The sequence below is a fragment of the Corvus hawaiiensis genome, chromosome 31 (assembly GCF_020740725.1).
Source record: "Corvus hawaiiensis isolate bCorHaw1 chromosome 31, bCorHaw1.pri.cur, whole genome shotgun sequence".
NCBI classification, from domain to species: Eukaryota; Metazoa; Chordata; class Aves; order Passeriformes; family Corvidae; genus Corvus; species Corvus hawaiiensis.
The window spans coordinates 2,583,399-2,653,432 of NC_063243.1; the positions used below are offsets into that span (position 1 = coordinate 2,583,399).

The 70,034-nt window shown below is 53.9% G+C and overlaps 1 protein-coding gene and 2 long non-coding RNA genes across 3 annotated transcripts in view; 2 read left to right on the top strand and 1 right to left on the bottom strand.

Moving 5' to 3' along the window:
• LOC125318831 overlaps nt 1-3,947 on the top strand; it is a 7,577-nt gene extending 3,630 nt beyond the window's left edge. The window contains exon 2 of the long non-coding RNA XR_007200501.1: nt 1,951-3,947. This is a non-coding gene — a long non-coding RNA (uncharacterized LOC125318831). The remainder of the gene's footprint in view (nt 1-1,950) is intronic.
• Nucleotides 3,948-5,746: 1,799 nt separating this feature from the next.
• On the bottom strand, nt 5,747-11,203 carry LOC125318745 (zinc finger protein 271-like). Its single transcript, XM_048289676.1, has 4 exons — nt 11,195-11,203; nt 10,117-10,599; nt 8,947-9,044; nt 5,747-6,014 (listed from the first exon to the last, which is right to left on the bottom strand). The coding sequence occupies exons 1-4, from the start codon at nt 11,201-11,203 to the stop codon at nt 5,747-5,749; spliced, it is 858 nt and encodes a 285-aa protein (XP_048145633.1).
• Nucleotides 11,204-25,558: 14,355 nt separating this feature from the next.
• Nucleotides 25,559-28,222, top strand: LOC125318830. The gene is made up of 3 exons (XR_007200500.1): nt 25,559-25,645; nt 27,047-27,884; nt 28,182-28,222. It is a non-coding gene; the product is annotated as an uncharacterized LOC125318830 (long non-coding RNA).
• The last annotated feature ends 41,812 nt before the right edge of the window (nt 28,223-70,034 follow it).

Below are 70,034 nucleotides of genomic sequence, written 5' to 3' on the forward strand. Positions count from 1 at the left end.
CTCTGTACGCCCTCAAAAAGTGACTCTTGCCAGTGATGTCACCAGCCTACACAATGCTCAGACTTTAATTGGTGACTTACAATGGGTCCGCAACATAACAGGGCTCCGGAATGATGAAATAGCTCCACTAATGCCCCTATTACGCGGTACCTCTCCTCAATGCCCTGTCCAGCTTAGCGACGACCAGCGCCGCTGTTTGCAGCATCTTGGGAACAAGATTACAGGTGCCTTTGCTGATCGCTGCTTTCCAGACGAACCCATAGGGGTGCTTGTATTTAACCAAGAGGCTTCCCCTTTTGCAATGCTCTGTCAATGGCCAGCCTGGCAAGAAGAAAAGGGGGCAAACGACCGTGTTGATAACACAATCTGTAGTGGCAGGCTGCAACGACAACAACAACAAACACAAGCACCCGACAAAGCGACAACAAAGCAACCGAAAACTCCAGATGACAAATTTGCTCTATTGGAATGGGTGTTTATGTTGCACACGCCTCCAATGAGCATTTGGGCCAGAACAGTGGCAATTGCCCACTTGATTCGCAAAGCCAGGACTAGGACTCTTGAAATTGGTGCTATGGAACCTGCATTCATAGCTTTACCTCTGAAAGCAGAGTTGAAAGAATGGATGTTACAACACTCTGAATGGATGTTACAACACTCTGAACCGCTACAAGTGGCGTTACTGGCCTACCCCGGAGATGTTATTGATCGGTACCCAAAGGATGCACGACTCCAAATGTTAGGAAAACAACTGTGGCTTGAGACTGCAAAGGTGTCCAAGTGTCCTGTAGAGGGACATACGGTATTTACTGATGCAGGCAAAGTAGAAAAGCTGCCTGCACGTGGCTAGAGGGGACCCCATGGAAACATCACCCGCTGTATGGAACTGATCAGGACTCGTTACAGACACTTGAATTAGCTGCAGTAGCATGGGCACTAATACAGTGGAGAACAGAACCATTGACTGTAGTATCTGATTCACTATACGTGGTGGGTGTAGTGATGAGAATTGAGGACGCTTTGATTAAGCCACCCATCAACCCACGACTCAGTTGTTCTTTAAAGTGCGGCAAGCGATCCATGATCGGACTGAGCCATGCAGCATACTGCACATCAGAAGTCACCTCTCTGACTGAGGATTAGGTGAAGGCAATACCTGAGCCGATGCCTTGGTTAGCCCGCTATTGAAGGCACCTCAGGACTCTTTTGCAGCAGCCCATAACAGTCATGCTATGTTCCACCAATCCGCAAAGGCCTTGCAAAGACAGTTCCGCATTACCAACACTGATGTATACGGGATTGTGAGGGCCTGCCCACAGTGCAGCCAGCACGGCTCAAGTTTAGGCTTTGGAGTAAACCCAAGAGGGCTGCAGGCATGTGAACTGTGGCAAATGGATGTCACACATGTACCTGAATTTGGGCGTTTAAAATACATGCATGTCACTGTAGATACCTTTTCTAAAATGATATGGGCTACTGCACAGGCAGGAGAGAAGGCAATCCATGTGATTTGCCACCTAACTGCATGTTTTACCATCATGGGTGTAGCAGACTCCTTAAAAACTGATCATGGGCCTGCTTACGTGGGGGGTCGAGTGCAGAAGTTTTTACAGCTATGGGGTGTTAAGCATAGTACCGGCATTCCTCATGTGTCTACAGGACAGGCTATTGTAGAACGGGCCCATCGGACAATCAAGGAGTATTTAGCTAAACAGAAGGGTACTGAGCAAACAGATCCTGTAATTAGGCTGCAACAGGTACTGTTCACTCTAAATTTTTTTAGTTTGGCAGGAGATGCCGAACAGCTCCCCGTAGTCACACATAACAGCCATATTATGTTACAAGCCACCCCAGGGGTACAAATTTGTTATAAAGACCCACGGACGGGACAATGGGGGGGGGCAGCTCCATTGTTATTTAACGGTCGAGGTTATAGCTGTGTTTCTACAGATAACCAGACCAATATGGGTTCCTAGCAGATGGACCAAGCCTGCTCCCAGTCCCGCTGTCGACAAAAGTGGCTTCAGCGAGTGTGTGACCAACTGAGCCAGGACGTACAGCAGATGTTCCCAACCTTTGGGAAGTGAACCCTTGCTTGGTGGCCAACGACCTCACATTTGGACGACCACTCGGAGTCTGGGAACAGTCACCGAGTGTGCATGCTAATCGCCACAGAAATTGTTTATGCTGGTATAATAGCTTGTGCTTGCGCTTGTGCTGTAGGGGCTGTGGGGAAGAGCTTACTAGGGGAATTTGGAATGTAGACGAGCGAGGTAGTTTATGCCGAGAATGTTATCAAGTGCCTGAGACAAGACGTTTTAGGCAGTGTGCGTCTATCGTGCTCAGAATTCCACCACAACAGATAAGAGTTAGCTCATTCAGGGATCCACATGAGTTTTTACTAAGCTTGGAAGTGTGGGCAGGGAAGGAAGCCATCAGACGTCTGCAAGTGAGTAGAAAGACCACTGTAACCCAGGCATGGTGCCCTACATGTGGCTCCTCCTCTCAAGTACTTTCACCCTGAGTAAAGCTGTGATAACTTCAGTGTCAGAAAGAGAAAATGTGTGGGTAACATGGGCTCACCAGGCGAACCAGACAGACTTCTGTCTGGCCATGGGGTCGGCAGCAGATCCATTTCGCACATGTCTAATTGGCGTGCCATGGATCTCACTCGAGGACACGTTTCAAAAATGGGTGACAGATATAGGGAAAATCAATGAGGAAGTGGAGCAACAAATGCAAAACAAACTGGGGCGAGTGCTTAGGTTGTTGGTCTAGTTATCGGCACTCCTTGCAGCAAACCCGTATTATTGCCAATTTAACAAAAAATGCAACCTTGCCTCTTCAAGAGCTACAGCTTTATGGGTCCCTCTTTCCCAGTATGCTTGTTAATGTAACACCATGGACCAACTGTTCCAATGTGGTGCCTCCAATGCAATATGCCAACAGGTCTGGGGTTTTCTTCTTTGGAGATCCTTGGAAGGACTATCAGGCATGACAGGGCATGGCCTCCTTTCCATGGAAACAGAACGTATCAGGACACTCCATCGGAGGCTGGAACATGCCGGCCACGTTGGGAGGAGCTGAGTCTATTGACACAATGGGAGGAAAGGTTTTACCTCCTGGAATGTTTTTGATATGCGGAGATAGAGCATGGAATGGGATTCCGCATAGTCCAATTGGGGGTCCTTGCTACCTGGGAAAGCTAACTATGTTTGCCCCTTCTATACGAGCATGGAAGAACATTACGGCATCAGAAAGTTGGAAAAATAGGATGTGAAATAGATACCAGCGTAGTGTTTCCACGTTTGATAAAGATTGTAATGATAAGGTAAACATTATGAGTTTGAGTGCATTTATACCATTGGCTATTTTTAACCCAGGGGGTGCTGCAGCTCATGGCTATAGCAGTCTGAAAAAGTTGGCCTGTTGGTCAGAAAAGGAATTTAATAGGACTTCCCATATATTAAATGAGCTTTTAACTGATGTAGATAGCATTAGGCATGCTGTACTACAAAATCGAGCTGTGATTGATTTTTTATTGCTAGCTCATGGCCATGGTTGCAAAGAGTTTGAAGGTATGTGTTGTATGAACCTGTCAGACCATTCCCAGAATATCCATCAACAGCTCTCAGAACTGCAAGATGCTTTTCAAAAGATACAGATCCATACAGACAGCTTCTCTTGAGTGGCTGTCCTTGCTTGGTCTGACAGGGTGGTTAGGAAACCTGGTTCAAGAAGGTTTACGTCTGCTAGCTACACTATTAATTGTGGCAATAATAATTTGTTGTTGTTTGGGGTGCATACGGAAAGCTTTAGAGAAAGTTGTTAATTGGGCTTGGCTTGTGCAAGAAGAAAAAGGGGAAATTGTAGAGAAATGGCTGAGTGAACAGGGACATGTATACGTGCACAATCCAAGCTATGTTAGTGAACTGTCCTTGACTAGGGAAAAAAGAGAAGAGCAATGCTGATGTGGCAAGCCAACAGGATGTTGGGGAGGGGGATGCTGACCATTGAAAGACTTATGTTAGTTAGTCACGTGCATATTAATCTGTAACCAATCGCTTGCTATTAAAGGCCACGTGAACAGTAGCTGTAATCCAATAGTATGGAGCTTGCTTACGCGTGCTTGAGGAATTGGAGTATAACTGTGGGTCTGCCAATAGAATAAACGGAGTTCCATCATATCTCTGTGAGAAGCGTGGTTCATTCTGGCAGATCTCTGGCTATTGACACTTTCCTCCAGAGGGGATGTCGCGCAAACGGGGGACCCCCACAAGCCCCTCGCAACCCCCAGGGCTGGGCTGGCCCTGCCTGGATGCCCAGAGCCACCAAAACCGCTCTGTCCCTACCCTCTGCTACTGCACAAGGAGAGGAAATACAAGAAAAGGCCCAGGAGTTGAGAGAAAGATTGGGAGAGATCCCGCCCCGAGCACCGGCACGGGCACAACAGACCCAGCCTGGGCACAGGGAGGGAATTTATTACCAAGCAAATCCCAGCAGCACAAGGAGAAGGCAAAGAAATCTCTCCAACCCAGCGGGGATCACCCGGAACGGGGGTCACCAGGGCTCTGCCCAACGGGGGTCACTGGGGATTATCCAAAGGGGATATCTTGGTTTGAAAGATGGGTGTCTATCAAGGAAGGCAGGAACCTCCCTCAAAATGGAAAATGCAGCCCCCTTCCCTCCGAGTTATTATAATTTTGAAATCAAGGGGCTTTTAGGCAAAGATGAGGAAAATAGGAATAACAGTTCTTTACTATTATATATCGGTATGTGTATAGCCAGTCAAACAAACAGCAATAACTCTGGCAGTAACAGCAAACAATCACAAACCCAGTGCCAGCCTTCTCGGCTGTCAGGCCCTTTCCCCTCGGGTGCAGTTCCGCTCGCAGCCGGCAGGGGCGCTGGCGGCTCCCGGTGAGCAGGGCAGGTGCGATGGTTCCCCCGCGGCTGCAGGGGGCGCTCCGGAGCGAGCTCGGGGAGCACGCGGCACTGGCGGCCTGGGATCCCGGGAAGGGATGGAACAAAGGCTTCACAAACCCCTGGGCAGCCGATCCCAGTGTCTGGCCAGACCCTTGGAGAACAGCAGGCTGGAGCGGCAGGGATGAGCAGAAATCCTGGGTGGCAGACGCGATGTATCGAATTCCCGAGCTGCGGTGGGAACCCCCCGGAGGTCTCCGTAGGCAGGGCGTGCGGGGCCTACAGAGTAGCGAAGGCTCAAAGGAACGGTGGGGGCAGGGCGGCCGCAGCCCGGCTCCCAGCAGGGCAGGGAAAGGTGGGCTTGGGAATCTGGGGTTTTCCCTGAGGCACCCGAGCAGATGGTGAAAAGGTCCCTTTTTTAGTGAGGTGGGGTATTAGGGTCCCAGTGCAACAGCTGCTCCAGTGAGCAAGCTCCACTCACGGTAGAAGGAAGGCAGCCGAAAGCAGAAACTTGCAGCGGCAACAAACTCTCCATGACGACAACAGCCCTCCTCTCCCTCCCAACGCTGGGAGAACACGAGAGCTATGGGCTTTACCCAACCTCTTTTTCCCAGTTCAAATCTCGTGGCGTCCCCCACCCTACATGAGAAAACTCCAGGTGAAAGAGAGAAGCCAGCTGGACCCCTCCTCCTGTGGCCAGGTTTTTGGTCTCCCTTAAGTACTTAGTAATTTGCCCCCCTGGCAACACGTATGGGGAAAATTATTTCAGAGAAAAAGAAAACAGAAAGAGAACTCCTAAAACCCCAACGGGGGTCACTGGGGATCATCCAACGTTGATCCTCCCATGGGGGATGGAGCTGGAGCAGCGCACGAAGCTCTTCCCACACTGGCGACACTCGCAGGGCCTCTCTCCAGTGCGGATGTACTGGCAGGTGACGAGCTGGGAGCTCTGGCTGAAGCTCTTCCCACATTCCAAGCACTCGAAGGGCCATTCTCCAGTGCGGATCTTGTGGTCCTTGAGGAGGTGGGAGTTCTTGCTGAAGCTCTGCCCACATTCCAAGAACTTGTAGTGCTGTTCCCCGGCGTCGATCCTGCGATGGGTGACCAGGTCAGACTTCCACAGGAAGCTCTTCCCACATTCCAAGCATTAGGAGGGATGTTCCTTAGTTTGGATCTCCTGCTGCTGGATCAGGTGGCAGCTCTGCCTGAAGCTCATTCCACGTTCCAAGCACTTGTAGGGTGTCTCCGTTTGAGAGACGATTTAAAAGAGGACACTCTGGAGTGAGTGTCGCCTCCTCTACAGGGTTCCAATAATCCCTTTCCACCAATAGGAAATGGGTATTAATAGATGAAAGCGAAGAAAACTCCAGCGATTTGTTAACAAACAGAATGCCCTCAAGGCAAGAAAAACCAGTAAATAACTGCTAGATATTAAATTGTCAGCCCTTACCCCCACACACCCCCTGGGACAAAAGACCCAAAACGCCGGAGAAATCCCCGCTCTCCACACGCGGTACAGGACGGCGCCGGCTTCTCCCTCGGGGGAAAAACCAGCCCGGGGCTGTCCCGAAGGCGGTGAAAGCCCGGGGCTCGGCCGGCGCTGAGCTCCTGCCCAGGGCGGCTCCGCGGGCACGGGCCCGGCAGGCGAAGCAGCGGCGCTGAAGCCCCGGGCTGTTTTCTCTCCCGGCTCGGCCCGGCTCGCTGGGGCTTTGGGCTGCAGCGGCGCCGCTCCGCTCCCGCCGGCGCGGAGCCCCCGGGCTCCGACAGAGCAGCTGCTCAGCTCCCTGCGGGCACCCCGAGGCTCGCCGCTGCAGCGTCTCCGAACCGCGGCAAGGAAAAAAATCCTCTCTGTGCCTGGGCCAAAAAAGCTTTTCAGCCAAGCAAAAAGCCTCGGTGGACAGAGAGCGCCGGAAATCCTGCGCAGCGAGGCTTCAAAACGCCCGCGCAGTGAACGAGGAGCCTCTCCCCGCCCCGGCCCCACACACGGCCCGTCCCGGGCTCCCGGCGCTCAAAGACACAATAACCATGCTCTGGGCACAGAGCAGAGGATCACGGAAAGTACCATCACAGGAACTCACTCCAAGGCAATTGTGTATGCAATAATCACATATATATATATATATATATATATATATATATATATATATATCCATAAAAGCATGTACTGAACTCTGGACACAGCAACGTGCATGTCGGACAGGAGTGGAGAGGCTGAACGAGCACCAGGGGAGATGTGGAGTGTATGGACAGAGCAAACCCTCCAAATGCTTTCACCTGATTCCCAGCTTTTCTGTGTTTCAAGGGCTCTGACTGCTGGATTTGAAGGAACTGAGATCTCATGGTGAAAAGCAGAGCAGTCTGGAACCAGACACTGCTCTAGGAGTCAAAGTCTGGAGTTGGCACATCTCACTTTTGAAAATATATTGAATAAAACCCTCATTGCCCACAATATTTCCCTCCCTGACCTTCCTGACACGTAACAAAAAGTGATTGATTTCTTTTTAAAGGGTGGAAAAAATGGAAAAAACCACTGAAAATGTTCCCTCGTAAAAAGTCACGTTGAGAAAATACAGAATAATGGAGAGTGTCTAGGAAAACCTGCTGTAACTTCTCAGGTTTTTGGCTTGGGGTGTCAGCTCAGAGCCCGGCTCTGTCTCCCAGGTGCCCAAGTCCCCGGGCCAGCTCCGAGCAGCCTCTCCCGGCTTTCCAGCCCGGCTTTCCCGGCTCTGTCCCGGGCAGGCACTCGGTGTTTCCGTGCTGCCCCCGCCCTGCTCAGCTCCCCGTGCCCTGCAAAGGCGCCGAAGCTGCGCTCGGTGCCCCCGGGTGCCACTGACCGAGGCAGTGACGAGCCCCGGTGCCCCGGCAGAGCCCTGAGGGACACCCTCGGCCCCGGCCTCCCGCAGGACATGGAGCCACTGCCCACAGGGCCCTGGCACGTCCGTGCGGCCAATTCCTCCTGCCCCGAGCAGCCCGGGCTGCAGCCCCAGCGCTCCGCAGGGCCGGGCTGCGGCTGTCGGGTGCGAGCGTGGCCGAAGCCTCCCAGGGCTCGGGGCACGGCAGGGGCTACAAGGCCACAAGTCCGGGGCTGCTCCGTGCCGGTTCCAGTCTGTCCCTCTGTGGCTGGGGTGCCGGCTGTGGCCCTTTGTGACACGGGCGCGGGTCAGGGCCCTCGGTGAGGGCGGGACACTGTGGTGCTGTCACGAATGAGAGTGTTTGAGATCGCTTAAAAAACCAGTGGCAAGGGTATGAGCAAAAGTCAGATTTAACATTAAGCAACAAGGCACAAGAAGTTTGTTGGCAAGATTCACTCTACTACCTACAGGACAGCTAGGGCACAACAAGGGAGAACAAACCAACAACAAAACCAAACAAAATCCAGGCAATCAAAACAGAAATGAGCTGAGAACTCTCTAGGGGGGTGTGGGAATGTGGGGGTGGGTGTTCAGGTGCATGGGACAAAAGACAGTGCGGGCAAGGATAAAAAGGAACACGGCCTAAAACCTTAGCAACACTCAGCAGTACTTTAACTTCTACCTGAATTTACACTTTAACCTTAACAATTCAACAGAGGAATAACACTTAACAGCATTTAACCTTACTTACAGCTGTAACTTTCAAGTTATGCTTAGCAGCTTAACAGAAAAACACCACTTAAAAACACCGGACTTAGTTTATAACTTATGTTAAAGAACCTCGCAAAAGAACAACACTTAGCAGCATTTAAGTGAGTTTATAACGATAACTGAAACTTACCTACAGGCCTAACTTAGGTATCCAAGGTACTTAAACACCTAAGAAAGCAGTATTTCTCCCAGATTTGCTATAGCATATGCGCAGGGGCACGCACACAGACAGAAACAGTCAGAGCAAGCAAGGTTCCTGTGAAAAATTCCCCTCAGAGGTCAGTGAAATCCTCACTTTGGAACCTTTTTCCTCTCCTGCTGGGCACAGGATCAGGCCTCGAGGAGTGAGGGTATCGGCCCAGGACACGTCGTGGTTCGGCGAGCTCCAGGCATAGCAAACCTGAGCGTTTGCTGGCTCTGAGAGGCCCCCTCAGAGGGAGATTGCTGGTCACAGCCCACGGTGGCCCAGGAGAGCTCAAAGGGTCTCCTTTTGGGCTGCTGTTGAGAGGGTCACAAGAGAGTGGGCTTCAGCCATAACGATGTTTCATCCTGGCCACAGTTTGGGCCAGCACTTTCTCTGAAAGTGGGAGAACAGGAATGCTATGCCATTCAGGCAAGAGGAACCTTTTCCAGGGCTGGTCATAAGGAAAGCAGGAGCTCCTCAGCAATTCCTGGGAGCAGACAGTATTTCTGACAAGCTCGGAAAGAGCTGAGCCCAGGTGCTGTTTTCAAGGCCAAGGCCTAACAAGCGTTTCTCAGATCACAGTGCAGCCTGGAAAGGAGGAGGGGGGAATGCACCAGCACACTGGGATCCCAGGGATGCCTATGGCCTGGGGTGATGCTGGAGCAATGCCAGGCACCCACCAAAGCCACTCTGTCCCTGCCTCCTGCAGCCGCACAGGGGAGAGAAAATTTAACCAAGGGTTCCTGGGATGGGATAAGACTGGGAGAGATCCCTCAGCAAACACCGGCACGGGCACAACAGAGCCAGGCTGGGCACAGGGAGGGTGTTTATTACCAACCAAATCCCAGCAGCACAAGGAGAAGGGAAAGAAATCTCTCTAACACCTTCCCCCCACGCAACAGGGATCACCCAGTATGGATATGAATATGCTGCTAGGAAGAATTTTTCTTGCTTCTTTCCAGTCTTGTGAGATATTTTTCTCTCTCATGGAAGATAGTAGCAGAATTCTATAAACTATGAACACCTGTGACCTTGCAAAACCTTTGTTTATAGTACAGTAGAAAAATATTTGGAGAATGGGTATTTTAGGATTTTAGCCAATCACCCCAGGGGCTGCTGATCCTTTGACCAATTAGACTATGAAGAAAAAAGTCTATAAAAAAGTTGTAAAATAATTAAATAAAGGAATCAGGAATCTTGCTGCACAATTCCTGTCTGTTGGATCTTTCTTTTCCTCCCTACCACTGCGGGACACCGTGATAACGCAGAACAGGGTTCACCAGGGCTCTGCCCAATGGGGGTCACTGGGGATCATCCAACGTCGATCCTCCCACGGGGGATGGAGCTGGAGCAGTGCACGAAGCTCTTCCCGCACTCGGGGCACTCGTAGGGCCTCTCCCCGGTGTGGATGTGCCGGTGCAGGACAAAGGTGGAGTTTTGCTTGAAGCCCTTCCCACAGTCAGGGCAGCGGAAAAGCCTCTCCTCTGTGTGAATCCACTGATGCAGGAAGAGATGGGAGCTGCTCCGAAACCTCTTCCCACACTTGGAGCACTTGTAGGGCCTTTCCCTGGCATGGATGCACTGGTATTCCCTCAGGCTGGAGCTCCACCTGAAGCTCTTCCCACTTTCCCAACAGGTGTAGGGCCGTTCCCCAGTGTGGATCTTGCAGTGGTTGATGAGGGTGGACCTCCAACCAAAGATCTTCCCACATTCCATGCAGATGTAGGGCTGTTCCCCTGTGTGGATAACCTGGAGGCAGATCAGGTGGGAGCTCTGGCTGAAGCTCTTCTCACACTCCCCACACTTGTAGGGCTTCTCCCCAGTGTGGATCCTCTGGTGCTGGATCAGGTCGGAGCTATAGCTGAAGCCCTTCCCACATTCAAAGCACTTGTGTGTCGCGGTATCCCGCAGTGGTAGAGAGGAGAAGAGAGATCTAACTGGCAGGAATTGTGCAGCAAGATTGATTTATTTAATTATTTTACAAACTCTTTTATAGACTTTTTTTTCATAGTCTAATTGGTCAAAGGATCAGTCACTCCTTGGGGTGATTGGATAAAATCCTAAGACATCCATTGTCAAAGTATTTTTCTACTGTATCATAAACAAAGGTTTTGCAAGGTCACAGGTGTTCATAGTTTATAGAACTCTGCTACTATCTTCCATGAGAGAGAAAAATATCTCACGGGACTAGAAAGAAGCAAGAAAAATTCTTCCTATCAGCATATTTGTATCCACAATTCCCCCTTTTTGTTTGGTAAGATAACAATTCTACTAGGTATTAATCCTAAATAGAAATTTACATCAGTTATTAATTCTAAATATGTCCTTAAGGCTTTAACTATCTGACTCCATAACAAGAAATTTAAAGTTCAGTCTCTGCTTGTGGAAGGACCATCTGCCTGATGGTTGACATCCTGGCCATCATCAGAAGAGTCATTAGGCTGATGATCTACATTCTGGTTGCCATTTGCATGGTTGGCGTTCTGGTCATCATTTGGAGGTTGCCTGTTCTGCCTCTGGTGCCGTAGGTCAGGGTGGACACATTTTTCAGGTAGCCACCATATCCCAGTATCTGTAGAAATGCAAGCATACCCATGACCCCAAACGATAAGCTCATGTGGGCCTTCCCACTGGTTAGTGAGTAAATTCCATGCCCAGACTTTTGCCCGGGGCAGGTGTGTCTCGCCTGAAGACTGCAATGAAAGAAAATGATTCAGAATAACAGGATTCTTTGAATTTTGTGGTACTGTAAGGTGTCAGGGTCCCTCCCCCCTGCCATGTAGCCCTGGGAGAGGGGCCCTGGGCGGGAGGCACGGGGTTTCCCTGCCCCTGTTCAGCCTCGTTCCCCATTGGTTGTTTTGTGTTCCCCTGCGCGGGGAAGGACCCTCGGGTCCCGTGACTGTAGCAGTTCCTCCGCAACCTCCGGCCATGCGGCTGGAGAAATAAAGATCTCTGAAACATCTATCAAGAATCTGTCCATATGTATTTCTTTTCCACGGGACTCCTTGTTTGATACATCGTGTTACAGAATCCCCACTGTAATAGTAAGGTGATTTAATTGTATACAAAGCTTTTGCTAGTCAGCTCTGTGGGGTTTCTCCATGCACTCCCCTTTTCTGTTTGTCCAAAACACGCTTCAGGGTACCACGAACGCGTTCGACAATGGCTTGGCCAGTAGGAGAATGTGGGATACCAAAGGTATGGTGTACACCCCATAGGTGTAAGAACTGCCGCATCTTCTCCGAGGCGTAGGCAGGACCATTATCGGCTTTCACAGAAGCTGGCATGCCCAGGACTGAGAAAGCCAATTTCCAATGGGCAATGACATCACGGCCCTTCTCTCCAGTGTGAGCAGTAGCCCACATAGCTGAGGAGAAAGTGTCAATAGACACGTGCACATATTTAAACCGGCCGAATTCGGGGATGTGCGTTACATCCGTGTAGGAACCCAGAGTGCCAAGAATATTTCTCTGCCTGTTTTTAAGGGTTCTTACCCCCCTGAACAACACTGTTTTAGCTTCAAACCTTGGAAAAAATTACCAGCAGTCAGACAAGAACTAGAAAATACAGTGGTGTGAATTAGGTGATAGACTACTATGTAAGATTGTCACAGGGTGAAAAATTTAGAGGTTTTGGGCTTCTCTTTGTAGTAAATAGGTAAGAGTAAAAAATATCAAAATGGAGGATTGTTGTTCTCTAAACCTTCTTCTCCTTCTTCTACTACTCCATATTCTGCAGTAAAAGTAGTTTAGAATGACTGGATAGAGAATTCCGCAGTTCCTGCCCGTGTTACTGAATAATAGGTAGGAAAGTGAAAATAATGTACATTTTTAGTAACTATTGGTTAAAATATCTTTAAAAGATTGTTTAAATCTTGATAATAGAGCTCACTCCTGCTTTTCTGTCTTCTATGCTGTACCTGGGTCACGCTAGTGGCTCTGTTCCTCTGGTAAGACTTAATAACTATCTGGAAGCATTGAAACTCAAGGAAAAGTCTCGGTTTATCTTTGAAACTCCTTGCAAGGACTTTCAGCAAATTCTCTCCCATCAGAAGGGACTTGATTTACGGCACGGTTCAGTGTCACATCTGTTTGCCAAATCTGCAAGGCTTTTAGCCCCCTGGGGTTTACCCCCGCTGGCAAAGGCGCAGCAAGTCCGTGACAGTCAGCACAAGCACTGACAATGTTGCACGCTTCGGTTGGCGTTAAATGAAACTGCTTCTGCAGGGTATGTGCACTTTGATGGAAGAAACCGTGCGATGCCTTGGCTTGTGCAATTCTGTCAGGCTGAGGCCCTACCCACGCAAGGTTGGCCAGCATGTCAGCCCTGGCATTGCCTTCTCTTAGAAAACCTGGTAAATTGGTGTGGCTTCGAATGTGCAGAATGTAATACGGATGCACTCGAGCCTGAATTGCAGACCACAAGGTTTGCAACAGTGAAAACAGAGCCGCATTGTTCACCTCCTTCAGAAGTGAACAATCTAAGCGTTGGGTGATATATGCTACATAAGCAGAGTCAGTAACCAAATTCAAAGGTTCCTGTGAGAATCGCTGAAAAGCCATGGTAACAGCCCTTAATTCAACTAACTGAGCAGAGCCTGACTCGTGTTCCTTCAGCACCTGCCATTCCGATCCCTCCTTCCAGGTAACAATGGCTTTCCCAGTTTTCCCAGAACCATCCGTAAAGACGCTATTTCTCGCCCACAAGGAAAGTATGGTCTATTTTGCCAACTGCAGTAATTTATGGCTGGGCAGATGGTAAATGATCTGCCCTGAAAAGTTTTGCAGCGTGCTTTGCAAAGGAGCACTATGGATAAGGCTCCACTCAAAGTATTCCTTTGAGATCGGAATGACAATTACAGCAGGATCTGCAGCCATCAGTTGCAAACACTGTTGATGGCATTTGATTATCAGAGAAGCGACCAATTCAAACACTGTGGTCACAGTCCTTTTTGGCTGATGAGGCAAAAAGACCCATTCTAGGATATGCAAAGGATCAGGCCATTGTGCATTCCACTGGCCAATGATACTTGTAGGATGGAGGTCTGGAATAGTAATGAAAACAGTGATAGCAATGGAGGGATCCACTCGATAAACCTGACGATCGGAAACAGCCCGTTGGACCTCCTGCAGCACTTGTTGCGCTTCCAGAGTCAACTCCCGAGGTGAATTCAGATCGGGATCCCCTTTTAATGTGTTAAAAAGTGGGGAAAGTTGCTCTGCAGTTAGACCTAAATAAGGTCGTAACCAGTTGATGACACCCAACAGCTTCTGAGCATCATTCAAGGTTTTAATCAAATCCGGGAATTGCACCTCTTAGCGTTGGATAGTTTGGTCCAAAACTTTTACTCCTAAATATTTTCAAGGAGGATGCTGTTGAACTTTCTCGGGAGCTACCTCTAATCCGTAGGCATGCAGAGCAGCGAGCAGCTGAGGCTGTATTCTCAGCAGCTCGTCCCGTGTGGACGCTGCCACCAGGATATCATCCATGTAGTGGTAGCAGCGTGCATCAGGAAACTGCTTGCGAACTCCAGATAAAGCTTGAGCGATATACCACTGACAGATAATTGGGCTGTTCCTCATCCCTTGAGGGAGGACCTTCCATTGGTATCTCTTAGCAGGTTCAGCATTGTTAATGGCAGGCACAGTAAAGGCAAATTTTGGTTTGTCATCAGGATGCAAAGGAATTGTGAAAAAGCAATCCTTCAAATCAATGATCAGGATGTCCCACCCCATAGGAATCATGGTAGGAGAGGGCATGCCAGGCTGCAATGCCCCCATACCTTCCATTACTGCATTAACTTTCCGGAGGTCCTGCAATAATCTCCATTTCCCTGATTTCTTCTTAATCACGAAAACAGGAGTGTTCCAGGGGCTAGTAGATTCAAGGTGCCCCTGTTGTAACTGTTCCTGAACCAGCTGATGAAGGGCATCTAACTTCTCTTTTGGTAGGGGCCACTGCGGCTCAAAGATTGGTGTGTCGGTCAGCCACTGCAAAGGCAGAGTAGGATACTGTGTGCCTTTACACACAGTGACCCCTGCTAAAAATTTGTCCCAATCCATACCCCCCAAGCTGCCAACACGTCCCGCCCCCAAAGGTTAAGGGAAGTGGTAGCAACATAAGGCCGAATTGTAGCTGTGTGCCCCTCTGAGTCCTTCACCACCACAGGCTGTTCGCTTAGATAGCTCTGTGTGGTTCCTCCTAATCCTGCGATGGCCGATCCCACCGGGGGTAAAGGCCATGAGGGAGGCCACGCAGAGAAGGAGATGACAGTTACATCAGCACCCGTATCAATCAAACCTCGAAGCTGAGTCCGGGGAGGACGGGCATTCGGCAGGATCAGGGTACATGTCATCTGTGGCCTTTGGTCAGAGATGTCTGCAGTCCAGAAGGCCTGCGGAAGTCCCATAGATCCACTGCCATTATCTTTGTGAGTTTGTTGTTATATCCTGAGGACACAAGACTTAAAAGGCACCAATTTAGCAAGGCAGGTCTTTTCAGGAATAGTGACAGGGGGTTTTTGCGTGGAGACCATAGCGCAAATCTGACCTTTAAAGTCAGCATCAATAACTCCTGAGTGCACTAAGATTCCTTGATGGGCAACGTCAGGTTTTCCCACCAGCATCGCACTGGATCCCTGGGCTAAGGGTCTATATGCGTCCAAGGGAACCTTATAAATACCGCTAGAGTCTAAGACGACTGTGGCTGAGGTATGGACATCAAACCCGTCTGATCCGTGGGTGCTATCTGATCCCTGGGTGCCGTCTCTAGGGTGGCTGGGTAGGCCTGTGCCTGTACCTGTGCCACTCTCTGGGGGAGAGACTGCATCGGAGAGCAATTCCCCCTCCTTGCACCCCGGCGGAAGTTTCCTGACAAAGGCTGACCATCGGCATGAGTCTGGGACCTACAATAGTCCGAGCAGTGCCCTGGTCTGCCACACCTCTTGCACTGGGGGATCGGTGTGTTCTCTTTTTGGTTTGGCTTAGGCCGCTTCTGGTTTTTTGTGTGTTTGGGTTGCTTTGGTTCACAATCAGAAGATGCGTGAACAGGCTGCAGGAACACAGCCAAAGCAGACCTTTTCTGGCTTCCATATCCCACCTTAGAGCAGGCTTCGACCACGTCTGTTACCTCAGGATCCCCTGGTAAGGCATCTATGATTTTTCTGCACTCCTCGTTTGCGTTATCTCTCACTAACTGCCTTAACAACATCTGCCTTAACCCATTATCATCAGCAGCGACTTTCTCTACAAAAGAGAGGAATGACTCTGATTTCCCTTGAACTATTTCAGTATATTGATTTCTAGGAGCAGCCATCTCCATGGTTTTCGACAGGGCCGTCATGCCGACGTGTTGAGCTTGCTGTAGGACGCTAGAGGGAAAAGGTACCCTGGAGATTGGGATCAGAGAAGGGACCAGCCCCCATAAGACCATCCGTCCCCACTGCACGTCTGGGGTCCTCAGCTGGGAGCTGCATATTCCCTAATGCAGTCCTGTCGGCCAGCTTTCTCCAGGTAGTCTCAAAAACTGCACATTGTACAGGTTGAAATAGGATTTGACCTAAGTGCCTGATATCAAATGGAGCAAGCAAATCTGTATTTATCACCCTTATTATCTGCATAACCTCAGCAGAACCAAGCCCATGTTGTGCAACCTTGGATTGCAGATCCTGTTCAACCTTCCAAGCAATTATCTCGTGCTTGTCATGCTCCCCGAACTTGGGAGAGCCTTATACACTGGGAAAGCTTGGATCTCCCCTTTTGGGGAGTCACTACCATCCTGAACTACTGGCACAGCCTCAGGATGCAGTGTAACAGCTTCCCGATTACTCTCAGGATCCTCAAATCTGTTTGGCATTCCCAGTGTTTCCAATAAATTCCAATCGCCCTCCTCCAGAGCCTGCATCTTAAGTGACTCCCAGAAACGATTGTAGTGGGTCGGACGCACTGTCACAGTGCAGTCTGGGAAGGTCCAGGGGCAAGATTGGAGCAGCCTTTTCCTTCGCTGCTCGGCTACAGCGGCTTTACGCCCCAGGGCCGGAACCTCCTCTGCCTCACTGCCTGACGATGAATCGTCGGGTATGAGCAGCTTTGAGGTGCCGTGAACGAACAGAGGTGGGTGGGGGGAAATCGCCTGACCAGAAGAGGAACCGACAGCAGAGGCTGGAGTCAGCTGTGCAGAGGGCTCCACCACAGCTGCTTTCGGGGATGCAATCTCGGGCGGTTTCGACCGATCCGGCGCTGGGGCTGCTGCGGCCATCTCCTGTGCTGCGATCACGCCCGGAGCCACTGCTGGCTGGGGCATGGCCTCCGCGACCACCGCTTCTTTCACTGGTCTCGGCTCCACTGGCAGCTCGGGCGCTGGCACAGTGCCGGTCGCTGACACCACGACCGCCACTGCCGCCGCTGTTCCGGGTTCGGATCTTCTGCAGTAGTCACTTCCGGCACTGCTGCTTCCAAGTTCTCTGCATCTCTCACGGGTGGCGCGGGCCCAGTGAGCCCCGTGTGGTGGGGCATCTCCAGCAGCTGCAACAGCTGCTTTTGCAAGCTGAGCAGCTCCGCCAGCTGCCATGATACATTTGGCAGCTCTGTCAACAAAGGCAGATGCCATATTAAAAGGTCGACTGCTTGGTTCTGAGCTTGCGCAGAGCAGTCCGTCGCTACAGAGGGCAGTGGGCCGCATCCGGCATTCTCGGTGTAGCAGGCGCATGCGCAGCGCTGTCTGGCGCTACGCCAGCCAAAGGTGTCCATCCAGGCATTCTCAGCATAGCAGACGCCTGCACAGACAGGCTAGGAGCCGCCATGGGGGTCCAGGATGCAAGCCCACTGAAACGTGGCACTGAAAAAGCAGCGACCGCCACTGAGCTGAAAGGTGGGGCAGGCTGTACACCATCTCACTGCCCACACACCCCCACCAGTTGCTCTGCCAGTGTGGGGTCCTCGGGGGGCATGGGGTCCTGCAGCAGCACATGACGACCCGGTGCAGGCTCTGGGGCATTTGCCGCCCATGGAGCCAGGAGGGATTTTTCGGACTGGCCACCACACACACCTAGAGCCAGGTCAGTGGGGTCTCCTTCGGATATCTCTGTCACTCGCCAACGAAAAGGGTGAGCCAGCTCTGCTGCCACATTTGAACTCTTATCAGCAGATTAAACAAACCCCACCACGTGCGTAGTAATTCTAGCACCAGCGGGTCCCCAGATGGGAACTCGTGCCAGAGTGCAGAGCCGAGTTCCTGCCACAGCCCGAAATCCAGGGCAGTGTCTCTGTTCGGGGAGATGCCATGTAGGGCAGCTTAGTCTAATAATTCAGAGAGTGAGGTCTCAGAAATGGAGGTGTTCATTAAACCGAAAACACCTCTCCAGACTGATAACACAGCATCGGTTTTTAAGCTGCTGTTCACCATTCTCTCAGTCCCATCGGACATCCTGGTCTGGGGGCATGGGGGGAACAGCGTACCTCTAGAGAAATGCAGCTTGGCTCAAAGTGTGCAGGACACGTTGGGGTTCACCAAATGTTGCGGTATCCCGCAGTGGTAGGGAAGAAAAGAGAGATCCAACAGGCAGGAATTGTGCAGCAAGATTGATTGATTTATTATTTTACAAACTCTTTTATAGACTTTTTTCTTCATAGTCTAATTGGTCAAAGGATCAGCCACTCCCTGGGGTGATTGGCTAGAATCCTAAAACATCCATTGTCAAAATATTTTTCTACTGTACCATAAACAAAGCTTTGCAAGGTCACAGGTGTTCATAGCTTATAGAACTCTATGAATATCTTCCATGAGAGAGAAAAAGAAGCAAGAAAAATTCTTGCTAGCAGCATATTTGTATCCACACTTGTGGGGTTTCTCCCTGGCCTGAGCCTTCTCCACCATCTCCAAGCTCCGGCCAGATCTTCTGCCGCCTTCCCGGAACAGGGTGGATCTTTCCTCCTTGCAGATCCCTGGGCTGGGTTTGCAGCTCCTCCTCATGCAGGATCGCCGGGGCTTTTCCTCCCAGTTGGATTCCTGTGCTGTGGAGCTGCTCAAAACGGCCTCTTCTGTGAGGTTCTGCTGAGGGGATTTGTCCTCCCTGGTCTCCATCTGCAGCTCAGTGCCTGGGGGAGGAAGGACAAGGAGAGGATGGGATTTGCCTCCGTGCCACAGGGAATGGGAAGGAGATCCCCCCAGTCCATCCCCAGCAGGACGGCGTCGGCAGCGGGGTTGTCCTGCAGCCGGGGGTGATGCTGGGTTGGGAGATGGAGCAGAAGAGAAGGGGAAAGGGGCAGTGACTTCCTCCTCACCTGCCTGGGTGTCCTGGGACATCTTCCTCTTCTTCACAGACTCTTCCTCCATCTGGCCAAGGCTTGGGAATGATAAATCCTGGTTTCAGGGGAAAAACAATTGGTTAGTGCCTTGGGTTGGGGGTTCCTCCTGCCCAAGTCCATCTCTAGAAGTCATCAGGCATTTTGGATTCATTAAAACCTCCAAGATATTAAGATCCAGACCCAAAAAACTCAAACACAAAGACACAGCCCCAAAACTCCCAAAACCTCAATATTCAGGAAAAACTCCTATGAAGTAGGAAAATTCTGCCCCCCAAAAACCAAACCACCAACATTTAGACAAATAAACTTCAGAAACACCAAGATTTTCTCCCTCACCCCAGAAAATTAGAAAATATCAAGATTCAGCCCAAAAGATCCAGATTCAAATAGAAAACTCCACAATTCCACAAAAAAACCCTCCCGGGAGTTCCCTCTGTCTGGGCTTCTGGGGGTCCCGCATGTTTTTGGGGCTTTCCCTATCCAGGGTTCCTGCATCTCTGGATTACCGAGGGTCCCATGAATCACAGGGGTCTCCCCTTTCCGGGCTCCCCACTTCAGTGTCCAGGGGGTTCCCCTGCTCTCCAGCCTCCCCCTCCCTTCAGGCTGCCGGGGGTGCCCCAGCTCTGGGATTGCCCCTCTCTGCTCTTCCCACTCCGTGGGTCTTGGGCTTCCCCCAAACCTGGCTCTCCCAGGGGGTCCCCAAAACCGGTGTCCCCCTCACACCGTGCCACCACCAGGAGATCGTCACGTGGTACCAGAGCCTGACCCAGGGAGACCAACCCACACGTGGGGGGAGACCCTGCATCCCCCCACCCACGGCCGGGGCTCTGCCGTGAGCCGCCAGCGGGAACCCCCCAAAAAACCCTCCCAGGGACTGCCCAAGGTATTTGGGGCAAGCTTCCCCTCCCCAGTCCCCTGCGGAATGCAGGGGGGGGCGATGCTCCCAGGGTGGGAGGGCTGCAGATACGGGGAGCGCTGGACGCACGTGCTGCCTCCTCTTCCTCCTGTTCCTGCTCCCACTCCTCCTCTATCCCTCCTCTTCCTCCCGCTCCTCCTGCACTTCCTCCTTCTCCTCCTTCCATCCCTTCTCCCCCTCCTCCTTCATCCCTGCTCCTCCACCCCTGCTCCTCCTCCCCCCAGGCCCAGCGCCCACCCTTGGCCCCCTCCCCCCAAACCCATCGCATCCCGTGGGAGGAGCAGGGATGGAGCTGGGGCCGGTCGGGCTGGGGCAGCGCTGGGCTCTTGGCTGCTCCCAGCTGCTGTGGGGGAAGCCAGGAAGGGGAAAAGAGGGAAGATTGTTGTGTGGAGAAAAAAGTTTCAGGTTTGTGGCCCCTCTCAGTGGGGACTTGGACCCCTTTGATCTCACCTCAGAAACCTGGAGATTCTGGAGGGGGAATGCAAAGATGGGTGGGAGATCCCAAGGCATTTTGGGGATAGGGTGAGGGGTTGTGGGAGCCACTTCCTGGGGGAGGAGTCAGGCTGGAGACCCCTGGGCTGGACTCCTGGTCTGGGCATTCCAGCTCCCATTTTCTGTTCTCTTCCTCCCTTTTTCCCACCTCTCTCAGTATTTTCCCGTTGTCCCCATCACACCCCTGAGACACTCATGTTCACCTGAGTCCCGCTGGCCCCCAGACACGGGAGCTCCCAGCACCACCAGTACCACCAGTACGGCCCAGCTGCCAGCACACGCCCCATGGCCAGTGCCGGGCAAGTGCCGCCAGCCCCAAAGCAGCTGCGCTGTGCCGTGGAGGGGTCCCCATGGCCCTGCCCCATGCGGCACTGGGAGCACCAGTCCGGACCAGTGCAGAGCACGGGTGGGCAGCATCAGAACCCACGAAAGTGGTTCCACCACAAGCCATTTAGACCCCCCCCAACTGCTGGAAAGCATCAGGATCCTCCCATAAAAGGGGTCACATCCGCCTCCTAAAATGACCAGGAAATCTCCCAAAGGCGTTTATAACCCCCCAAAACGGGTGGAAAGCAGCAGGATCTACCCCAAAATGGGTTCCCCATGTCCTTCCCTGTGGAGCCGCACTCCAAGTGCAAGAGCCAGGTGTGTCCCCCCTCCCAGTAACACATCCCTCAGGACTGGAGGGTGCCCCAAAACCTCCTCAGGAACCGGATCCCCCAAACCTCTTCATCCCAACATGTGTCTGTGTCATTCCAGACCCCATCCCAGCCATCCTCCCTCTCCCAAATACAGCCTCGTTCTTAGGGGGGCAGAGCTGCTTCTGGGGGCATCAGTGAGTGCAGGGGATCCTTTATCCCCCTCGTGCCGCTCCAAGCTCCCGAGGGCAAAGCCCTGGTTTCTAGGGCTGTCCCCCTCCCCAAATTTGTAGGGTGTAATACCCAAGTGCGGCAACCCCGTGCCGTGTGGCAGCAGCCGTTGTCAGGACACGGCCCCGGGAGCTGCGTTAATGCCCGGCCGTGCCCGGGAGCGACTGAGGGGAGGGGAGTTCATAAGGACCCCCCCGCGCCTCTCGCTGCGCATAAAAAGGTTTTTAATGTATGGGAGCGATTTTCCACGGTTTCTGGGCTCCATGGGGCCGAGGCGGCGGCAGCGGGACCCGCGGGGCCCGGCCCGTGGGGGCGGCCGGGGGTGAAAAGTGCGCGGCGACCCCAGCGCGGTGCCCGAGGGCTGAGCGGAGCTGGTCGGGAACAACCCCCGGAACCCCCCGGTGCCCGAGGGCTGAGCGGAGCTGCTCGGGAACACCCCGCTCGTCTCCGCCGCTCCAAGCCGCTTTCCCGGCTCCGGCTGCCGCCGCCGCCCGGCCCCGGCGCGGTCCCGCGGGGTCGCCGCTCGAGGCGCAGCTGGAGGGGCTCGATCCGGGCCGCGCCCCGCCCGTCCCTCGCTGCGGCTCCTTCAGTGACACTCCAGAAGCCCCAACTCCCCCCGTCTGCGGCTCTTTCGGTGACACGGGGTGGCCGAGAGCCCCCGGTGCTGCCCCGACGGTCCCTCGGTGCGGCTCTTTCAGTCACGGGCAGCGGCCACTCCCGGTGCGGGTTTCTTTTCTCATTTTTTTATTCTGTTCTCTAGAGTTTATTTTATTCCCACCTCCCATCCCACGCCCCTCCGGTGCGGCTCCTTCCCCGCCGCCGCTGCTCTCCGCTCTCTCGGTGCAGCTCTTCAGTGACACGGGCCGGCGGGGACTCCTCGGGCGCCTCTTCCGAGCCCAGGCAGTGCCCATCCCGCCCCGCAGCTCTTCTACCGCCGCCCCGCCAGTCCCTCGGGGCAGCTCTTTTACTGACACGGGGCGCGGAGAGCCCGGATTGCGGCTCTTTTATTGCATTTTAATCTATTCTCAATGTTTTATTCTATTCACACCTGCCACCCCCTCGGCGCTGCCCTTCTGGCCACACCCGACAGCGCCCGTCCCGCCGTGCGGCTCTTCAGTGACACCGAGCGCCGGGGACATCCCGGTGCAGTTTTTATTCTATTTCACTCTATTCTCTGGATTTTCTTCTATTCACCCCCCACTCGTCCCTCGGTGCAGCTCCTTCAGACGCGGGCAGCTCAGAACCCTCGGTGCGGCTCTTTTAACACCGTCTTGCCTCTGGTGCAGCTTCTCTCGCCCCCTCAGACCGCCGTCTCACGGGGCCGCTCCAACAGGGCCCCGCCCGCCGCCGCTCCCGGAGGCCTCCCCCCTGCTCCCCGGGGATCGGACACTGCAGGCAGTTCTTTCTCTTTCTCCTTCTTTCTCCTTCTCCTTCTCCTTCTCCTTCTCCTTCTCCTTCTCCTTCTCCTTCTCCTTCTCCTTCTCCTTCTTCTTCTCCTTCTTCTTTTTCTTCTTCTCCTTCTTCTCCTTCTTCTCCTTCTTCTCCTTCTCCTTCTTCTTCATCTTCTTCTTCTTCTTTGTCTTCTTCTTCTTCGTCTTCGTCTTCATCTTCTTCTTCGTCTTCTTCCTCCTCCTCCTCCTGCCGGGATTCAGCCCCCGCCGCCGCCCGGCTCCTTCTGCCGCTCCTGCCCGGCACGAAGCGGCGGTGCCGCTGACGGGGCCGGAGCGCGGCTGCCCCGCGACTGCCCCGCGCCTCAGGGCCGGGCCGGGGAGTGACCGCACGGCTGGGGAGGGACCCCCGCTGGCCAGGGCAGGGACTGACCCCACGTGGAGCTCAGCTGTCATCCTGAAATGAAGGAATCGAACGTGGGTGCTGGCACTTCTGTAACCTCAAGCTGTTACTCGATACTCGACACTTTAGTTCTGGCAACAGGAAGCCCTTAAGCAGCAATGTCTCTCCCAGCCACTGGTTTCTGGCTCAGACCCAGCTCGGAGCTTGGACAAGAAACCCAAAGTCCCAGAAGAAAATGCTCTGCCGTCACTTTTTTTTCATAGTTATATTTTATTTTATACGTGTCTGTGATGACGTATTTAAGAAGGAAATCAAAACCATGCGCAGCTCTCCTGTGGGGTGGCGAGTTGCCGTGGCCGGGGCCATCCCGGCTCCACAAGTGGCCACGTGGCTACTGCCATCTCAGCATGGCCAGCGGCAAGCTTTGCCTGCTTGGCCACCTCTAGCCAGCTGTGCTGTGGGCAGAAGGGCAAGGGCAGCGGCAGTGGCTTCTTTTTTGTGCCTCGCTTGAAGAAAGACATTGAATGGCGCCGGTGCTGTGGTGGCCGGCACCGGACGCGCAGTGGCGGGGGGAGGGGGCTACGTGGCCAACAGCGGAGGCATGGCGAGCGATTCCCCAACGCAGAATTCGGACGAAATCGGCCTCTCGGCGCTGTGAAGTCCTGCAGAAGTCTTTGAACTGGTGGAATTTGTTGGTAATGGTACTTACGAGCAGCAGTTTTTTCCTTCTTCGAGAAAGAGGAGGAAGTGAGGACACGTGGTGGAAGACAGTGTGGCGGCACCAAGGTCAGTGGAAAGAAAGAGGGGCAGGAGGTGCTCCAAGTGTCAGAGTCGAGATCTCTCTGCAAGCCGTGGTGAGGACTGGGATAAAACAAACTGTCTCCCTATAATTCATGAAGTCCATGGGGGGATGCAGAGATCCTCTTGCAGCCCATGTGCAGAACAGGTGCTTGCACCAGAGCAGGTGGATGTCGGAGGAAGCTGTAATCCAGTGGGAGACCCGAACAGAGAGAGAGGGCCTTTTCTTCCAGAGATAGAGGAAGAGGGCCCTTGTTCCAGTCTAGAGCAGCTTATCCTTAAAGACTACACCCCATAGACTAAAATGATCCACACTATGCAGTTTTGGGAAGACTGTTTTGCCTGTGGGAGAGACTCACGTTACAGCAGGTCGGGCAGGACTGCTACTCGTGAAATTAGAACCACGCTGGAGAAGTTCATTAAGAACTGTCTCCCGTGGGAAGACCCCACAGCACAGCAGAAGAAAGAGACTCCCCTCCCTAAGCAAACTGAAGAAAGATTTCGGGTGAGGAACTGACCAAAACCCCCACGCCCTGTTTCCCTGCACTGTTGGTGGGAAGGAGGGAGGGGTTGAGGGGAAAAAAGTGTTTTAAAGGCTTATTTTATTCCTCATTATCCTTCTCTGACTGCTAATAATAAATTTACTTTATCCCTTTAAGTTTGAGCCTGTTTAGCCCTTAGAGTGTTTTTTCTTAATCTTTATCTCAACCCATAAGCCCTTCGTTTTTTTCCCCTTCCCTGCTCAGCTGTATCAGAGGACAACGAGTGAATGGTTTTTCGTGGGTGCCTGGTGTTTGGCCAGTGTCAAACCACAACACCAAGGAGATCAATGGAAGTAATGAGGAATTTTTGAACTCTTTCCGCTGCTGTTTCCAGAAGGTCCCGGCCGGGTCCTGCCGGGAGGAGCCGGGGGCGGGGAGGGGCCTCAGGGCTTAATTGGGGAGAAAAGTTGAATTGGGGCAAGGAAACTTTAATGGTGGGGAGAAAATGTGAACGGAGGGCATTTGAATGGGAGGGGATGATTTGAATTGGGCAGAGAAAATGAAGTGGGGGAGGAGCCCCCCAGCCCTCGGCTGTGCCCCGAAGGTGCTGCCAGCGGTTCCCCTGCTCCCACCCCCCGGGCTGGGGGCGCGGAGCTGCCGCTGCTCCCCGGGAATGCCACGGGATAAAAACTCCACTCAAGCTTTTATGTTCCCAGTCACTCCCAATAAGATCCCACTTGCCCCCAACATGGTCCCAGTTGTTCCCAGTCATGCCCTGTATGATTCTTTTCACTCTCAGTCCCTCCCAGTAGGAGTCAGGTACGGCCCCAGTCACTTTCAGTATGAACCCAGTCACTCCCAGTCAGTCCCTCTATGATGCCTTTTGCCCCCATCATGGTCCCAGTTGCTCCCAGCATGATCCCAGTAACTCGCAGATACTCCCAGTACTATGCCAGTCACTCCATGTGTGACCCTGTCAGTCCCAGCATGATCCCAGTATGACCCCAGCATGGGCCCAGCTGCTCCCTTGTTGCTCCAGTTCTGGTCCCAGTGGGTTCTAGTTCCAGTCTGTCCCAGTCCATCCCAGTCTGTCACATTCTGTCCTGGTCCCTTCCCAGCAGCTGCGGCCATTTCCCAGATCCTGCCCCCTCCAACCTCCAGAGCTGCCGTTGGACGTCCCCCCAGGATGCTGACGGGGGTCAGGGGCTTCGTGCTGGACTTTGTTTTCCTAGGCTGGGGCTCAGCCTCCACCTGTGGGAGAAGGTGAGGGGGGGTCTCTGGGGGGCCATGTCCTCTTGGAGCCTGTGAGCCCCTCTCAGGCCTCCCCCAACCCCGGGGTCACTCCCTTTTCTTTCCCCCGGAGCTCCTGACCCAGCTCGTGCTCCCCCCTGGGAGGGGGCTTTGGGCTTTTTCCTTGGGCCCCCCTGGAATCCCCATTCCTCGGCACTGGGACCCCCCTGCATCTCCTTCCCCAGCTCTGGGACCCCCCTGCACCCCCTGACCCTGCACCAACATCCCCCTGCACCCCCTTTCCAGGTATCCATCTCTCCCAGCCCCTGGATCCCCCTTTTCTCTGACCCCGGGGACCCCCGGACCCCCATTCGCGGCCATCCCAGGGCACCTCAGCCCCAGGCCTCTCTTTGCTGGGAAACCCAAACTGGGCACGGGGCTCTGCAGCCGCTCTGGGATTTGTGATCACCCAAAGGAAAGGGAGAGGGAGAGGGAGAGGGAGAGGGAGAGGGAGAGGGAGAGGGAGAGGAGGGGGGAGGGGGGAGGGGAGGGGAGGGGAGGGGAGGAGAGGAGAGGAGAGGGAGAGGAGAGGAGAGGGAGAGGAGAGGGAGAGGAGAGGGAGAGGAGAGGGAGAAGGAGATTCGGAATCAGGGATTGGACTCACAGCACCCAGTTCCACTCTGCTGGGGTTGGGGACTGCAGGAAAAATTGGATCTGCTGCTCCCGGAGCTTTCCCCGCTTTGGGCCAAACCCAGCGGGTTCCAGGCAGAGTTTGGCCGCAGGGCCCGGGAGTTCAGCCCAGCCCGGCCCGAGCGTCCTGCAGGGCGTGGGTGTGGAGGGTCCCAGGGGAGTCCAGGGGGATCCAGGGGTGTCCCAGGAGGGGATCCAGGTGAATTCCCTGCTTCCAGTGAGGGATCTGTATTTTAAGAGAGGTGGTTGATGGTGCTGTAAAGGAGCAAACTGCAGAAGAAGTCACAGAGAAGTCATTTAAGCAGGGACTACCCGTGGTTAATTCCTAAAACCAAAATAAGTCAGTATTTATTTTGAGGGAAAATGATTTCTAATGGCATTTTGAGGGTCAACAGGATAAATACACAGAAATAAATACAAAGAAAATACAAAGAGGTGAGACAGGAGTGGAGCTCTCTGGACTGATCCTGGGCAGAGCCCGGGCAGACCCTGCATGAATTTGGCTGCCTGAATGCAGCTCTTGCCCGGGCCCCAGGGGTGGCCCCCTCTGGGTGTCTCTCCCAGCACCACAGGGATGCTCCTGCCCCTTCCCTGGTGCCCCAGGGTCCTGCAAGCGCCTTCTGGGGCCACCCAGACACCTCCCTGGGCCTCTGGGGGCCCCATGGCACGGTGCAGACAGGGATCGAATCAAAGCTTCCTTGGAAGATGGAGGCAGGAGAATATTGCCCACAATCTTCTTTCCAGCTGCCCTCCACACTCCTGCAAATCCTGCTGGGACACTCAGACTCTCCATTCCGGGGCTCTGCAGCTCCCGTGCAAACCCATCCATCACTGTGTCCCCTCTCACATGGATATCAAGGAAATGACACAGCAATGTCCAGAAAACCTGAACTTGATTAACTTGACTGCTCTAAAAATCTGCAGCTGGGGGGTAATTGGAAGACTACGGGGTGAGAACCTTATGCCTCCAAAAAGGGTCAAGAGTTTGGAACTGGAACACTCAGGGAAACTTCAGCTTCTGGGGGAAAAGGTGGCTGGGAGCTCTGCGGCTGAGGATGTGGGGCTTCACTAACAATGGGAAAGGAGGGGAGAAGGGGTAAAAGGGGAGGTTTAGGAGCCCTAAACGTGGCGTGAGGGGGGTGGGTCATCCCCAAACTGAGCCAAGGGGAGCAGGGATTTGGGAGGACTATGGGAAAGGGGTGGGAGAGGGGGGATAAAAGGAGGGGGGACAGTGGGAAAGTGTCCCCACCACTTGAATCCCTGGAGCGATTCTTTGGGGCTTGCGGGGGAGGGGGGATGGATCCGCACTGGAGGGGTCCCCAAGCCCCCTGCCCATCCCTGGGGGGCTCATGGGGGATTCCCCCACCCAACACCCAGTGCTGCAGGGGGCGGGGGGGGGAGGGGGTAAGAAATAAGGGACCGGGTGGGCACAGAGGAGGAGCGGGGGGAGGAAGAGGAAGAAGAGAGGAGGAGGAGCAGCAGGAAGAGGAGGAGCAGGACGAGGAGCCGAAGGAGACGCACGACGTTCGCTGCCCGCTCTCCGCCGCAGCCTCGGGAGCATCGTCTCCCCTACATCCCGCAGGTGAGCGGGGAGGGGAAGTTCGCCCCAAATATATCAGGTGGTCCCTGAGCGGTGCCCAGAGAGGGGAGAACCCCGGGATCCGCGGGACCCCCATCAGCCCAGAGGAAGGGAGACCCCCAGAACCCCAAAGTGGAGAGACCAAAGAGGGGGAAATCCTGGGATGGGTTTTCTGGGCTGAGTCGTGGTCGTTTGGAGATCTTTACAGACACAAAACCCCCAGTGACTTTCTGAGATGGACCTGGGCAGTAGGAACCCCCAGCCCAAGGCGTTCATCCCTTGTTTCTCCCCCCAAACCAGGATTTGTCATTCCCAAGGCGTGGCCAGATGGAGGAGGAGGAAAAGCCCCGGAGATGCCGCACGAGGAGGGGCTGCAAACGCAGCCCAGAGAGATCCAAGGAGGAAAGAGCCCCCCTGTGCCGGGAAGGCGGCCGGAGATCCAGGGGGAGCTCGGAGCTGGGGGAGAAGCCTCAGGGCGGGGAGAAGCCCCACAAGTGCTTGGAATGTGGGAAGAGCTTCAGCACGAGCTCCAGCCTTATCCATCCCTGCAAGATCCACAGTGGGGAACGACCCCGTGAATGTCGGGAATGTGGAAAGAGCTTCAGCATGAGCATGGTCCTGATCGAGCACCAGGTGATCCACACAGGGGAACAGCTCTACACCTGCACGGAATGTGGGAAGAGCTTTGGGGGCAGCTCCATCCTGAGAAAGCACCGGCACACCTGCTCCGGGGAGAGGCCCTGCAAGTGCCCCGAGTGCGGGAAGAGCTTCGTGCGCTGCTCCAGCTCCATCCCCCGTGGGAGGATCGGCGTTGGATGATCCCCAGTGACCCCCGTTGGGCAGAGCCCTGGTGACCCCCGTTCCGGGTGATCCCCGCTGGGTGGGGGGGAGGTATTGGACTCATCAGTTGCCAGGCAGACAGACCCTCAGCGCCGAGTGCCCCGCACTGGACTCTGCCTCCCCGTGCCGCGCACTTCACTCCCAGTCCCTCCCAGTGCCACCACAGACCCTTCCACTCGCTCTCAGTCCATTCCCAGGCCACTCCCAGACCTGCACCCTCTCTCCCAGTGCCTCCCACTGCATTTCCAGGCCCTCTCAGTGCTGCACCAGCCCTATACCCTCCCTCTTTCCATGCCTCACCAGCTGATCCCAGTGTCTCACAGCTCTCTCCCAGTGCCCCCCAGCATGTCCATCTCGCTGGTGCCTTTGAGCTCCCAACCTGGCCCTAGCTGCGTGCTCTGCTCCGAGATGGATTTCTACCCTTCAGACATCCAGGTGAGGTGGTTCCAGGGCCAGCAGGAGCTCTCAGGGCATGTGGTGGCCACTGACATCGTCCCCTGTTGGGGTCTCCTCCCCCCGCCATGTATCCCTGGGAGAGGGGCCCTGAGGGACGCACGGGGCTTCCCTGTCCCTGCTCAGCCTCGTTCCCATTGGTTGGTTTGTGTTCCCTGCGCGGGCAGAAGGACCCTTGGTCCCGTGACTGGAACAGTTCCTCGGCAGAGCTCCGGCCATGCGGCTGGAGAAATAAACATCTCTGAAACAGCTATCAAGAATCTGTCTGTCCATATATATTTCCTTTCCACGGGACTCCTGGTTTGATATATGTATGTTGCAGTATCCCCACTGCAACAGTCCCCAGCGGGGACTGGACCCACCAGCTCCTGGTGCTGCTGGAAACTCCCCCTGGTGTGGGATCACCTCCACCTGCCAGGTGGAGCATGTCAACCTGGAGCACCCCCTGAGCCAGCACTGGGGTACGGCCCAGCCCCCAAAGCACCGGGGGGAGCTGGGTAGGGACTGGGGAGCCTGGGAGGGGGATTGCAGTGTGCTGGGAGTAACTGGGAGGGAGTTTGAGAGAGCCTGCTTTAAAATGGGAGAAATGCTTGGGGGTCTGACAGGGCTGGGAAGGGGTTTGAAGGATGTTGGGGAGGCTGGGATGGGGCTACAGGGGTCCTAATGGACACTAGGAGGGAGTTTGAGTGAGCCTGGAGGGGCTGGAAGAAGACTGGGGACAGAAAAACAGGGGTTGGGATGAGGTTGGTTGTGCAGGGAAGAGACCGGGAGGGGTCTTGGTGAGTCCTGGTGGGGCTGGGAAGGGACTGGGAAAGGGTTTGGGGGTCCTGAGAAGGCTGGGGAGGGACTGGGAAGAGGTTTCAGGGGGCCCTGGGTGGGCTGGAGGCGACTGGGAGGGTGCTTGGAGAGTCTCGAGGTGTCTCTGAGAGGTTTTGGGGGTCCTGACCCCTGCAGACCCCCCAGAGATGCCGCCGGTCGCTGCCCTCAGCAAGATGCTGACGGGGATCGGGGACTTCGTGTTGGGCTTCGTCTTCCTGGCGCTGGGGCTCGGCTTCTACCTGAGCAAGAAGGTGAGGGGGGGTCCCGGCGTTCGTGTCCCCCCTCCCCCGGAGCTCTGTGCTCCCCCGGGGCCCCCCAGCCCGGTGTCACCCCCTTTGCTCTGCCCACAGAGCTCCTGAGCCGCCGGCAGCCGCAGCCCCTCCCCGTGGCCTCGGGCCCGGCCGGGACCCCCCGCTCCGTCCCCGCGCTGATTTTGGGGGGGTCGTGTGTCACTCTGCCCCTGCCCGGCTGCTCCCAGTGTTCCCAATAAAACTTCCCAGTTCGCCCCGGTCCTGTTTATTGGGGGGCGGTGGGGAGGAACTTGGGGGTACCCCGCGAGGGGGGCCGAGATTTGGGGGGGGAGGGGGAGGAGAACCTGCCCCGGGATGGATCGGGAATGGGGACGTTCAGCCAATCAGAGCGCACGGCGCTGGTGACTCACCAGTTGCCAGGCAGACCCGCAGCGCCCAGCGCTCCCCACCCGGACCCCACCTGCGCCCCCCCCTCGCCCCCAGCGCCCCCCGCCAGGGGAATTTGGGGAGGGGGCGCGTGGGGGGCTCCCAGGCCGGGCCCACAGCCCAGCCCTGCCCCAGCCCGACCTGCCCCGGCTCCATCCCGGCTCCTCCCGCGGGATGCGACCGCGTCCGGAAAACGGGGGGGGCCAAGGGTGGGCGCTGGGCCCGGAGGGAGAAGGGATGGGGGGGGAGGAGGAAGAGGAGGAGGAGGGGTGAGGAAGGAGCGGGAGAAGGGCCGGGGGAAAGAGCAGAAGGAGGCGGGATTAGGAAAGAGGAGGAGCGGGAGAAGGGAGTGGAGGAGGAGCCAGGGGAGGAGCGGGAGGAAGAAGTGGGAGAGGGGAAGAGGAGGAGCAGGAAACGGAGGAGGAACAGGAAGAAATTCTCGGTTCCGGCGTCCGTTGCGTCCGCAGCAGCTCCGGCCCTGGGATCATCGCCCTCATCCCGCATCCCGCAGGTGAGCGGGGAAGGGGAGCTCGCCCCAAATATATCGGAGAGTCCCCGGTGGGTTTTTTTTGGGGGGTGGATAGTTAGAGCCGAGAGGACTCCAAAGCTGAGCCGCAAATGCCACTTGGGCGGATAACGGGGGTCCACGACTGGTTGGGGTTTTTGCTGGGGGGAGGGAGGGGGAGATGGTTGCTGCCGGCAGAGCCCGGGCAGTGGATGGGGGGATGTGGGATCCCCAGATCATCCCTAAGCGGGATCCTGGAGAGGGGGGACTGCAGGAGCCACGGGACCCCCATCAGCCCAGGGAAAGGGAACCCGCGAAACACCAAAGTGTGGCGATCAGAGAGGGGGAACTCCTGAGAGGCTTTTTTTGGCTGAATGTTGGTGGTTTGAAGAGTTTTACAGACACAAAACGCCCGGTGACTTCCTGAGATGGACCTGGGCAGGAGGAACCCCCAGCCCAACGGGCTCACCCCTCGTTTTTCCCCCAAACCAGGATTTGTCATTCCCAAGGCGTGGCCGGATGGAGGAGGAGGAAAAGCCCCGGAGATGCCACACGAGGAGGGGCTGCAAACGCAGCCCAGAGAGATCCAAGGAGGAAAGAGCCCTCCTGTGCCGGGAAGGCGGCCGGAGATCCAGGGGAAGCTCGGAGCTGGGGGAGAAGCCTCAGGCCGGGGAGAAGCCTCAGGCCAGGGAGAAGCCCTACAAGTGCTTGGAATGTGGGAAGAGCTTCAGCCAGAGCTCCAACCTGATCCGGCACCAGGTTATCCATACTGGGGAAAAGCCCTACACCTGCTTGGAATGTGGGAAGAGCTTCAGCCAGAGCTCCCACCTGGTTCGGCACGAGGTGACCCACACTGGGGAAAAGCCCTATGAGTGTGGGGAATGTGGGAAGAGCTTCGGCTGCAACTCCGACCTCAACAAGCACCGCAAGATCCACAGTGGGAAACGACCCTACGAGTGTGGGGAGTGTGGGAAAAGCTTCAGCCAGAGCTCCAACCTTATCCGGCACCAGACAATCCACACTGGGGAACGGCCCTACAAGTGCTTGGAATGTGGGAAGAGCTTTAGACGCAACTCCAGCCTCAATGTCCACCGGCGCAGCCACACCGGCGAGAGGCCCTACGAGTGTTCTGAGTGTGGGAAGAGGTTTCAGACCACCACGAAACTCCTCCAACATCAGCCAACACACACAGAGGAGAGGCCCTTCCGCTGCGCTGATTGTGGGAAGGGCTTCAACCGCAACTCCCACCTTGTCAGCCATCGGCGCATGCACACCGGGGAGAAGCCCTACGAGTGCTTGGAGTGTGGGAAGAGCTTCAGCACGAGTTCTGACCTGATCCAGCACCAGAACATCCACACTGGGGAACGGCCCTATAAGTGTAGAGAATGTGGGAAGAGCTTCACCTGGAACTCCAACCTCAACAAGCACCTCAAGATTCACACTGGGGAACGGCCCTATGAGTGCGTGGAATGTGGGAAGAGGTTCAGGTGGAGGTCCCACCTCATCAGCCACCAGAATATCCACACCAGCAAACGTGAACGGCCCTACAAGTGTTTGGAATGTCGGAAGAGCTTCAGCAATAACTCTGACCTCATTAAGCACCAGAGGATCCACACTGGGGAACGACCCTATGAGTGTGGGGAGTGTGGGAAGAGCTTCAGCCAGAGCTCCAACCTCATCCGGCACCAGACAATCCACACCAGGGAACGGCCCTACAGGTGCTTGGAATGTGGGAAGGGCTTTAACCGCAACTCCCATCTCATCAGGCACCGGCGCATTCACACTGGGGAGAGGCCCTACGAGTGTCCCAAGTGTGGGAAGAGCTTCTCACAGAGCTCTCAGTTGACCCAACACCAACGGAGCCACCAGTAAGGGAAGCCCCGCTGTTGGGGAGGATGAAATTTTGGTAAGAAAGTTTCACAGATATGTAGGCTTGGCAGAAAGATCTTTGAATGTAGAAACTGAGGATGAGATAGAAATGAAAGCAAGTTTTGATATAAAGTAAAAGATGTTTTGCTGAACCAGTGATCACTGAATAACTGAGACGGAAAAGGCTGGAGATGAGTTGAAAGGAGATTTTTATGATTAGGTATAGGGTTTATTATTATAGGGTCATTTTTATGATTAGGTATATATATGATTAGGACGAAGGTATGTGACTACAAACAAAGACATGTTTTTCACCAAGTAAATAAGTCTCAAGAAGAGCATAAGTAAACAGAAAACATGTTTTTACCAAAAAGAGAGATATGGCAGGCAAACAAGAAATGTTGATGTAGCAAGAAGAAGAAAGGTCTGAGAATTTCCCATTGTAAGCTTAAATTGTAACTTACTCTAGTGATTGGATAATAATGACTATAATATGGTGATGGTAGCAGCTATGATAGGCTATAGGCAAAGGTAAAAGTATTGTGTATGGTGCTTATTGGTTGTTATGTATTAAGATACTCAGCAAAGTATAAAATGCTTTGTAGCTTGAACAGAAGGTGGCTTCAGGTATGCCTACAGCTGTAGATGGCAGCTGTAGGGCTGGCTCTGGATACCCACTCCCTGAAATGCTGTAACTTTGCCTATGCAATAAACAGCTTTCAAGAGAGCCACCTGAAGTCCAGACATCCTTCGTTGACACTTCTCCTATTTTCCGCGAGTGCCCCGAGTGCGGGAAGAGCTTCGTGCGCTGCTCCAGCTCCATCCCCCGTGGGAGGATCGGCGTTGGATGATCCCCAGTGACCCCCGTTGGGCGGGGCCCTGGTGACCCCCGTTCCGGGTGATCCCCGCTGGGTGGGGGGAAGGTGTTGGAGAGATTTCTTTGCCTTCTCCTTGTGCTGCTGGGATTTGGTTGGTAATAAACACCCTCCCTGTGCCCAGGCTGGGTCTGTTGTGCCCGTGCCGGTGTTTGCTGAGGGATCTCTCCCAGTCTTATCCCATCCCAGGAACCCGTGGTTAAATTTTCTCTCCCCTGTGCGGCTGCAGGAGGCAGGGACAGAGTGGCTTTGGTGGGTGCCTGGCATTGCTCCAGCATCACCCCAGGCCATAGGCATCCCTGGGATCCCAGTGTGCTGGTGCATTCCCCCCTCCTCCTTTCCAGGCTGCACTGTGATCTGAGAAACGCTTGTTAGGCCTTGGCCTTGAAAACAGCACCTGGGCTCAGCTCTTTCCGAGCTTGTCAGAAATACTGTCTGCTCCCAGGAACTGCTAACGAGCTCCTGCTTTCCTTATGACCAGCCCTGGAAAAGATTCCTCTTGCCTGAATGGCATAGCATTCCTGTTCTCCCACTTTCAGAGAAAGTGCTGGCCCAAACTGTGGCCAGGATGAAACATCGTTATGGCTGAAGCCCACTCTCTTGTGACCCTCTCAACAGAGGCCCAAAAGGAGACCCTTTGAGCTCTCCTGGGCCACCGTGGGCTGTGACCAGCAATCTCCCTCTGAGGGGGCCTCTCAGAGCCAGCAAACGCTCAGGTTTGCTATGCCTGGAGCTCGCCGAACCACGACGTGTCCTGGGCCGATACCCTCACTCCTCGAGGCCTGATCCTGTGCCCAGCAGGAGAGGAAAAAGGTTCCAAAGTGAGGATTTCACTGACCTCTGAGGGGAATTTTTCACAGGAACCTTGCTTGCTCTGACTGTTTCTGTCTGTGTGCGTGCCCCTGCGCATATGCTATAGCAAATCTGGGAGAAATACTGCTTTCTTAGGTGTTTAAGTACCTTGGATACCTAAGTTAGGCCTGTAGGTAAGTTTCAGTTATCGTTATAAACTCACTTAAATGCTGCTAAGTGTTGTTCTTTTGCGAGGTTCTTTAACATAAGTTATAAACTAAGTCCGGTGTTTTTAAGCGGTGTTTTTCTGTTAAGCTGCTAAGTATCACTTGGAAGTTACAGCTGTAAGTAAGGTTATTCCTCTGTTGAATTGTTAAGGTTAAAGTGTAAGTTCAGGTAGAAGTTAAAGTACTGCTGAGTGTTGCTAAGGTTTTAGGCCGTGTTCCTTTTTATCCTTGCCCGCACTGTCTTTTGTCCCATGCACCTGAACACCCACCCCCACACCCCCACATTCCCACACCCCCCTAGAGAGTTCTCAGCTCATTTCTGTTTTGATTGCCTGGATTTTGTTTGGTTTTGTTGTTGGTTTGTTCTCCCTTGTTGTGCCCTAGCTGTCCTGTAGGTAGTAGAGTGAATCTTGCCAACAAACTTCTTGTGCCTTGTTGCTTAATGTTAAATCTGACTTTTGCTCATACCCTTGCCACTGGTTTTTTAAGCGATCTCAAACACTCTCATTCGTGACAGCACCACAGTGTCCCGCCCTCACCGAGGGCCCTGACCCGCGCCCGTGTCACAAAGGGCCACAGCCGGCACCCCAGCCACAGAGGGACAGACTGGAACCGGCACGGAGCAGCCCCGGACTTGTGGCCTTGTAGCCCCTGCCGTGCCCCAAGCCCTGGGAGGCTTCGGCCACGCTCGCACCCGACAGCCGCAGCCCGGCCCTGCGGAGCGCTGGGGCTGCAGCCCGGGCTGCTCGGGGCAGGAGGAATTGGCCGCACGGACGTGCCAGGGCCCTGTGGGCAGTGGCTCCATGTCCTGCGGGAGGCCGGGGCCGAGGGTGTCCCTCAGGGCTCTGCCGGGGCACCGGGGCTCGTCACTGCCTCGGTCAGTGGCACCCGGGGGCACCGAGCGCAGCTTCGGCGCCTTTGCAGGGCACGGGGAGCTGAGCAGGGCGGGGGCAGCACGGAAACACCGAGTGCCTGCCCGGGACAGAGCCGGGAAAGCCGGGCTGGAAAGCCGGGAGAGGCTGCTCGGAGCTGGCCCGGGGACTTGGGCACCTGGGAGACAGAGCCGGGCTCTGAGCTGACACCCCAAGCCAAAAACCTGAGAAGTTACAGCAGGTTTTCCTAGACACTCTTCATTATTCTGTATTTTCTCAACGTGACTTTTTATGAGGGAACATTATCAGTGTTTTTTTGTATGTTTTTTCCACCCTTTATGTTGAGCTTTTGACAGGGTACCCTTCCTTCTTGGACCAGGGTAAAAGAGCAGAGGAGGCTGCTGTTCTGCTGAGTGCTTTATTTCATCGTCTAATAGCTTTCTTGAAGGCAGAGTTTGAAGTGGGTTACATGATAAAGGCAAACAGCAACAGCAGGCAAAAACAGCTGCTTCTTCTGTATGCTCTATATGCTCCATATGCTCCATATGCTCTATATGCTCTAGATTCTAGACTCTAGACTCTATATGCTTTATTTTCTAGACTCTATATTTTTTCTTACACAAGTTTGGATTATATTTGTTAATTGACCAGTAAGATTAACACACAATTCTAGTTTTTCTTTTCTTAACCTATCCTGGTCTAATTCTAACAATTGTAAGTTTTACACAAGTGTTACATAGGTATTACACAGATTTGCGTGTACATTTTCTCTCAGCTCTTATTGTTTATGTGAACACTCTATCTAAAAAATGTGAACAGTGTAATTCTATCTATATTTTGTCTAAAGTAAAGAATTCAGTGAAAAGGTAACACTGATGCAGCAAGAACTGTGTTTAAGGTCTCTGCTACAGCTTTTTCATGTTTAAGGCACTGTTCCGGTTTGGCCAAATTTAGAAATATATCCTCTGAGAGAAGGTACAACCACCCCTTCCCCCACCAGGTTCGGGAAAAAATAAACTTTCCTCAAAGGAAAGTGAAAGAGATAAAAACTATTTATTTAACAAACACATGGGAAAAGGATAATAATGCTAAATAATAAAATCTCTCGCTGTGGAGGAAAAACCTGGGAAAGTGTTCAAGTCCTCCCTTTGGTCTCCTCAGAGCTGGGGCTTGGCCCAGGGCCAGGCCCTCTGTGCCCGGTGGAAAGTCCTCCCGATGTGCTCTGATGTTAAAGCAATCAATCAGTCCAGTAGAAAAGGGAGAAAATCCGAAATTCCAGGGAAGGAAAAATTCAACTCTCAGTCTCTCTCCAGAGAAAAAGCAGCTGAGCCACTGGCCAAAAAACTGTCCTTGGGAAACAGCAAGCCGGGTGCTTCCTTGCTCCCCTGCCACAGCTGGGAAACCAATTGCTATCTGTGTGTGACCTTGAACAAGCTGCAAACTGCTTTGAAAAAGTTTTGCTCAGTTTTTCCTTCTCCCTCTCAGGCTCAGTTTGGAGGCATAGAAAGGCACAAAAATTAATTTCTGAGCATAGGCAGCGATATGGGATACACATCATAAGGTGATGAGACAGGCACTTAGCATATATTTCTACTAAAAGTTAAAAAAAATCTATATTTCTATTTCACTTTGGTGTGGCTTCATGTATCTCAGCTTGTCCAAAGGTTTTAATTCAACCCCTGTGCTTTGGCTTCCCTCTGGGCCTGAGTCCAGAGGAGCCTTCACTCCAACACCTTTAAAAAGAAATCAATCACTTTTTGTTACATGTTAGGAAGGTCAGGGAGGGAAACATTGTGGGCAATGAGGGTTTTTTTATTCAATATATTTTCAAAAGTGAGATGTGCCAACTCCGGACTTTGACTCCAAGAGCAGCGTCTGGTTCCAGACTGCTCTGCTTTTCACCGTGAGATCTCAGTTCCTTCAAATCCAGCAGTCAGAGCCCTTGAAACACAGAAAAGCTGGGAATCAGGTGAAAGCATTTGGAGGGTTTGCTCTGTCCGTACACTCCACATCTCCCCTGGTGTTCGTTCAGCCTCTCCACTCCTGTCCGACGTGCACATTGCTGTGTCCAGAGTTCAGTACATGCTTTTATGGATATATATATATATATATATATATATATATATATATACGTGATTATTGTATCCACAATTGCCTTGGAGTGAGTTCCTGTGATGGTACTTTCCGTGATCCTCTGTTCTGTGCCCAGAGCATGGTTATTGTGTCTTTGAGCGCCGGGAGCCCGGGACGGGCCGTGTGTGGGGCCGGGGCGGGGAGAGGCTCCTCGTTCGCTGCGCGGGCGTTTTGAAGCCTCGCTGCGCAGGATTTCCGGCGCTCTCTGTCCACCGAGGCTTTTTGCTTGGCTGAAAAGCTTTTTTGGCCCAGGCGCAGAGAGGATTTTTTTCCTTGCCGCGGTTCGGAGACGCTGCAGCGGCGAGCCTCGGGGTGCCCGCAGGGAGCTGAGCAGCTGCTCTGTCGGAGCCCGGGGGCTCCGCGCCGGCGGGAGCGGAGCGGCGCCGCTGCAGCCCAAAGCCCCAGCGAGCCGGGCCGAGCCGGGAGAGAAAACAGCCCGGGGCTTCAGCGCCGCTGCTTCGCCTGCCGGGCCCGTGCCCGCGGAGCCGCCCTGGGCAGGAGCTCAGCGCCGGCCGAGCCCCGGGCTTTCACCGCCTTCGGGACAGCCCCGGGCTGGTTTTTCCCCCGAGGGAGAAGCCGGCGCCGTCCTGTACCGCGTGTGGAGAGCGGGGATTTCTCCGGCGTTTTGGGTCTTTTGTCCCAGGGGGTGTGTGGGGGTAAGGGCTGACAATTTAATATCTAGCAGTTATTTACTGGTTTTTCTTGCCTTGAGGGCATTCTGTTTGTTAACAAATCGCTGGAGTTTTCTTCGCTTTCATCTATTAATACCCATTTCCTATTGGTGGAAAGGGATTATTGGAACCCTGTAGAGGAGGCGACACTCACTCCAGAGTGTCCTCTTTTAAATCGTCTCTCAAACGGAGACACCCTACAAGTGCTTGGAACGTGGAATGAGCTTCAGGCAGAGCTGCCACCTGATCCAGCAGCAGGAGATCCAAACTAAGGAACATCCCTCCTAATGCTTGGAATGTGGGAAGAGCTTCCTATGGAAGTCTGACCTGGTCACCCATCGCAGGATCCACGCCAGGGAACAGCACTACAAGTTCTTGGAATGTGGGCAGAGCTTCAGCAAGAACTCCCACCTCCTCAAGGACCACAAGATCCGCACTGGAGAATGGCCCTTCGAGTGCTTGGAATGTGGGAAGAGCTTCAGCCAGAGCTCCCAGCTCATCACCTGCCAGTACATCCGCACTGGGGAGAGGCCCTGCGAGTGTCGCCAGTGTGGGAAGAGCTTCGTGCGCTGCTCCAGCTCCATCCCCCGTGGGAGGATCGGCGTTGGATTATCCCCAGTGACCCCCGTTGGGCAGAGCCCTGGTGACCCCCGTTCCGGGTGATCCCCGCTGGGTGGGGGGAAGGTTTTGGAAAATTTTCTTTGCCTTCTCCTTGTGCTGCTGGGATTTGGTTGGTAATAAATTCCCTCCCTGTGCCCAGGCTAGGTCGGTTGTGCCCGTGCCGGTGCTCGGGGTGGGATCTCTCCCAGTCCTTCTCTCAGCTCCTGGGCCTTTCCTTGTATTTCCTGTCCCTGTGCAGTTGCAGAGGGCACAGTTGCTGCCAAGCAAAGAACGCCCTCAGCTGGGGCCTCATTTTTGGGCACACCTGAACATCTCCATCCCCATTTTGGGGTGCACCTGAGCTCCTGGATATCTGGGACTCCATTTTTGGGGCTTTATTGGGTTTGCTCGATCTGGTTTTGGTAGCAGGGGGACTATAGGGTGGATTCTGGGAGAAGGTTCTGGAAGCTTCCTCTATGTCCTGCAGTGCCAGTCCATGGTGGCTCCAAAGATGGAGGTGCCAGATGCAGAGATCCCCGGGGATGCAGCGATCCACCCACAGCCCCTGGAGGAGCCCCCACCGGAGCAGGGGATGCCTGAGGAGAGGCTGTGACCCCGTGTGAGACCCGTGGACAGAGGGGCCCTGCCGGAGCAGCCTGTCCTTGCAGGACTGACCCCGGGGCAGAGTGACCCCTGGGGCTGCAGCAGTGTGAGGGGACTGCTGCCCGTGGGACGGACTCAGGTTGGAGAAGTTCCTGGAGAACTGTCTGGTGGGAGGGAGCCCAGAGTGCAGCAGGGGAACGACTCCTGTCCCTGAGCAGCGGGAGAAGGCACCGGGGATGAACTGAGCATGGCCCCAATTCCCTGTGTCCTGCACAGCCGGGGTGGGAGGTGGAGCTGGAAGGAGGGAGGGGTGGGAGGAAGAAGTTTTTAAGGGTGTTCTTTTACTTCTCATTATCCTGTTTGGAGTTCGTTAGCAATAAATTCAATTCATATCTCTAATTTCGAGCCTGTTTTGCCTGTGATGGTATTTGATGAGGGAAATTTCCTGGTCCTCATCTCAGCTCATGAGCCCTTGGTTAAATTTCTGTCCCCTGTCCGGCTGCGGAGGGCAGGGAGAGAGCGGCTGTGGTGGGTGCCTGACATCGGGCCAGCGTCCCCCCACTCCAATGGGACATGTCCTTGTGTGGCCCTGGGCTATGGTGCCACTGTTGCTGTTGCTTTTGTCTTCCTTATGATTTTATCTTTTGCATGAAATGCTTGTGCAGTGCCCCCGCTGTCCCTTGTGTCCCCTGGGCACCGACAGCCCCGGGCCTTGCCCTGCTCCCCCTCCCACGTTCCATCCCGGCTGGCGGAGCCTTGGAGCTGCCGTGGGGCCGTGGGGCTGCCCCGGGGGCTGCGGCCCGAGCCGGGGCCCCTTCCCAGTGCTCCCAGTCTGCCCATCCAGCCTGGAGCAGCCAGCGAGGGCTTCAGCTGGGGCGGCAGAGAGGCGCTGCCGGGGGGTCCCAGCTCCGCTTGGCTTGGGTTGTTCTTCCCAAGCTGGGCCCAAAAGACTTTGGGAGTTTTCTGCCAGCAACCTCTCCTCTCGCGCACTCAGCCAAAGGAGTTTGGGGCGGTTTTCCCTTTTTCGGGGAAATCAAAGCCATGCACTGATGCTCCGAATTAGGGGCGGGAGTAGCGAGGCTGCAGGGCTTCCCAAGGAGCCGGAGGCACCCGACACGCAGGGCTGGGCAGGTCGGGCCGGGAGCAGCGGAGAGCTTTGTTTCTCTTCTCAGCTGAATGGCGGCTCGGGCCGGGCCCGTTCCAGGGCTGCTCCTCAGCTGCGGCTTTCCCCTCACGCAGCCCGGGGGGCGCTGGGAGCGCGGGGCGGGGCTGGGCCGTGTGCAGAGCCCGCCCCTCGCTCCGATTGGGCGGTGCTGCCGTCAGTCGTGGTTCTGGCGCGCTGATTGGTCGGAGCGGGGAGCAGCCCGGGCCCGGAGCCGCCGGCAGGGCGGCCGTGGCGCAGCAGAGGCGCCATTGGCGGAGCGTCTGTGCGGGCCCGGGAGCGGCGGCGGCGGCGGCGGCCGGAGCCCGGTGAGGCGGCGGCCGGAGCCCGGTGAGGCGGCGGCGGAGCTCGGAGGCGGCCCCAGCGCAGGTGGGAGCCGCGCTCGGTTCTGGCGGGGCTCGGGGCTGGCTGCGGGCGGAGGGGGCGGCAGGGGGCTGTGGCGGGTTCGTTGTGCCGTGTGGGCGCCGTGTTCGCCCTGGCGTGAGGGCGCTGCGGGAGCGGCTGCCCGCGGTCTCCTTCCCGCTGCTGCCTCGGCAGGAGCCGGTGCCGGAGCAGCGCTGGCTCGTCCCGGCTGCTGTGGGTAGGACAGAGGTGGCTGCCCCGTGGCCGGGAGTGTGCGGGAAAGTTCCCGTGGCCAGAGGTTTGTGTCCCCAGAGGAGCCGGAGGAGTCGTGTAAAAGTAACTTTATTCGTGGACAAAGGGAGAGGCCACGGGGCATTTCCCGTGGGGTCTGTCCAAGTGTTGGAGGACGCAGCCTCCTTTTTATGCCGATTTGCCCGGCCGCATCTCCGTGTCCCTTTCCGCAGTGGCTGAGGTCCTTGGAAGGTACAGACTTCCCGATCCGCCTGCTGCATGTGCCCCTTAATGTGCACCCCCACTTTGTATAACATCCGATATTCATGGCTCTGTGAAGGCTTTGTTCTTCTTCGGGAAGTTCAGGAATTTAGCAGGACCTTGGCTGAGCAGCAGGTCGTGTCAATTCGTAACATTTTCTAAAATATATGGTTTCTCTGGTTACTTCCTTATCTCCAAGTCCCTGGCCCTATCTGCAATGGGATTCACACCATCTGTTTGCAAAGAAAAGTTCGGGTTTTTTTCCTTTTAATCCCTTGTCTTCTTCTTTTCTCAGTACTTCTCTTTACAAACTTTAAAAATGCCTTAATCTGTTCTTCGTGGGCCTTCTTTGGTTTTGGGATTATTCTCAGTGACCTCATTCTGTGTCCTTTTGTAGCCGTTTCTGGATCAGGAGGCCTGGCTGCCACCTGCATGCCCTTGATCCCTGCTGAATGAGCTGCACTGAGCAAGGTGTGGTGCATGGTAAAAAGATGAGAGTTGCTGCAGCACCTGAGAGGAGAAACAGCATTGGTTTAACGCACGGTCTGCCAGGGAACCACGAAAATGTGTGCCGTTCCCATTCTTTCCACGTTTGGAGTGGTACATGAGCTGCTTTCTTATTTCCTTTGTTCTCTGTTTCACCACTTTTCCTTGGCCATCTCTTTGCCAAGAACACTTTGAGTCATTTAATTTTCCACAACCTCCTGGTCCGTCTGCTGGAAGAGAATCTGATGCCATCCCAGGGTGAAATGTGGCGCTGCTCATGGGAGTGGATTGGTGGGTGAGAAGGTCAGGAGCTGGAGCTGTGTGCTTGGTTATGATTTGGAGGGCAGCTTGTAATCTAATGATGCATTGAAATGATCAGTGGGTTCTCTGGCACCTGGTATGAATTTGTTTGGGTTCCCAGGGGCTGCTCCATGGTGTTGTAGGATTTGTTCTGGTGGCCGTTCATCTTTTCCCCATTTTTGGGCGCTGCCAAAAAGGCCAGGGATGCATCAATTGACCGCTTTTCTCTGATTAAGTCATCACATCCTTGGATTCCCAAGTGATTTCGCTGAACTTGTGGCAGCAAAAGCAGCCCAGTGGTCAAACCCACCCTGTATAACACAGACAGTGCCAGCAGATGTTGGAGTGGGGAGAGGGATGATTCCCCCCTGCCTTTTTGAGTGAAGTTCTCCCAACATTCTCCGTTTGCTGTTTTCCTTTGCAGCTTCAGGGATTTCTGTTGCAGAGTCAGAGATGCTCAGTGTGGGCTCTGCCTTTAGCGATGCAAATTCCGTCATTGCAGGGAGGCAGAGCTTGGGGTGAGGGGCAGAGGGAATCAGCCCAATTCCTGTGGCAGGCAAGGAGAGCCTGGGACATTGTGCCCACTTCCCCCAGCAGAGTTAATTTGCATTTCTAAAGCTCCTCTGCTGGCTGCCTGGAATGAAGCTTCTCTTTCAGGGCAGCCATCAGATGAGTCCCATGTGGCCTCTGAGAGCCTCTTTTTCCTTTTTTAACAATTTTCTATTAACTGTTTATGAGTTTAAGGGTCACTTTTAAAGCTCTTCTGATTTGCAAAATGCAACCTAAGGGTGAACATCAAAAAGCCCATACCAGCCACTCACACACATACACAAGAAAACCCCAAAGCAGTAAAGATTTTTGCTACCTCTTCTGCTAAGACTAAAAATTTATTGTCACACCCCTGGCCCAAACCCAACGGACAATATAGAAGTAGGATTATTATGAAAAACCTTCCAATGGTGTAATCTGATCCCAGGCAGCCCAGAGTGTGAGTGTAACTGAGAGCCAGAGTGGAATTCTCCCTCTGTCTCGCGCAGCAGCTGTGGCGAGTGCAGGCACAGAAAGCTCTGAAGGTCGCCCGGTGCCAGCGAGGATTGGCCCCCAGTGCCTGGAGATGCCAGAGGAGGTGCCCAGCCAGACTATTTCAGCAGAGGATCTGTGGGCAGCCCCCGGGGCTTCCCCCGCTGTGGAGCCCTGGCTGCTGCTGGGGCCCCTTCTGTGCAGGGTCAGTGGCGGCCTCGCATGGTCCTCCTGCAGCCGGGGAGTGCAAATCCGCGGGGCTTCAGAGAGCTTGAGGCGAGGGTGAGGGGTCCCCCCGTGTCCAGCTGTGCTGGCGGCTGTTTCTGTGCTCGGGGACACTTGGAATGGGCCACGCCCTTGGCCAGCAATGGTGCTTCTTTGCACTCCTCAGGCAGGACCCGATGTCCTGGTTGGATGTTGTGGGCAGCAAAGTGCCAAGGCAGGGTCTGTGCCAGCCGAGCTTCCTGTGGAAGAGATTTCACAAGAGACAGGATTCTGGCCACAGACTGCTTGAAACAGACATCCCTGGTCTCCATCCCCTACTAGGTCGAGAATTACCAAGGTGAGGAATTGCAAATATCAATTCCAGGGGAGGTAATTGAATATCTGCCCTGGGTCTGGCTCTGCTTCTTGCCAAAACCAATGGCAGCAGCCGTACCCGTGGCATCTTGGTTTCTCTCTGCAGCTTCAGAAGATGTTTCTTTATTTCCCCATTCATTCTTTCTACCCGACCCAAACTCTGGGGCTGCCAGGGCGTTTGGAGGTCCCACTGTGTTCCTAAAGCAGCCAGAACAGCCTGAAGGATCTTTCCTGTAGAATGAGTTCCCCTGTCTGAGTCTATTTCTTCCACAATCCCATATCTTGGAATTGTTTGTTCCAAACATACCTTAAGAACTGATGCAGGGATTGCTGAAGCAGTCAGAAATGCTTCTGCCCCGCTGTGAGCTGCCATGCTGTTTCCAGAAGATATTTAAGCCTTCCCACTCGGGCATTTCAGTAAAATCCACCTGGCATTGTTGGAAAGGACGTACAACCCAAGGCCTCCCTCCCTGGCAAGTTTCTTTGTAACCTGGTCATTGGCTTGGCACAAGTCATGCAGCCTTCAACAGCTTGTTTTGCCAGAACACAAAGACCCAAGGCAGGACATCTTGAGGAATGCTTCTGCCGATCCTCCAGAGTTCCAGTGACTCCCTTCATGGAGTTGTTTTAATATTTGAGGGCCAAAGCTTTTGGTATCCATTGTTTAATGTCCTTTGTAAACCAGTTCTCGTCTCTTTCCTCTGCCCCACTGTTTTTAATTATCTCCAAATCCTCTGGGGGAAAAGACAGTTTGTCTGGCAGCGGTTGAGCCACTGGGAGCAAAGGGAGGGTCTTGGAGCCCTCTGGCAAAAGTGCTGCTTTCCCAGCCTCTTCCTCTGCCAGTCCCTGACCTATTGGCTCCCCTGAGCAAACTGCCTGGTGTTCCCTAACGTGGGTTATTGCCACCTGTGTTGGTAAATTCACCACCTCCAATAGATGAGTAATTAAACTTCCATGAGTGAATGTTTTTCTCCTGCAGGGTAACAAAGCTCTTCCCTCCCACAGTTTTCCAAACCCATGGACCACCCCCTGTGTGTACTCAGTCAGTTAATACGTTCCCTCTTTTCCCGGTATAATTCCCAGGCTCTCACAAGGGCACAAACTCCTCTGTCTGAGCTGACCTGTAATCTCCCCGCTTCCTCTAATTCCCTTCTCTTAACAGCAGCGTATCCTGTGACCCATTTCCCTTCTGCTGCCCTTGAAGACCATCCCTAAACACATTTTCTCCCTCAGGCCAGGGAATGTCTGGTAAATCTCTCCTAGCCCGGGTCTGGAGCTCTGTCACTTGACTGCAGCCATGGGTTTCTTGCCAGCCCCCTGTGCAGGGCCGTTCAAACAGGAGGCTGGGTTCAACCCTTGCCCTGTCCTCAACTCTGAATCCTCCTGTTCCATCCAACAAGTTTCATTCTGTAAGAACCGAGCACTGCTCATCCATTTAGAGGCTCCTTTGGTTAACAAAGCTTTACCTTGATGCCAGGCTGGAACAATCAGAGATTGTGCTGCTGTCAGTTTTCAGGCCTCAGTTCCCATTAAAGCCGGGGCTGCACAATTCTGCAGACAATGAGGCCACTCTCTGGCCACTGGCTTAAACATTTGAGCCCAGGAATTCCTTTGGCATGGCCCTGTTTAACATCCACATGCAATTCAAATGGTTTTTCGCTGTCTGGGAGGGCCAGGGCAGGAGGCTCAGTTAATCTGCTTTTGAAGCCTTGAAACTTGTGCTTTCCTTCTGGTGTCCATGATGGGGTTTCTTGGCTGGCAGGAGAGGAGTGTTGTAGGGAGAGATGCCTGGCTCCAGAAGCGCTGCCTTTAGCAGGGCCTCAGTAAGAGGCTGTAACCCCTTCCTTGCCTCCCTTGGAACAGGGTATTGCTTTTAGACACCACTTGTCCTGGATGCTTCAGAGGAATTTGGAGAGGCTCCATATCTGATTTTCCCTATTTCCCTGGGGCTGCCCACACTTCTGGGTTCACTTCAGCAGAGGCTTTCCCAGACATTTGACACCAAGGTCCAGCAGCATTAGCCTCTGTATCTCCTTTTACAGTAGGAATTTGCATTCCCACTTCAGCCACCAAATCCCTTCCCAGTAAATTACAATCACAAATAGCAACAAACAGAAATTGATGCATTTCAAACCCATCCCCCACATCTACTCATAGTGGTTGAATAAAACACACCTGCTCATCTTTCCCACTTATTGCCTGAATAATCAAAGAACTTCTTGACAATTTCCCCCCTTAGGTCTCAGATTCAGAGTGGATCGAGAGGCCCCTGTGTCTATCAGGAGCGGCCTCGTCTTGATCCAGACGCGCCCTGAATGTTCTCAAGGGCTCTGGTGTGGTGGGTCCCTGGTGTGCTGGGAGCTCTGAGAGCCCTGACAATCCATGTCCATCAGGGGTGGACTTGCTGGTGCTGAGGGTGCTGCTGTCTGTGCTTGCAGTGTCCTTGTGGCCTGCAGCTGGAGCCCTGATTCCTTGGCAGGGGCTGTTTGGGTGGGCTCTGCCGTGCCGAGGAGGGCAATGCCTGTGCCAGGTGCTTGTGGCCGCCGCCGTCCCCTGGGTGCTGGGGCCCCCTTGGGCCCTGCGGTTCATCCCTGGGGGGCTGTAGAAACTCTGCCATGGCCTTTGCCTTCACCTTGGCCTTCTGCTCATCCCTTCTTGCATTCCCCTGCTGAGCCTTTCTGGCCAAGTGCTGCAGGGGCTTCTTGTGCCTCTCCTGCAGCCCCCTCAGTGCCTGTGGGTGCTCATCCTCTGACAGCTGCTGAGCTTTCTGCAAAATCACTTGTTTTTGCAGTGACCCAAACAAGATCCTTAAAAGAAAATCCTGATCCTACAATCCACATTTCCCAGATGTTCCTTCCTCTCCTCCTTGTGCTCACCCTCCCCTCCACATCCCGTATCCCAGAGATGGTCCCCGTCCTGCTGCAGTGTCCAAACGCAGCCCCCTAGCGGGCAGGGCTGGCAGCTCCATGGGGCTGGACAGCGGCCGGGGCGTTTGGGGGCCGGGGGCCACTGCTGGCCCTGCCCAGGGTGTGGTGGGGTCAGGCAGTGCCCGGCGCTTAGCCCCGGCTGCCCCAAAGGCCCAGCTCAGCCCAGCAGCTCCCCACAGGCCCCCAGCCCGTGCTCCCGGTCCCGCACCTCTGTGCCTGGTCCTGCTGCTCCCAACCACAGAGAAACCCCCTGAAATCCTGACCTCCTTGTTTTCCCTGTCCTGGAAAGCAGGGATTGAAGGACCTGCAGCTGGTAAATTTTGAGGATAAGACAGTGGAAGGTGTTGTTAAAAAATCCCAATCCTCATTTTTTTTCTCTTCCTCATCTTTTCCATCTTCCTTTTTCTTACCACATGGATTCCTCCTGCTGCTGTCTGCCTTAACTGTATTCCTGCACACTCCCCTTCAACCAAGAATTTCCCAGCACACCAATACCATCCATCCCCTGTTGCTGAGACCCCTTCTCAGCTTCCCTTAGTGTCCCCCCTGGGTGTCTATGTCCTTAATTATCTCTGGGAGAATGTGCAGGCTACCCAACATTCTCCCCTTTTGTGTAACATCCGATATTCACGGCTCTGTTCAGGCTTTGTTGTTCTTCTGGAAGTTGAGGAATTGACCAGGACCTTGGCTGAGCAGCAGTCTGTGTCAATCAGTACCATATTCTGAAACTGATGGTTTCTCCTGTCACTTCCTTATGTACAAGTCCCTGGCCCTGTCTCCGAGCAGATTCACACCATATGTTTGTAAAGACACATTCCTCCTATTCCTTTCAACACGACTGAAAAGGAGGGGAGAAGCCATAAAAGGGCATTTAGGACACCCAAAGTGAGTGAGAGAGGAGGGTGGGTGTAGTGGTTTGGCCCAAAATACTCATTACTTACTTATTTACCTTCTGTGAGATAGGAATTAGGAGAATGCAAAACAGGCACAAAACTTAAAAGAATGTAAGGAAGTTTATTAACAGACCTAAAAGAAAGAAAAAAAGTCAGGCCACACCTTCAGAACACTTCTCCTCCCCCCACCTTTCTCCCTTCTCCCACTGACAATGTAAAAAGACAACCCTTGAGATTTTCAGTCTGTTTACCACCTCTATAATAATCTTTTTCAGTTCACTCTTTCTCCTCCCTCAGGGTTTCAGCTCTTCCTTCTTCACTGACTTCGGTGTCTTTATGGCGTTGACTCGGGAGGGGATTGATGTCTGCAGGCTTCATCTGTTCTGTGGGAAACTTACAGCACTAAAAGGGTTAATCTCACCCGGGCCATGCAGCTGGAGTTCGCTTATTGCTGTTGGTCACATGAGCCCCGGCCCCACCAGGGGCTGCCTGCAGGGAGCAGGGCTGCGGGTGGGGGGGGGGCGGGAGGGGGCATGGATGGAACAGGGCCGCACAGCTCCAGGATGGCTGTGGCCCAGCCTGGACCCGCTGGACTGCATGGGCCCCCTCCACCAGTTACCTGTCCCAAGGCCAGAAGCAAGAGAGAGCTTTCCTGGGGTTTGTTCATTCTTAAATGTGGATCTCAGAAGTGTGTCAAGCTCCTTAAGTGGCTTAAAAAGTTGCCAGTATTCAAACTAGCCAGTTGATAGGTTCTGTCAGGTCATAGAGGAAAGCTGTAAGCACCTCTTTGCAAGAGAATAACTTCTGTAGCTATGCTAACCCATGACAGTGGGTCATTCCCAAATTGAGCTGGCTGGAGCTGGGATTTGGGGGAATTATAGAAAGGGGTAGGAGAGGAGGATAGGGTGAGGGGGCACAGCAGGAAAGGGTTTCCCATTGCCGTCCCTTCATGTCCCCATCAGTTGATCCCTGGAGTGATTCCCCAGGGCTCTGGGAGGGGATGGACCTGCAATGGGAGGGTACCCACCCCTCTTGTCCATCCCCGGGGAACTTTTGGGGGATGTTCCCCCCAGCTAGCAGCCGGTGCTGCAGCAGCTGAGGGGTAGACGGGGGTAGGAAAGGGGGGTCCAGAGTGGGCATGGAGGAGGAATGGGAGGAAGAGGAGGGAGAGAGGAGGAATGGGAGGAAGAGGAGGGAGAGAGGAGGAATGGGAGGAAGAGGAGGGAGAGAGGAGGAGGAGGAGCAGGAAGAGGAGTAGAAGGAGAAGCACGAGGTTCCATCCCACAGGTGACCGGAAGGGACCAAATACATCAGAGAGTCCTCAAGAGGGGTTATTTTTTGTGAAGAGTGTTTGGAGTTTGCAGATTCGAGAATTGAGACCCAAATATCTTTGTGGGTCACTAAAAGGGCTTGGTTTTTTGGGGGGGAAGTTTGGATCCTGCAAGACCCCAAAGCTGAGTTGCAGATCCTCCTTTGGGAGGATATTTGGTGTCATCAGGTACTGGCAGGGGAAGGACATCAGTCTTGGGGATGCCCCAGGAGAGCAATGAAAGAGAACCCCAAGACCTCTGGAGTGGGAAAAGTGGATAGGGGTGATCCCAGAGCTGGGGGATCCCAGGCAGCCTGAAGGGGGGAAGGGGAAAAACCTGGAGTGGGGGGACCCCTGGGATCTGTGGAACCCTGGAGCAGAGAGTCAGGGGAGAAGGGATCATTGGGACCCTCAAAACCCCCTGGATCATCTGTAAGCAAGACCCGAGAATGGGGGGACTCCAGGGGGGCCACAGGACCCCCATCAGCCCAGGGAAGGGAAACCCTCAAAACCTCAGAGTGGACAGAGGCAGATCTCCTATGAGGGTTTTTTTGGGGCCTGATCTTGGTGCTTCGAAGATTTTTATGGACACAAAACACCCAGGTACTTCCAGAGATGGACCTGGGCAGGAGGAACCCCCAACCCAAGACACTCACCCCTTGTTTTTCCCCCAAACCAGGATTTGTCATTCCCAAGGCGTGGCCAGATGGAGGAGGAGGAAAAGCCCCAGAGATCCCACATGAGGAAGGGCTGCAAACCCAGCCCAGGGAGCTGCAAGGAGGAAAGAGCCCCCCTGTGCCAGGAAGGTGGCCGGAGATCCAGGGGGAGCTCAGAGCTGGGGGAGAAGCCTCAGGCCAGAGAGAAGCCCCACAAGTGCTTGGAATGTGGGAAGGGCTTTAGCCAGAGATCCAACCTGATCCGGCACCAGAGGATCCACACTGGGGAACAGCCCTGTGAGTGTGGGAAATATGGGAAGAGCTTCAGCCAGAGCTCTGCCCTGATCCAGCACCAGATGATCCACACTGGGGAATGTCCGTATGAGTGTGGGGAATGTGGGAAGAGCTTCAGCCGGAGCTCTGACCTGATCCAGCACCAGATAATCCACACTGGGGAACGTCCATATGAGTGCAGGGAATGTGGGAAGAGCTTCAGCCGGAGCTCTGACCTGATCCAGCACCAGATGATCCACACTGGGGAACGGCCCTACGAGTGTGGGGAATGTAGGAAGAGCTTCAGCCGGCGCTCCAGCCTGCACAGCCACCAGAAGATACACACTGGGGAACGGCCCTACAAATGCTTGGAATGTGGGAAGAGCTTCAGCCAGAGCTCAAATCTCATCAAACACAGCAAAATCCACACTAGGGAATCGCCCTACAAGTGCTTGGAATGTGGGAAGAGCTTCATCCGGAGCTGCAATCTCATCAAGCACTGCAAGATCCACACTGGGGAATTGCCCTATAAGTGCTTGGAATGTGGGAAGAGCTTCATCCGGAGCTCTAATCTCATCAAGCACTGCAAGATCCACACTGGGGAATCGCCCTACAAGTGCTTGGAATGTGGGAAGAGCTTCATCCGGAGCTCCAACCTCATCAAGCACCGCAAGATCCACACCAGGGAACAGGAACAGTGCTATGAGTGCTTGGAATGTGGGAAGAGCTTCTGCTGGAGCTCCCAGCTCATCATCCACCAGCGCATCCATACTGGGGAGAGGCCCTACGAGTGTCCTGAGTGTGGGAAGAGGTTTCGGAGCAGCTCCCATCTCCTCAAACATCAGCCAATACACACAGAGGAGAGGCCTTTCCGCTGCTCCGACTGTGGGAAGGGCTTCAAGCACAGCTCCACCCTCTTCAGCCACCGGCGCATCCACACAGGGGAGAGGCCCTACGAGTGTCCCCAGTGTGGGAAGAGGTTTCGGACCAGCTCACATTTCTTCCTACATCAGGCAGTACACACAGGGGAGAGGCCCTTCCGCTGTCCTGACTGTGGGAAACGTTTCAAGCAAAACTCATACCTCGTCATCCACCGACGCATCCACACAGGGGAGAGACCCTACGAGTGTCCTGAGTGTGGGAAGAGGTTTCGGAGCAGCTCACATCTCCTCCTCCATCAGCCAATACACACAGGGGAGAGGCCCTTCCGCTGCCCTGACTGTGGGAAGGGCTTCAAGCAAAACTCCCATCTCATCAGCCACCGGCGCATCCACACCGGGGAAAGGCCCTATGAGTGTCCCCAGTGTGGGAAGAGCTTCTCCAGGAGTTCTCACTTGACCCAACACCAACGGAGGCATCGCTAAGGGAAGCCCTGCGTGTGCCCTGAGTGTGGGAAGAGCTTTGTGCGCTGCTCCAGCTCCATCCCCGATGGGAGGATCAGCATTGGATGATCCCCAGTGACCCCCATTGGGCAGAGCCCTGGTGATCCATGGTCCCAGTAATCTGTGTAGGGGAGACACCTGGGTGGTGGGTTCCACATCTTCCTGGCTCCTCATGGACACCTGGATGAACGCAGGGGCAGGAACATCCATTGGGACACAGACTGACATTGGCAATTCATTGGGAAGAGCGTATTTCTTGACTTTCAACCCCATAAAATCTCACCTTTTGTTTTCAGTTATTTCTTTTGGTGGCATCAAGGAATTCTGGTTGGTCTTGGAGGTCTTTTCCAACCGAAATAATTCCATGATTCTAATTCTCTCTGGCCCATGGGAGTTGTCTTGGGGATGTTTATTTATCCCCTGCTATTTCTGGGGGTTTTTTGTGTCCGCGGTGGTCCCCCCTCCCATCCCCCGGCTCCGGGAGTATCACAATGGGTGAGAGCTAGCCTGGGATTTCCTGCAAGAGTTGGGGGGCAAGGATGGTTGTCTCTTCCAGTGGGGCAATCAGCTGGATGGCCATGCAGCCACAAGATACTGTTGCCTTGTGGTTTTGCCTGTTTCTATTTGGTTTTTACCTTTGGCACTGTGACTGGGCTTACGGGCTTGCTTTTCTGGTTCTCTGCTGCTTGGGAGCCCAAAGCCAGCACGTTCCACGTGGGGACCTGGGACTGGGAGCGCCACGTCCCCTGCTAGGGGCTGCCCCCTCTGTGCTGCCTGACCCAGGCGCCAGCCATAGCAGCTGAGCTACCCGGGGGAGCGATTCCCCGTTCAGCCCCTCTGTTCTCTGCCGCTGCTTCAGGGCTTCTCACTACCCTGTAACCGAACGCTCAGACACCCTGTGGCTTCGGGCACGGCCCCAGAGTTTCTGATACCTTTTGTTTTACAATCCCAGGTGTGCTGGCATCTGCCCTTCCAGCGCTGCTCCGAGGTTCCCGCTGCAGCCCATTTCACCATCCGGAGGGACACCGGGCCCGCCTGCCCCGGGAGGTTGTAAAGGAAGCCCCTTTTCCATCCCTCCCGCCAGCCCGGCCGCCATTACCGCGTGCAGAGGCGGCCGAGCTTGCGCCACAGCGCCCCCTGCAGGCGCGGGGAATCCCCGCAGCCGCCCTGCCCGGCCGGGAGCCGCCAGCGTCACCGAGGGGAACGGGAGAGGCCGGCACTGGGTTTGTGCTTCTGTTTGCTGTTGTTGCTGTTGTGTTTGTCTGGTTGCCTTGGTATTCATTTAAGGGCTGGCAAAGAGCTGTTATTCTTTTTCTCATACCTTTGCCTGAAAGCCCCTTAATTTCAAAGTTACAATAATTCAGAGGGAAGGGAGTCATATTCTCCATTCCAAGGGAGGTTCCCTCCTTCCTTGGCAGACACCTGTCTTTCAAACCAAGACAGATTTTGGCACCCAATGTAGAGCCTGAGGGCATTGAGAGAAATGGGGAAAAAAGGAATAACAGTTTCTGGGTAGCCTACTTTTTTGTGTGCTGAATACAGAAACCTCATTAGGCAGCACCATGTGGTCTAGCCTACCCCAGTTCAGGTGGCACGTGGTCGTGGCTACATTTTTCCTATTTGCAGTTCCTTATCTAAACATGAATCCTAAGACTAAGGCTACTGTGGCTGTTATCCAATTTGCACAATGGGTCAATAGGGTGAGGAATTCATGGATTTTTAACTTTCTCTTGAAGGCAGACACATGGATACATGGCTATCACACACTTAAGTGTATGCTTTTGGGGTTGTGTAATAATGGCACCCATTGTGAGGAAGTAACACCGGGGAAAGTTTTCTCCCGACCCTTCACCCATTTCTTTGGGCCTACCCCAACAGCTTTCAAAGGGGTCAAATATTCTCTAGATGCTAACCATGTCATACAGTAGCTGGTATTGCTGGTATGCCTATTCTATTTAGCATTCAGCGATAAGGTGAGACTGCTGTGGGTAACCACTCTAACATCTACCCCAGTGACTAGGGATGCTGCCCCAGAGCCTGACGCTGCCCTACAGCCTGACACTGCCCAACAGCGCACATCAGAAATGAACCACCTGGATTGGATGGGCATATTGGAGGAGAATATATGAGAGGTGCTGAGGGAAAACATTTCCCCAGCTGGTGGGAAACCCTCTCCCTGCCTCAAAGAGGGAGAGTCTGACAGTGCAGCAGTGGAACCCACAGATGTCACAACCATCCAGGCTCCAGCTGAACCACGAACACAGTCACAGCCAGCAGCAGTCACCCTTGTGCGGAGAAGGAAGTATAAGAACAAATCAGTGCGCCCAGTTAATGATGATGCGGAACCGGGGCCCTTGCAACCAGCAGGGGAGTCAGAACCTGAAATCATCACCGAGTCCCTGTCATATGACAGCCTCCGTAATCTGCAAAAAGACATTGTGCAACAAGGGCGCTAGGCTTATGTGACCTGGTTACTTTGGGTTTGGGACTTCATGGGTACAGGCATGCAACTGGATAGTGGTGAGGCAAGGTATTTGGGGTCCTTGACCCAGGATCAGATACTTGAATATCAGATATTGATCAGATATTCGTGAGGGAGCCAGGGCCCCTTTCTCTCTGGGAGTGGCTTTTAATGAGTGTAAGAGAGAGGTTTGTTCACAGAGACAGAATGCGGGATCACCGTTGCAGAATGCCCTGGGGGACCATTGAGGAAGGGATCCAACAGCTGAGAGAAGTGACACTACTAGAGGAACTCTCTGGGAGGGACAGACAGCACAATAATGACCCTGACAGGGTCAGGTGCACAGGGCAAGTAGAGTGGAACCTGGCAAATCTAGGGCCATCCCAATACACCACCTTCATTGCAACAATTAATGCTGAGGACAACTGATAGACAGTGGGTTCTGTTGCCAGCAGGCTCAGAAATTATGAGAGTATGGTCAATGGCCCAATGCAGGCTCACGTCTCTGCTTTGGTCAAGGACCTCAAAGTAGAGTTTAAAGATGAGATTAGGGAGGTGAGGGAGGAGGTGAGGAAGAACAGTTCCCATGTGGCACCAGTGCAAGACACAGGCCCCAACGTCAGAGCCCAATGTCCCCCAGCTAGGCAGAGAGGGTACACCCCATGAGCTGAGCTGTGGTTCTTCCTTGGTGACCATGGGGAAGACATGAGAAGGTGGGATGGGAAACTCACTTCTGTCCTGGCAGTGTGGGTGTGTCAACTCAAGGAGGAAAACATTAACTGAGGGAGTTCCGCTAAGGTGAAAGTAGCCTCAGCCTCCCGTGACTGAGCTGCCAGGTATTACAGAAGGGAGGATGATATGTCGGATCCCCTTGAAGGAACCTCTAGCATGTATGCCCAGGGAAAGAATGATAACCAGGGCTAGAGGGGCCTGCCTCTAGCCAGGTAGATGCATGGAAGAATTGTGTCATTTGGACTCTGGATCTGATGGCCTGGCACCTCAGAGCCACAAAAATATGAAGTGTTGATTGATATGGTGCATAATGCACCCTAATGCCATCAGGACCTGCGGGTGCAGAATCCATTTCTATTGCTGCGGTGATGGGGAGATTGCAGCAGTTGACCCTGTTGGAAGCTGAGGTGAGCTTGACTGGGAAGGAGTGGCAGAAACATGAATGGTCCAGAGACCCCATGCATTCTGAGCATAGACTTCCTCCAGAGTGGGTATTTCAAAGACCCAAAAGGACTCAGGTGGGCTTTTGGAATAGCTGCTGTGGAGGCAGAGGGCATTAAGCAATTGAACACCTTGCCTGGACTATCAGAAAATCCTTCTGCAGTTGAACTTCTGAATGTGGAGGAAAAATGAGTACCGATGGCCGCTTCGACAATGCACCACTGGCAGTATCAGATGAATCGAGATGCCATGATCCCCATCCACAAGACAGTTCACGAGTTGGAGAGTCAAGGGGTGGTCAGCAAGGCCCATTCACTCTTCATCAAGCATGTTTCTCCATTCCTCTGGCAGCAGAGTGCAGGCCTCAGTTTGCCTTCACCTGGAGGGGCGTGCAGTACACCTGAAACCGACTGCCCCAGGGGTGGAAGCACAGTCCCACCATCTGCCGTGGACTGATCCAGGCTGCACTGGAAAAGGGTGAGGCCCCAGAACATCTGCAGTACATTGATGACATCATTGTGTGGGGGAACACCGCAGCCGGAGTGTTTGAGAAAGGAGAGAAAATAATCCAAATTCTGGAAGCTGGCTTTGCCATCAAAAAGAGCCAAGTTAAGGGACCTGCTCAAGAGATCCAGTTCCTGGAAGTGAAGTGGCAAGATGGACAGCGTCAGATTCCCACCAAGGTCATCAATAAGATCACAGCAGTGTCTCCACCAACCAACAAGAAGGAAACACAAGCTTTCCTAGGTGCCATAGGCTTTTGGAAAATGCACATTCCCGAGTACAGCCAGATCGTGAACCCTCTCTACCTGGTGACCTGCAAGAACAATTTCCATTGGGGCCCTGAACAGCAACAAGCTTTTGCTCACATCAAGCAGGAAATCGTGCATGCTGTAGCCCTTGGCCCAATCAGGACAGGAGCAGAGGTGAAGAACCTGCTCTACTCTGCATCTGGGAACAATGGTCTGTCCTGGAGCCTTTGGCAGAATGTGCCTGGTGAGACTCTGGGCCGACCACTGGGATTCTGGAGCTTATGTTACAGATGGTCTGAAGCCAACTACACCTCAACAGAGAAGGAAATCTTGGCAGCTTATGAAGGAGTCCAAGCCGCCTCAGAGGTAATCGGCACTGAAGCACAACTCCTCCTGGCATCCCGACTACCGGTGCTGGGGTGGATGTTGAAAGGAAAGGTTCCCTCTACCCGCCACGCCACCAATGCCACATGGAGCAAATGGATTGCTCTCATCACACAGCATGCCTGTATTGGGAACCTGAATCACCCTGGGATCTTGGAAATAACTGCAAATTGGCCCGAAGGTGAAAATTTTGGTCTGACCGATGAAGAGGAGCAGGAACAGGTGCTGAGGAAGCTCCAACCAACCGTCACAAGAAGAAACATGCCATGCTCTTTTCACCAGTGGTTCCTGTTGCATCATAGGGACAAACCGAAAATGGAAAGCAGCCATATGGAGCCCCACATGACAGGTCACAGAAGATACTGAAGGAGAGGGTGGATCGAGCCAACTTGCTGAACTCAAAGCCATCCAGTTGGCCCTGGGCATTGCCAAAAGAGAGAAGTGGCCAAAGCTCTACCTTTACACCGATTTGTGGATGGTAGCCAATGCTCTGTGGGCTTGGCTGGAAAGGTGGAAAAAAAACAACTGACAGCATAGGGCAAGACCAACCTGGGCTGCTCCCAGATTGGCAAAGACTGCCACTCAAGTAGAGAAGCTACCTGTGAAAGTCCGTCACGTGGACACCCATGTCTCCAGGAGTTGGGCTAATGAAGAACATCGTAACAACAAGCAGGTAGATCAGGCTGCAGAAATAGAGGTGTCACTGATAGATTTGGACTGGCAACACAAGGGAGAGTTGTTCCTAGCTCGATGGGCCCATGATGCCTCAGGTTATCAGGGCAGAGATGCCACCTATAGGTGGGCATGAGACTGAGGGGTGGATCTAACTGTGGGCAGTATCTCCCAGGTTATCCATGACTGTGAGACATGCGCTGCGATCAAGCAGGCCAAGCGGGTGAAGCCCCTGTGGTGCGGTGGGTGATGGTCCAAATACAAGTATGGGGAGGCCTGGCAGATTGATTACATCACACTGCCTCAAACCCACCAAGGCAAGCGCTATGTGCTCACAATGGTAGAAGCCACCACAGGATGGCTGGAGACCTACCCTGTGCCTCACACTACTGCCCGGAACACCATCCTGGGCCTTGAAAAGCAAGTCCTTTGGAGGCATGGCACCCCTGAGAGAATCGAGTCTGACAATGGCGACTCATTTTAAGAATAGCCTTATTAACACCTGGGCTAGAGAACATGGCATAGAGTGGGTGTACCATATCCCTTACCATGCACCAGCAGCTGGGAAAGTTGAGTGGTGTAATGGATTGCTTAAAACCACCTTGAAGGCACTTGGTGGAGGGACTTTCAGATGTATTTAGCAAAGGCCACATGGTTAGTTAACACCCGAAGCTCCACCAACAGAGCAGGCCTTGCCCAATCTGAACCCGTGTCCAACAGACGGGGATGAGGTTCCAGTGGTACACATGAAAGCTATGCTGGGAAAAACTGTTTGGATTAATTCTGCCTGAAGCAAAGACAGTCCCCCCCCCGTGGGGTTGTCTTCGCTCAGGGACCAGGATGCACCTGGTGGGTGATGCAAAAGGATGGAGAGACCTGATGCCTACCTCAAGGGGACCTTAGTTTGGGGTGAATTGTCCATGACACTGTGCCTGTATTCATATCTGCAGGTATATATGTATATAATTAAGATAATGTATGTATGTCTAGAGTTCAAGAGTCTAAGTTTGATGTAGAATGGTGGTATGGGGAAAAAACTGGGGTGGATAATGTTTTGGGTTTGGTTTTTTCAGTGAATTTTTCCCCATTGTGCTACCTGGAATAAGGACAATGTGTTGCCTAAGGGCCAAATGGGGGCAAGTAGGAGACAAAAGATGTAGCTGGGTGTCGCAACATTCCATTGAAATGGCTTGGGCTGGGGGTGGGTTGCAGGTGATACTGAGGGGAAAAAAAGGTGAAGGGGCTACCCTGGAGGTTTTGGCTGGGTTTTGGGCAGTCCAGTTTCTGGGTTTGGGGGAGGAAGGAGCTGTTTGCCTGTTTCCCTGCTGCCTGGCCTTTTGGAGCTCAGAACGAGCGCATGTGGTGCCAAAACATTGGGACTGGCTCCTGTTGGACCCTCTGCCCAAGGTGCATTGCCGTGGCCACTCCTGTGTATTGGACTCCAGGATCCCAGTCTGCTGCGGTTTTCCTGCACTGTAAATCTGCTTAATTTTTTTGTTTGTTTCCTGACCATTTGGGGAAGATCTGGAGCCAGTGCGTGGGTTGTCCCCGTGTGGGCCACCTCTGTGCAGCAGCCTGGCAAGCATGACCAGCTGCTGCCCGTGATGCCCCGTCTCGGCCAAGCCGCCAGTGCCGTGTGCTCCCCGAGCTCACTCTGGAGAGCCCCCTGCAGCTGCGGGGGAACCATCGCACCTGCCCTGCTCACCGGGAGCCGCCAGCGCCCCTGCCGGCTGCGAGCGGAACTGCACCCGAGCGGAAAGTGCTTAAAGAGCTGGAAGAGACTGTTTTCTGGGTTTTTTCTTTTGTTTGTTGTTGCTGCCATTGTTTGTTTGCCTTGTCATACATACTAGTACACAACTATTATGTCTTTTCTCATATCTTTGCCTGAAAGCCTCGTAATTTCAAGGTTATAATAATTTGGTGGAAAGGGGTCATATTTTCCATTCCAAGAGAGGTTCCCTCCTTCTTTGGCAGACACCTGTCCTTCAAATCAGGACACCTTGGCACTGACAGTCCCAGCCCTTGCCCTGCTCCCCCTCCAACATTCCATCCCAGCTGGCAGAGCCTTGGAACTGCCTTGGGGGCCATGGGGCTGCTTTGGGGGCTGCGCCCCAAGCCAGGGCCCCTTCCCAGTGCTCCCAGTCTGCCCATCCAGCCTGGAGCAGCCAGCGAGAGCTTCTGCTGGGACAGCAGAGAGGCGCTGCTGGGGGGTCCCAGCTCCGCTTGGTTTGGTTTGTTCTCTCCAACCTGGGGAGAAACTATTTTTGAGGCTCCTGCCTACCCCTGGAGGGATCCTGCTCTTCTCTCCCTTCTCTCGAGTACTTTTCAATTTTTTCCTAACTGCATTCGCCCTTTGCTTGGCACTCATGGGGCTGTGTCTCCTCTCTGCCTCCCTGAAGGAGAAGAGGAAGGTGGAAGGAGCTGGAATGTGCCCATCACCCTGCCTCAGGTGGGCTTGAGTGGGCTTGGCAGTGCTGGACCCCACGACTTTTAGAAACATTTTCCAACCTCAACAATTCCACGGTTCTTGCTGTGGAAACCTGATTTTTTTCCATTGCAAATCAGCACATGGCACAGAGGGCATCAAAGATGGAGCCGCCTCTTTGCACAACCCAAATTTTGGGTTGGTTTGGCTTTTTTTGTTTTTAGAGGTGTCTTGTTTGGGAGCCTTTTGATTCTTGGAAAAACCATGGCTCAACTCAAGCTAGCACAGGCTCCTCGATGGGTCCCATTCCTTGAGAGGAACAACTTTTCCCTGGTTTCCTTCGGCAGAAGCTGTGTCAGGTTTCAGTTTTGCCCGTCTGGCCCTGCTGGGCGCTGGGGGCGGCTCTGTGGAGCTCCCCCACCTGAGGGCAGGCTGGGCTGGGCCAGCGACCCCTGCCCAGGCTCCGAGGGTCCAGCCAGCGGGGTCGGGGCCAGCCGAACTTCCCGCTGATCCCAGCATGGAGATTGTTTATGCCAACCTGGATCTCGGTCCCCAGGAGCGCTGGGGGAAGCGGCTGTTGCGCCCCGAGCCAGGCAGTGAGTGTGGGGTGGCTTTGGGAGGGGGCTTTGGGTGGGCTGTGGTTGTGTAAAGCTCTGGGTCCTGCAGGGAGGGAAAGGGGCTGGGAGGTGGGATAAGATCCCGACTGTGGTTTGGGATCCCGGCAGAGGGTTTGGGTTTGAATTTCTTGGATGCACCAGGCACCACTTCACGGTTTAATTAAATGGGATTAATTGCTCAAGTTAATTCATTCCCTGGGATTCTTCCCCATGGGATGCCTCCCTCAGGATTCTTCCCCCGGGATCCTCCCCCGAGGATGCCTCCTCTGCGATTCCTTCCCAGGATTCCTCCCCCTGGGAATGAGTTGGGCTCACATTCACACTTGCTGCCACGGAGTTAAACACTGCACGGTTCTTCCACCGCCCTCCTCCTCCTCCCTCCTGTGCAGCCGCTTCAGCTCAGCCCTGCCGGGATCAAAGCTCGGCTTTGCAGGATGAATTTTAAGCCCTGACATCGCCCAGTGCGGCCCTTTGAGTTTCATCCCTGTGTGGAGAGGCTGAACTGGGAAAACTGAGCTCCACACCAAACATGATTTCCAGGGGCTGGTTCTTCGAAAGGGTCCGTGCTTGGAGTAAAAGCCCCAGATCTGCCACAATTCCGCTGTTCGAAGGAGAGCTGGGATGCTGAAGGGCTATTGGTGCCTTTAGATACCCTGATCCGAGTCTCGATGCTCCTGGTCCATCTTCTCTGCACTTGTGGCGGTTCCTGCTTTGTTTCTTTCTGCTGCTCCTTGTGCCCCGTGCTTTTTCCTGCTGACTCCATTTTCGGTTTCCCTATGGAGAAAAGCAGCAGAAGAATCGGAACTGTTTAGGTTGGCAAAGAGCTTGAAGATCACAAAGCCCAACCACTAATTAAACATTTTAATTCCTGCCACGGAGTAATTCCACTGGGAAAAACCCACCAATGCTTGAACCCTGGGGGCTGCTGTTGTGGTGAGCCCTGGTTCCTGCCATGGTGTCCTGGACCCAGTTGGACAAAGAATCCAATGGTTTGATTCCTCTGAAGTCCAGGAACCATAAAATGGCTTCCCGCCCCAATATGGCTGCCCTCAGGCAGCTTGGCGGGAAAATCCGTTGGCCCTGGCGGGAAAGACGTGCAAACTTGTACATCTGTAATGGCCGCCGCACTCTCCTCTCTGGTTGACACCATCAATTCCCTACTGGCCCTCATTCATTGTCCCCGCCTACCCCACTCCCCATTAGCTGCGTTGTACATGTCCCCGCCTTTGTTACACCCGCCACATGCAGTGTCATTGGGTGTGTTATGTTCACTGCGCCCTGAGCAGAGGGGTATAAAACCCCCTGTCAGAGGTTATTTGGGGCTCTTCTCGGCTCTCCTCAGTTCTTCTCCAGTAAACCCATTCTTACTCCCCCGAGAAATGTCCCCTCGCCTGCTTCTTCTCTCCTCACACCTTACCCACCAGTGACTGAAGCGAGCCTAGCTTAGACCTTGCTCAGCCTCCTGCATCCTGTCGGTACCCGTCCTCTGTGACTGCTGCTGGCTAGGTGACTGCCTGGTGTTGACCCCCTGAGCTAGCCACTTGGTCCTTGTTGAGGCAGGCTGCTGGGCTCCGAGCTGCTTTTGGAGACAAAACAGCCCAAATCTGCAGAGTTTTGACTTGCTGGGTGTGGGGCTGGGTGATCTCCTGTCACCTCTGTCCCCTGCAGCGCCAGGATGTCCTCAGTGGCACCATGTGGTGCTTGGGGCCAGCTGGACCGGGAATCTCCTGCTCGGAGTGGCCGTGGTGACGCTGGGCTGCTCGTGTGAGCATGGCCATGGGGACATGGGGACAGCCCTGACAGTGGGGAGGGGTCCCAGGGGTTTGTGTGGGGGAAAATCTCTCGGCTGTGGCACGGACAGGGTTTGAGAGCCCGGGGCTGAGGTCAGGGTCACACAGCACCTGGATAAAATGAGCCCCATGCCCAGTGCTGGCACCCCCAGCACCCCTAAACCATCCTGGGCAGGCGGGAGGGAGACTCCAATGTCTGCTGGTTCTTGGGGAGACACCCAGAGGGGCAGAGCTGGGGGAAAATCCCCCCAAATAAATGCCTGTGAGCTGTTCCCGCACAGCGAGTGCCCGTGGTGGGCAGGGGGTGCTGAGCAGCCCCTCACCCTGGGGTCAGGCCCCTCTAGGCTGAACAGCTTGGGAGTCACAGATCGAGGGGCAGGGTTAGGCAGAGGCTTCAGGGCTCTGTGGACCTCCAATGTGATGGCACTTGAGAAACGGTGACACCTTGGCAGGGCTGGAGGGGCCACATCCTGTCACCAGTGCAAAGCCACAGCTGGGTGGGGTAGCTCTGAGCAGGGGGGGAGCTCAGGGATGCTGAGCCCGGCCCCCAAAAGGAGCTGGGGTCTGCTCTGTGTTGGGACTCTGAGGTCAGTTCTCACCTCTCACAAGCTCCTCAGGCCAAGGTTTGGAGAGAGCTGGGATGAGGGAAGGGAATGTCAGAATCCACCCTGGGGCTGCATGCAGGTGGATCTTGGTGAGCACTGTGCTGAGGGAGCCAGGTCCTGTTCCCTGCTCAGCCTTCCTTCCGTTGTAGTTCTCCACCAGCAGTGGAGTGGAAAGCCCAGGAAGCGGAAAAAACGGGAGGGTAGGAGACGGCAACAGCAGCCTGGAGAATTTCATCTTGGAGCTCAGGGAAATTCTCTGCCCATCACAGCAGCCAGGTAACAGCCCTGAGGCGCCTCTGCTCCAAAAGCTTTCCCAAAATCTCATGGCATGCCCAGATCAGAGCGCCAACCAGTTCACAGTTCAGGGTGTCCCCAGGGAGAAAATGGGAATGAAACCCTGGTGGTTCTCTGGGTGTGCAGGGGACGAGACGGCAATGTGGTGACCTGAGCTGGCTCTGATCCCGTTTTTCAGGGGCTGAGGGATGCAGGATCTGCCCCCAGAGCTGGACGCTGGGAAGGATCAAGTGCTACTGGGTCTCCCCTGGCTACAGCCCTTGGAGCAGGAGCCGAGAGGACTGCGGGGATTGGGGGCCATGCTGCTGCTGCTATGATATCGGGATGAGCTGGTGAAGGGAATGATGGGGGTAAGAAAGTGGGAAGGACACGGGGCTGCCCCTGGTGGCACTCGGGAAGGGAGAGGGGATTCCCAGAATCCTGGGCTCAGCATCCCCCTCCCCCACCATGTCCAAGCACCCCCGGGTGCCTGTGGCAGAGCATGGGGAACATGGTTGGGGCTCAGTCCTGGGATGAGGACAGAGCCTGTTTTGGGGTGAGCATCCATGGCCTGTTGAGCGTCACCACTTCTTCCCCGAGGCAGGAATTCCTACATGAAACCCTGCAGAAACCCGCGCTCTCCTTGTGGGTCAGGCTCTGGGTGCCCGCGGCCGGGACGGGCTGGACGTGGGTGTACGGCTCCCGCCAGGACCGGGATCGGGGAGTGCCAGGGGCAGCTGGGGGCCAAGGGAAGGCAGCCTAGTGTCCCCCAAGTGACCCCCAGGGGTGACCCGGACTCCCTCCTGCACCTGAAGGTTCCAGCTGGACCTCAGGGAGAGACCTGGACTCTGTGGGATGATCAGAGGCAGCACCATCACCCCTGAGAACTGCCACTTGGACTCACAGTGGATCTGCCGGAGAGAAGCCACCAAACTCTGACCCAGAGGATGGGAGAGGTGCTCAGGCGAGATGTAGGAGTTTAAGAGATGGTCCGAAGATGCCTCATCTGCCTCACGATCATCTCCAAGGACAGAGACTCAACACAGGAGTCCTGGCCTGGCTGAGGTGGGGTGTCTGCCAAGTGTTGCCTGCAGGTGTGCCCGCTGGGAACTGGTACGCATTCCTGAAACTAGTGCAGGTCCCAATGGACTGCGCTGTTCTTGCTGCCCAGGCAGGAAGGACTGCGCTGAAGCGGAAAGGAGTGTCCTGTACACCTGTCCTGTAGCTGTTTCCCAAAGCAACGGGCCTCATAACAACGGCTGGAGGTTTCCCCACCTCTTGGGAAAAGGAGGGAGATGTGGAGATACAGCTGGAAAGCAGAAGTGAGAGCACTGCTAAATTCATGTCAGCTAACGCTGCTGGGCTGCAAATCATGGCAAGCAGTACTGCCTATGTAAGGCATGCTTGGTATGTACCTGTGATAGTGCTAGCTTTTAGTTTTGCAATGTTATTACGAAACATAGATATGGTCTTGGCCAGTTGCGCCTCGTTTCTAAAAAGGGCTATAAAGAGACTTTCTGAAATAACTGAGACGACATCTCCCCACGGAAAGAAGACGAATCTATTGGCAGAAGGCCACGAGGACTTCGTCTCATCCGTTGGTAGCTATTACCCCCCTTTTCTTCTTCTCTACTCTTTTACTTTGTTTTCTTTATCTCTCTCTCTCTTTTTCTCCTCTATCGCATTATTGTGTTGTGGGCACTTAATAAAAGTGCACTGTTTTGATTAAAACTGAAATCCCTTGTGTCCTTTTACACTCTGAGATCTATAAACGAACCATCACGACCCCCACTTGCATTAGCGGATTGTGACATTAAACTGGCATCGCGGACAGGATTTCTGACAGACAGAAGGGGTTGCAAAGTTGTGTGTAGTCTGTAATAGGGGAAGGATGTTTCGCTCCAGCCGCACCCAGCCCGACACCCCGAAAAGGGTGAGCGGTGTCTAGAAAGCAAGGGGGGGGTGACTCGAATTTCCCGCAAACTGCACACGCCTGGGTGAAAAGCACCCCATACTCAGCTGAGGGCTCTGTCTTCAGATTTTTCACAAAAAGATCTCTTAGTGTAAAAGGGGGAACTGTGTTTTTTTTGTTGGGTGTGTGTGAATTTGGACTGCTTGGTGTAGCGAAGAGACAACCATAAGTAACTGAAGCAGGACCTCCCAGGCAGATTTGGTCTCTTCACCCACCCAGGGAAGCGAAGGGAGACACAGTGAAGCTGTTTGTGTCAGTGTATAATTAAGTTTTACCTCCCTGTAGTGGTTTTGATCCCTTCATAAAATGACTGAAAACCCCAGTGCAAAAGATAAAGCTGCATTTTATGCTCTGCTAGCAAAACACAATGCCCAGCCCTCTCCGGAAGGGGAAGCATGGGCTCAAAATAACTAGTTTAATTTGGAGAATGTGACTGATAGAATATGTTCATTACAACATGAGACAAAGTTTAAATTTGGCTGAAATAAAACCATAATCTGCTCCGTTTTGGGAGCATGCCTTACGGCAGCTATAGATCACCGCTTTAAGCGATGCAGTTAAGAAAAAGCAATCATAGATTCCCTTCAAAACCTAGTGGAAATTTTACAGAAACAATTAGATGAAGAAAGGAATGAAAATCATTTGCTGTGGGCTGCTTTAAAAGAGGAATATTCTAAGAATTCAAAGAATGCTGACTCACCAAAAGAGACAGAGGAAAAGGAAATTCTCACATTAATCAAATATACCCCCAGGAAGAACTAGTGCTAGTGAAAAATTGTAGGGAAAACTGCTGCCCTCGTATGAGACCTCTGATTAAAACAGAATATAATTATAGCAATGATGAAGATTTTGAACCGCATATCACCACTAAACAAATACCATACACTGCTGTTGAATTGGCTAGGTTAAAAAAGGAGCGTGGGCGGCTTCCCCACGAATCTGAGACAGAATATGTTTTCCAAGTGTCTCTCACCGGAGGAGACCAAATCCTATTAACTGAACAGGAGGCCAGTGGATATTGGGGACATGGAGTTTTCTTAACAACAGGAGACAAACGTGGCACATGGTCCCTGACTCAGCGCGCAGCTTTCTGGGCCAGGGGACTCAATCCTTTAGAAAGGGGAGACCCTTTAGCTATAGTTGGTACTCCTGATCAACTTGTAGAAAGCGTCCACAAAGCCACCTGTCTGCAAATGATCCATGAAAGGAAATTAACTCCTGGATATGAATCCCCAATGCAATTACCTGTGAAGCCTGAACTGATGACCCCTTTAATTTGAGGCCTTCCAGAATCACTCAATTGTCCTTCAAAAAACCATAGCGGCTGTAGGTCCTGTAGAGAGGTTGGATGGATTCCTTGGAAACTCGAGCGACCAAACTGCATCTACCGATCCTGGCTTTACTCCATATTCAACCCCCTCTCAGCCACCAGGTTCACAATCGAATTCACCTGCCGGTGACTGCAAGGTTTGGACATGGAGTGAGGTTGCAGAAGATCCGATTAATTACAGTAGAAAATATGGACCTATAAAAATCCCAGAGGAAAAATCAGACAAAACAAAAGGTGTCAGGTACATTAGGGCTCCTCATAGTGAAAAGCCAGAGAATGTAAAACAGATCCCTAAGCGTCAGCATTGGTGGTTATTAGGTATCAAAAAGGGGGTCCCCAGAGATATGATGGATGGCTTACCCCTTGATAAATTGAGTAAGGTAGTGTCTAACTGGCACTGCCGAAAACCCATTCTACCGAATCCGTCACTTCAACCCAGTGCACCCCTCCTCCCTCAGAATCTGGGCAGTGAGTCAAACCCACTTCTCCCTCAAAGGCCGGCCAATGAGCCAAAACAGATTCTTCCTCTAAACCAGGTGTAGAAGGATTCCTTGTGGAACCGGGCATATGATACCCTTGGAAAAATTGGACAACCCAGGGTTGCTGAGGAAAAACCCCTGAACTGGCCCCTGGCTGCAGGCAAGCCTGGAAGACAGCTGGAGCGGGAGCGTCCTGGCAAAAAAGTTGAGTAAAGCCGAGTGAGTCCTCGCAGGTAAGAAGCTATGGAATACAAGGCTGGCACTCGTCTCCTAGCCAGTATCCTCTCAGAGGCGAGACTGTAAAAGATCGAGATCTTTATGCCCTAATTACGTGGGCCTGGGAACAACGGTTTTTGAAATGCATTTTGCTTTTGTTCTCAACTGAAGAGTGGTGGGAAGTTGGAAACAGACTGTGGCTGTCCACAATTGAGGGTGAAAAGGAAGGTAAAGAAGCTAAAGCTCTCGGATTAACATGGAGAGCCGTGACTAATACCCTTGCAGAAATGAAAGCAGAGAGGAAGGTGGCTGCGGCTGGGGGGTGGCAGCCCTGGAAAGGAAAGGGAGGGAGGTCTCATGGAGCAGTGGCCGGAGGCCAGGGCAGAGTCCAGGGTTGCGTGATTCTTCGGGCTGACCGCGGGTCGACCGATGAAGGGAACAGCAGCACCCGTATGCTCGCTGCGGGAGCTGCTGGACATGACGGGGAAGGAAGTTATCCCTCAGAAGTCTGAGGGAGAAATGGCCACAAAGGCGGAAGTTCAGGCTTCCAACCCTGGGGGCGGGGCGCAGGCGAGCAGAGGAGAAACGAGCGGTCCTAGCTTCTGGCCGAAAACGGCAGCGCGCCACCCCCCTCTGCCGGACAGTGGATCATCGTCCGACTGTGAAGCAGCCTCTACGGCTTTGTCACCTGCGGAGGCAGAGCCAGCCAGGGCTGCCGGGGGTCAGCCCCAAGAGGAGGAGAAGCACCAAGAGATGATGCATGAATTAATGAAGAAGCTTGCTGAATTGTCTACTCGTCAGGACGCGCTGGAGTCTAAGGCTCGCGAAACCACACCATCAGCACCATGGCGTCCCATGGACCCACCGGTCAAGACAGCCACCAGAACTCCTACATTCCCGTTGGGAGAACCGGGCACAGGGCATATGGCCCCTCCCTTCCAGCAAGAGGAGGTGCAGCCATTGCCTCCATCAGCCTTGATGGTGAGGATTGATCCATTGTGAAGGAGATGGAATGGAGTTGTCCGTGATGCAATTATTGAAGGAGATTGGCAAGCCATAGATGCTCTAGCCTGCCCTGTACTGATACAAGGGGACACTGCAAAGTGGGAACCCCATGACTGGAAGATCTTGCAGCAAGCCAAGCAAACGGTCACCACGCACGGCCTCCGGTCCGAAGCTACACGGAGCATCCTGCAGTTTATCTTTACAGCAGATGTCCTGTGTCCAAATGATTGCGTCAGCATCGCACAATTGTTATTAACCCCTTCACAGTTCCTGCTCTGGGAACAAATGTGGAAGCGGCTAGCACAAGGAGGAGCTAGCAAATACCAAGGTGATACACAAGACCCACTGTATGCGATCCAAGCCGACATGCTAACTGGGAGCGGGGCTTTTGGAGCGACAGTGGCACAGCTGACCATGCCCGCAATCATTCATCAGTTGTCACAGACTCTTGCCCACAAAGCCTTGTTGTCAGTACCCGAAAAGAAGAAGTCTCCCCCGTATGCAGCAATCCGACAGGGGCTGTCAGAGCCATATGGTCAGTTCATTGACCGTCTGTCAGCAGCCTTGAAGGACACAACTGAGCTCTCTGAAGAGCTCCAAGAGCAAATGTTCCGAACACTTGCCTTTGAAAATGCTAATAGGCAAACTAAGACAATTCTCACCACGCTGCCCCAGGGAGCAGGAGTAGACAAGATGCTCGTGCGTGCTAGCCATGCGGAGCAGTTGTCTCAAACAGCTGCATTTACCGCAACGCTGCAGAATGTCCTGCAACAACAGGGACAAGTCATCGCCGCAGCACTGACCGGAGGGGCGCAAAGAAAAAAGGGGGCAAAGGCTGCTGGCCCACCTCCTGGTCCCCGGATGGGTGGAGTAGCCTGTTTCCGATGCGGTGAAGAGGGGCACCTGAGGCACACTTGCCATAAAACAGTGTGGTGCTACAACTGCAATTCTGGCACCCATGCCACCATAGCATGCCACTGTGCGGGAAATGGCCAGCGCAGCGTGGTGGGGCCACGTGCCAGGACACAAGTGAGCACCCCAAAGAGCCATGAGTCAAGTGCAACCCCGGTGGTTTCCTTCAACAGAACCAGCCAGCCACCCAAGGGAGCCTCGGAGTGGACATGGCAACCTCAATGGAAGTCACGCTGACGAACCACCAGGTCACCCTGATCCTGACCACAGCCAAGGGCCCTTGGCCCTGTCATCAGATGGCCCTCGTCTGGGTGGCCTACTCGTGGGGCAGTCATCAACCAGCTGGCAGGGAGTAGTGTTGCTCCCTGGAGTCATCGACGCCGATTACACCAGCGAAATTAAAATCATGGCCTACGTGCTGCAACCACCCGTGACTATCCCGCAGGGCAGTCACATTGCCCAAATAGTCCCCATTCCCGTAATGACCAATGGGGGAATCAGCAACAGCAGTGTCCGTGGAGACCATGCTTTTGGGTCCTCTGGGTTTGATGTTTTGGGCATTGAACCTGGCCCAGAGACCTCAGCAGCAAGTGATCCTGTGAAGAGGGGCAGAAGCCATCAAAATACAACTGCTTTTCGACACAGGGGCTGACGTTACCATCATTAACCAGGTGGTGTGGCCACCTGGTTGGGGACTGGAAAAACCAGCAGCCACACTGGTAGGGGTGGGAGGAATGCAAATCCTCCAAGTAAGTGCAACCTCAATCACCCTAGAGTTTGAGGATAATCAAACCATTGTGTGTTGCCCCTATGTTATGAAGCTGCCTCAGACCCTGCAAGGCCTGACTGGACGTGACATCCTCGCGCAGCTAGGCCTTGTGCTCACCACAGACTGGCATTTATGCTGACGGCTGCTGCCAGTCAGCCGCCCATACGGGCTCTCACCTGGTTAACAGATGATTCTGTCTGGGTCAAACAGTGGCCGGTAACAGACGAAAGGCTGAAGACAGTAGAACAGCTTGTTGCAGAACAGCTAGCAGCAGGACACATCAAGCCTTCAGTCAGCCCATGGAACACCCCCATCTTTGTGATCCCAAAGAAATCAGGAAAATGGCACCTCCTTCATGACCTTCGACAAGTGAATGCGCACATGCAGACTATGGGGGCGCTGCAACCTGGGCTACCGGCTCCTACAATGATTCCAGAGGGATGAAAAATCACTGTAATTGACTTAAAAGACTGCTTTTTCACAATCCCACTGCATCCAAAGGATACAGAATGTTTTGCCTTTACAGTGCCCACAAAGAATCGCAGTGAGCCTACTAAGTGC

Bases quoted from the DNA above. Each gene is read 5' to 3' on its own strand.
- LOC125318745 (XM_048289676.1), bottom strand. The intron at 9,045-10,116 runs GAGTGCCCCGAG...CCCTCTCAACAG, and splicing joins ACACCGGGGAGAGGCCCTAC to CAGCCCAAAAGGAGACCCTT. The intron at 6,015-8,946 runs GTTTGCTATGCC...CACCCATCGCAG, and splicing joins CAGAGCCAGCAAACGCTCAG to GATCGACGCCGGGGAACAGC.